The sequence below is a fragment of the Artemia franciscana genome, chromosome 11 (genome assembly GCF_032884065.1).
Source record: "Artemia franciscana chromosome 11, ASM3288406v1, whole genome shotgun sequence".
Taxonomy (NCBI): Eukaryota; Metazoa; Arthropoda; class Branchiopoda; order Anostraca; family Artemiidae; genus Artemia; species Artemia franciscana.
This window is the reverse complement of record NC_088873.1, coordinates 41,633,081-41,699,594: the sequence shown is the minus strand read 5'-3', so window position 1 is coordinate 41,699,594 and position 66,514 is coordinate 41,633,081. Positions and strand designations below refer to the sequence as shown.

Here is a 66,514-nt window from a genome sequence, read left to right as displayed (position 1 = left end):
TTCAAATCATTTCTTATTACTTCTTCATACCCTATTTGGGGACGGCCTACTTTTCATTTAGCCCCATATGGATGGCCAAAAAGCACAATCTTAGGCAACCTGTCACCCTGCCTCTGTAAAAGATGGCCTATCCGTCTAAATATATATTTTTTTTCGTTACAGCCCTAGAAAGGCCAAATTTTTGTATAGCTTAGTGTTTGACATACAGTCAGGCAAATGACAGAAATGAATACCTAAAACAGTTCTAGGACAATTTATCTGAAAGGCATTTAATCCTCAGCCTTTCAAAGTGCCTACGCTTCAAGGCCAAACTTGGACAGTGTCATTACTCAACGATTCAAGGCCATCCAGCAGTGCTATTTGCAGTAATAGTTTTGTTTAAACCCGCCACGGGTCCATCCCGGCGTCACTATGAGGGCCGCAAGCAGGGTTTCTCTTCCAAGAATAGGAACGGAGGAAGGAGTTTATAACAGAATGAAACCCCAAACAAATTCCACAACACCGTGACAGCTCCATCCTTTTACACACAACCGAACCTTTTCAGGACATTTGCCAGGGATTCTGGGTTATGACCTTTTTGAACTTTTGGTTCTAAAAAAAACTCAGTCTTCAGGTTTATATGAAAATTGATAATGTCTAAGAAATTTGGTAGGGTTATTAAGGACTTCTGTGTTATACATTAGTGTTTAAAAAATATCTTATAGAAAATAACTATATTTTTCATCAGAAGGATCATTTGAGGTTCCTTAAAAAACTAAAGTCCGAGTAATAAAGTACACCGTTATTTTGAAAATTTATCTAATTCATTTATTCATTAAAAACGGCGCTTCTCCACTACGAAGGCTACTGTATTGGCCCTGCAGCAGCTGGGATCTAATACAGAGCCACGTATCTCCAGGCAGATATATTTATGGTCTGCCATAGTAGTGACATTTCAGAAAATCTGGGGGGGGGGGGGAACATCGATTTTGGGCCCCCATCCAGCCTTGAGAATTTTAAATTTTCGAAAATGCCTTTAGGTACCGTAATACCTTTGGGGCTCACATTTTGCAGCTTATTTAGGGACCAAAAACAGTACCAAAATGGAGCATTTACTGTATAAATCAGAAACTTACGTATAGTTACTTCAGCAATGGATATCTCCTTTGCTTCATTTATGCGAAGTCGTCGACAAGTTTCTCGAAGTCGAGCTCCTTCACTGCAACTTTCTCAGAAACTACAAGCAGCAAATGCGAAACTCGCTCGTTTTCCATCATTGTCTGGAGTTGGTCCTTCACAAACGTCAACAGAGAGAAAAAATTTTCATTGGAGTACGTTATGAGCGGGAGTGTGAGGACTACCCTGACGACTTTAAGAAGCTCAGAATAAGCTTCTTTCAATCCTCTGAGGCTTTCGAAGACATCTAAAGTGTTTGCCGGTTTCTGTGGAAGCTGCAACAAAAATGCACGAGCTATTTAAGCTTGACACTTCAGCTGAATAATATCGATTCCCGCCTGACCGAAATATTTTGCGATCACAAGAAGTAAATTCAAGTCCATAAAATCTCTGGATTTGGGGTTAAGGCAACGTGTGTCTTCAGCACTGGCAGCTGGATATAAAAACGCTCTTCAAATTCATTTAACACTCTGTCCAAAACCTTGTAGAATTCCCTCCATATTCCGTCTTTCGTTGTTGTGCTTTCGGAGTCAATGTTCTGTTTTCCAATTGTTGTTGTCGTCAAGTAGTCTCTTGGTCTTCCTGATATCTTCTGAACTCATTTTGATTTAGCAGGTATGGCTGAAGAGAGAGCACTTGTTTCCGACGGATCAGCTCCGACATTAATGGCCATCTCTTTAGACTTGCCGTTTAGGACACGAAAATACTCGTCATCACGCATTTTCCTCAGTTCGTTCTTGTTGCACAGATTAAAGTGCAAGCTTCTAAGATGACCAGGTCTGCTGCCTGTAGTTGTTCAGAAAGAGGGTTTATCACTACAAGAACTTAGTGAATGACATGCAAACTGAATATGAAGGGAAACAACTCTAGCTGGCCCGTAGCCTCTGCTGCTGCCTCCCTGTCAGAAGATTCTTGAATTACTGACAAAACTGTGAGTACGCAGTCATATCTGAACAGGATCTTAGCCACTGATCTATACCAGTAAGACCAACATGTCAGTACTGTCCGACCAAGCGTTAGCACGGGCATAATGGCAGTTTCCTGGGGTTTGACGAACAACTGGTGTCGAGTGTTGCTTTTGCAGCTGATACTGTAAACTGTTTGCAAAACTGAAAATACTGATGAAATTCTTTATATTTTCTGCATACAATCGCCAATGACAATGTTAAGTCTACGGAAATGACAGTGTGTGTACACTGCTAGTGGTGTTTTTTCCTGGAGACGGGCCTGTGTTCCTGAAAAATAACCACTCATTACATTGGCCCTGTCACAGCACTATCCAACACACTTTCACCAGTCAAGGTCAATACCCTTTATTTTGTTATAAATGAAGCCGGCCAAACTCTCAGCGTCAATCTTGCGCAAGTGGTAGCAACCTATTGCCCTTTCTTTGATTTTCAATTCATGAACATAGCGCACTAAGATTGCGAGTTGTTCTTTTTTCGAGAGGTCTTTTGTCTCGTCAGCAAGAACGGCAAAGTATTTTGCTTCTCCGACTTCTTTCGCGATAGAACTTTTGATTTCATTTTCTATGAACTCAATGCAGTCGTTTTGGTACTCGTGTGACATGTAATGGCCATAGGCCTTACGAAAGTTTTTCATCAATTCCGGGTTGATTTCTGATAAAAGATGAACTGTCATTACCAGATTCCCTTCATTGGCACTAGACTCCCCTTCATCAAGGTCACGAAACGCAAGACCTTTGCCGTCTAACTAATGCTGTAGGTTTATTAGAGCTTTTACGTACTGTCTATTCTCCGGTATTTCCTTTTCACGTTCTTTGGAGAGGCATGACGCAACAGATTCAGCCGCCTCCGTCTCGAAAGCTTTAAAATGAATCAATTATACGGCTTCGCAGACAAATCGGTACTGATCTTTCTGGAAGCCATTCCTCTGTTTAAGGTTCGCGCAGATTTGTCTCCTCAGAAAGTTATCTCGCTTCCAGGGTCTGCTTGTTTATCGGTAAAACTTCGGTTGCCGATGAGTTGTCCCCACAAAATGTGGTAGATTTACTTACAGTCGGTTTGAGAGATGAAGCCAATCATCGTTGCATCTTTATTCTTCTTCTTTCCTTTGGGCTTTTATTTTCCTTTTTTTGCACCACTCATACCGGATGAAAACATGTTTTAATAATCCGATTTGAACTTGAACACAACTCAACACTGTTTCACGGTTCTTTATTTGATGAAGGGTAAGAAGAAACTAAATACAAAACTGGAATGACACCCTGGTCTGGATACCCCTCTTTTCTAGATGTTAGTCTGCACATAAATGTGCCGACTGACGTGATTCATTAATTACTGGAGACATTTCAATGTCTCCAAGCCCAAAAAGGATTTACGAACCCCTGCCAAAGTTTGACCATAAATGAATTCGGGAGAACGGCAAGAACAGGATACTTTATTGAAATGCAAAAATCATCGAGTATCTTGAATATGCTATTTAGTAATAATTCACAGTAGAAATGCGGTAAAATAAGAGAAAAAATAGAACAAGGACATGGTTGAAATAGGGCTCCTCGAGGAATTAGGGGGGGGGGGCATGGCACCCCCTGCCCTCTCCAAATGGCAACACTGGTTTGCCTTAAAAGTAATCTATTCTCTCTAGGAAGTAACAGAGTGATAAATTTGCAGAGTTCTAAAAGAACTTTTATTATTCATTCAATTTTTTTTTCAACCTTGAAAGTATTGTACGTCAAAATTATAAAATTTCAGTATTAACAAACTGCAGTAAAAGTAAACGTAAACGGAAGCATTTTTAGAGATAGAGGCATTGGGTCTTTAAAGCCTGAGCCTCGACCCAGAGTGTATGGGCCCGCCCCAGAATCAAATCAAAATAATATCAGCCAGCCAAAAACACATTGAAGGGAATTTGTCTTAATTCCAAATTTTTGGCTATTTAGCGTACCTGGGCACTAGGTTTTCAAAAAAAACTGAGAAAAATTCAAACTTGAGTTTTACTCGGTCTTTATTTTCAAGCTCGGTCTTTATTTTCTTTTATTTCTTCAAAACACAGGAATCGGATTCGAAATACAAGCGAACCAAATTTTCTCCCATATGAAGACACTATTCATCAAGCGATGCAGGTTCAGTTACAGAACCGAAATTCAGCCCTGTCGGGACTTAGCCCAAGTTTTCTTCTGCTAATCTCAAGATCTGCTTTTATTCTACTGTGTTTAATAAATAATTAAAATTTACTATTTTGAAGATGAAAAAAGTATATACTATCGTTTTTTCTCTAAAACGCCAGCTAAAACTATTTTCCAGTGCAAACCTTCTGAAGCATAGAAAAAAAATAATTATTCAGCTAAAATAGCCTATGTGCTAATGTATTTCTTCGAGTCGCATGAAATCCAGTTGCACAACTAAAATTTAACTCTTTTTAGAACCTAACTTAAGTTTTCTTCTGCAAGTCTCAAGATATATTTTTTTAGCTGCTTCTATTAGAGAACAAAAACCTCACTATTTTCATGATAAAAACGATGTATTATCGTGTTTTTTGTAAAACGTCATCTAAAATCATTATCCAGCTTGAATTTTCTAAGGATCAATAAAGATATAAATTTATACTAAAAAAAAAAAAAAAATATCCCTTATGCAAATACATCGTTGAAGATGTACTCCTTTGACAAGCTTAATCAATAAATTTATTTTCTATTTAAGGAATATATGCCAACCTGATTCAATGTACAAGCGAACCGGATATTCGTTCATATGGACATAATTCACCGAGCGACATGAAATCCGGTTGCACAACCAAAATTCAATTCTTTTTACAACCTAAGTTAAGTTTTCTTCTGCAAGTCTCAAGATATATTTTTTCAACTGTTTCTATTAGAGAACCCAAAGCTAACTATGTTCATGATAAAAGGATGTATTATCGCCTTTTCCTGTAAAACTCTAGCTAAACGCCCTTTATTGTTCAGCTAAACGCCATTGTTCAGCTAAAATATGCCTTTTGCTAATACATCATTGAATTCTTCTTGATAAACCTGGTCAATTTTCATTCTATTTAAAAATGGCTTTGGTAGCCAGAGAAAAAGATGTTTATTTGATTCGAAACATAGCGAATTGAAAATTCATTCACGTGAAAACATAGTTCATTCAGCCACATGAAATCCTGTTGTACAACCAAAGTTCAACTCCTATCAGATCCTAGCTTCTGCTTTTTTCCCTAGGTCTACTTTTTCTATTATAGAATTGAAATTTCGGTATCTTGACGATCAAAAGAGAATCCCTTATCATCTTTTTCCCTAAAACGCCAGGTAAATTTATCCTCCCCCTTGAATTACCAAAGGCCCAATAAAGATATATTTTTCGGCTAAAACACCCCATTAACTAATGCATAAGTGAAGACGTAATTCTTTGATAAACTTGACTAATAAACTTTAGTCTACTTGAATAAACTGTATCATCAAATCATTCAGAGCCCGTGAAAGTATTAATTAACTGTAGCGTTGAGATAACGCGAACAAAGGCTTAACTGGAATAATGAACCCGAAACGGGATCCCACTTCCTTAAATCATGTACACTAGGTGGCACAGGCCATGAATGGCATGAAGACGTGCGGCGTGGCAGAAGTGTCTCTCATATATCAGAAAAAGTGGCGTCTGAGTAGTCTACGAGGTGGCGGAGAGTGGACAGCCCATTGGCTTGAACTAACTCAAGGTTAATGCTCAACTGCATAAGTTTTAATTGCACAATACATATACGTACAAAAATTTCTTTATGGGCAAACAAAGCCTCGTGTTATTCCAACTGAGATTTAGGTCGGGATTTTCTAGAAACAATAATAATGAAACAGAAGTATAGGAGTATTACAAAGGAAAGAGTGCCAGTACTAGAAAATAAAAGGACAGGCAAACATCGCATTAAGAAACGAGAATGAGGTAGAAGAGACCTTGTCATAACTATCACACTATTTACAATTATACAATATAGTTACAGTCAGGCGTTTCTCCACAACATGGGTCTTGCCTCCTAAGATTTTTAAACTATGGTCTGGATCAACGTATAACGCTTGGAATATTGACTATATATATATTGAGAAGATAAAAGTTTATGGAACAAAGCATTTAATTTTCTTTAAAGGTTTAAAGCCGTTTCCAAGATTTTGCTGATATACCCATATGAAAAAAAACATATACATAGTGTATTTTGATCCTGTACAACATATCCCTCAACATTTCCTTAAAATAACTGTGTAGAAAGAGTTAACATAGGTTAAACCGGATATATGTCGGATTATTTATCCTTATTATTTAATCCTTAGCCATAGCTGATCCATCTACTGAATTAAACTTTAGGAGTGTGCATGAGCTTTAAGATTGAAAATATGTTGAGCATCAGTTGAAAATAGAGCCATTTCCAAGAAGAAGTCGATGTAATATGAAAATTCTGGCTCGGTGAATTGAAAGATCTGATACTAGTATAAGCGTATTGTTCTTTTGGTACAAGTTACACCTGCTGGCTTGTCACAAAATTGCTTGTTTCAGAGCGAACGCTTACGAAAATTGTTAATTAAGCGAAACACACTCTATAATTATTCTCAGGTTTGATAAGAGAAAACTGGTTTCATAGCCACAAAGAAAAGTGACAGAATAGATGAGAAATATATAATTTGGGCTGTATATTTGCATATTAGGATGGTGGGGGGGGGGGGGGGGGTTAAAATATAGTAGGTCTGCGTACAAAATGTGTTAATTACAACGGTTATATACAAATGCATAACATGCAGCAAGAATTGTTTTCGAGCTTAACACTTTCTAAATACTTTACTCCCCCCTAATGTGCAAATTTAGAGCTCAAATTATAAATTTCCCATCTGTTCTGTCACTTTTCCTTATGGCTATGAAACCGGTTTTCTCAGATGTAACCTAAGCGTGAATCTCGAGTATGTTTCGTTTAATTAACAAGTGCCACACATACTTTAAATCCTTAACCTACACGTGCATTTTCACGAAGAAGGATATTTTGGTAAGAGTGTCTTACCTATAACAACATACACTGATTTAGGAGACTTTACAAACATTTTAAATATTTGGGTATCAATAATTTAAGAATCCCTTTTATTAGGCAAAGAGGAGATCGAACTCCTATTTAAACTGAAAAATGCCAGTTTGATCATGGACCAAAGTCGAATGCATACTAATATTTCAATAAAGTTGATAGATAAAATACACGCATTATTTAGTGTTTGTAGAGAAAATAATGCTTTTTCTTTTGTTAATATTGGCATTAAAGAGCCAGAATCCTCACTCCTTTCTAACCAGTTTCATATTCAGTTACGTGATTCCATCGTGGGAAAACATGAATACTGGGAAAGGATATACGGAGGTAGGGCTGGGACGGGGAATAACAAAAAATCACTTTTTATTTGATAGAATAAAAAGCACCTATAATTTCGCAAAAATCCCTTGGGCCCATGATCTGGGGTATCCTCGAACCTAGAATAGGGCACACAGTTAAGCACAATCTCCCCTCCTCTCTAGGACTGCTCCATAAGCACCATCTAAAGGAAAACAGAGACTAGAAAGTGCATAATTTTTTTTCTGTTTGATCCCCCTCAGATTGTCCTCTAGTACTACTTCCTCATCTCCATGTTTACTTCTTTATTTTTTCGTGGGGGTTTTTCACACGTTCTTGTGATGCATCAAGGGTAACAGTAATGTTCCACCCAACCATTCAATCCTGCGTATACGAATAGAAAGGTAGAATGTTCTTGGGATAGATACCATGCAGTAACAAGGCTTGAAAGGCCTTTGATGTCTAGATTGACCTAATTCGCAGGCCTATCAGAGTTAATTTAGGGTTTCTTGCAGTACACTTGCAGTAACGCAAACTTGGCAGGTTTATACAGGCTTAGTCACTTTTACTTGCTACCAATAACTTTATTACAAAAAAAAAATGCTACTTCACCTAATAAATCTTTTTAATTCCAAATAAAAACTTATCACATATTTCCCATTTTAATTTATTTGGCTATCAAGAGGCAACGATCCTGATATTTCTAAAGATTCTACTAAAATTTCAGGAAATCAGTTATGTCCGTTTAATTCGTTGTCATTGATTTTATCTTATTATTTTACTGTGAATAATTAATATCTCCTTTTTTACGCTTATTTAGATGGTTTTTTTTTAACTAATTATTTTAGTAAATTAGAAATTCATATAAATCTAACTCCTATGAAATTCCTTGCTATGTTTTTTTCTTCGTTTATGGAAAGCAAGGATCCTCCTTAGACACCTATATTTTATAGCTCAAGGGTATTCCTGAAATTTATTACTTGCCCTCATTTATAACCAGCACAATGTTATAACCACCGCAAGGTTAGGCCAAATGCGTACTACCTGTCAGGAAGACCCAGCGACTGAAACATTGTTTCGACATCCTATGTGCCTCAATGGCTCTGGAGGATCTTTATCTCCCATCCTTATGCGCCATCAATGGCTCTGGAGGATCTTTATCCCTCATCCTTATGTGCCATCAATGGCTCTGGACGATCATTATCTTTCATCCTTATGCGCCGTCAATGGCTCTGGAGGATCTTCATCCTTTATGCCTATCGTCCATAAATCCCCATCATACGTTTGTCTTATCTTTTCGTTATACATTGTATCTCTACATTGGTTTTGCAATGTTGTATATAAACAATAAATTGAAATTTAGAAGTAATTACCTCAAAATCTTCATGAGCCACTCAAACTGACGTTACCGTAAAGACCTTTAAAACTACTAATAAACAAGACAGAACAACCGTTCAGAAATTTCAATAGTATTTCAAAGAGAATAATAGTGTTTCGATAATAGAAATCTTCTAAATGTTTTAATGCGCCAAAATTAAAAGATCTTTTTTTACGAATGCCTATCAGAAAGAGGAGATTAGACCCGTATATTAGCGGAAAAACGCCTTTTATATAAAATAACATCAACTCTCAAAAAATATAAAACAAGCAAATTCGTCATGAAAAAGTAAGAGTACATACGATAGTAGGCAAGTGTTTGGACATAAGTTTACAGTCAAAGTTGACAGTCTTTGAACATGAATAAATATGCAGATTATTCAAATCAGTAAGACAGCTGATTTACATTTTAATCTCCGGTATTTACATGGTACCACCTAGCGATTTAAGACAGAACTACTAGCTTATATATCACCGTTGTTACGGCAAAAGGTTGAATCTGACATTTTCAATCTTCTAAAATAATTCCCAAAATCGTTTGCTGAGTTGCATTCAAAGACAAAATAAGCAGGATATAATATAATATGTTTAATATGATATAATATGTTTAATTACACCTCGATCCTCCCTTTGAAAATAGCTTAGCAAACGGTTTGGGGTAATTACCACAGACCTGTGAAAATGATGGATATGAGTACAAGGAGTAGTAGCAAGAATACGTGAAATATATTTCCGCGAGTATTTTGGAAATAAGTTTATTGACTTAAATAGAAAATCTTTGAATATAAATATATGAGCCTTGATTCTTTTGACAGAAAAGAGGAGAAATAAATTTATAAAAAAAAAGAAAACGAGGGTAATTTCCAGCTAGTGGACCAAAAAGTTAAAATTAAAAAAAAAAACCTTTGACTCAGTGTTTTTTCGGCTCTGTCTGAGTTCATTTCAAAAGATTAGTTAGTTTATTTTTTTAGTACTGGGGACGGCTTGGCGGAGGTCCTTCCCGAAATATCTACTTTTTGATTTTCATTTCTTTTGGTCCGCTAGATGGAAATCACTCTTGTTTTTTTATTATTATTATTTACATTTTTTGGTTTTATGGTCAAACGTCATGTTTAGCCAGAGTGGTCTTAGAATATATTTACGTATAGATTATTCGAACTAACAAGATAGCAAACTTCTATCCATAGACAATAAAACCGTGGTACCACCAGCAATATAATACAAAGAAATAAACTTAAATATATTAGTGTTTAATTTGCTAATTTGTCAGATCAGAAATAGGATGAATTAATACAGGCTCATCCAATGGTATATTGGATTTCCCCTTAACCTATGCTCAAGATATTTTAGACTGATCAAATTATATACAGAAAAACATAGATCTTTCTTATTTTCGGCTTAAAAGAAAAATATACGGTTTAAAATGAAATAATATTAAATTTAGCATTGTTGCCCAAACTCAACTTTGAGTTTGTCAGACCCACTTCGAAATTCGTACTTGTATGTATGCCAAATAAATACACCCCTTTGAGTAGCTCAACTTTGAGTAACCCTTGTTCTCTAGAGTCTAGAAAGTATTTACAGCTAAAGTAAAATCCGACACAACTAAAAATAGTGAAATAGGATTTTTTACTCAAACTTTGAGTTTGTCAGACCCACTTCTAAATCCGTACTTGTATGTATGCCAAATAAATACACCCCTTAGAGTGACTCAACTTTAAGTAGCCCTTGTTCTCTAGAGCGTCATTTTTAGAGAAGTAGCAAGCCCAACTCTCAAACAAGAACTGGATGTGAAAGTTTGAAATTCATCAGAAGACCTGAGAGTGGGTATGACCAAGACCTGAGACCAGTATGTAAAGAAGACCTCTTTGTATACTATTTGAAATTCACGAGTTAGGTCACTAAGAGATATCGTTCCAATCTGGAGATAAATATAAGTTTATAGGTGTTATGGCAACTTTTCATCTAAATTTTGAATTCGCGTAGCCAAAATGATCGCTGCAAACCCCTGAAACTTACTTGGGAGTGTAATTTAAAAGATCAATAATGAAGAGCAATGACTCTATGAGGTATAATGATCTTTTAATGAAGAAAAGTGATTATAATCATCACTATGAGCAAGGGAATGACTAATGGGAAGTTTCGACTTTAATACTGTTACTTGCCCCATAAACATGGCTATGAAGAAAAAGAGTTTAGTCTTCATACTACATCACAGTGGCGTCAATTCACAAGAATTTAAGGGAGAGGGGGGGGGAATGTATTTTCAATAGAGGGGGCAAAATTTGTCGTTTTTTCGCAAAAAATCAAGGGTGACAGAGCTCTCTCCCCTAATTGTCGCCACTACTTTAAAGGTGGAATGTTTGGCATAATCTGCCCACAGAGGCAGGGGTATTTTGGATTGTTCGGATGAAATTAAGATGCCTTCGGATGATTTACAACTACGGAAGTTATCCCATCGATTTAACTCTTGCTCTTTTTCACATTTTCGGGGGTATGCTCAGAGTAAGTGAATTATCGATATTAGATATCTCAAGCAACCAACGTCAGGTTTATCAGACCAATCTTCCTTCAGAGCCCCTTCCCAAGTACAATCATATTTATATGTTGAGCAATATAAAATGATATAATTCATGTGTAAACTTCTAATGTAAATTACGATGTTAATTTTTGAGTCAAAGGTGGCTAGTGACATTGTTTATGCTAGATCAGACATCATCATTTCCCAAACATTTATTTAGAAATTACACAATATATTACGGTAGTAGCGTTTCTAATTCCCTTCCTTAACGGTTATCACAGTACTTATTAAATTAGGCTATTATATTCGTTTATAATAACCATTCTTTGAACAGAAGCAGCATTGACAAAACGGTGTAATTTTACCGTTTTCGAAACAATTTTTTTGGTACAATTTGTGCAGTACAAATTTTCCGATATTTTTTTTTTCTTATTCCTTTCTGACTTACACGTCTGTTCAAGTTTTAGCGTATTGAAAATTTTCTTAATGGTACGGCAAATTTACAACCTGCTGCTTCAGATGGTACAAATTAATCTCTTGCAGTACAATTTTAGACGGAAAACTGGTACTGTTTATTTCAAAGAGTTTGCAACGCTGGACAGAATTATTGTTTTACAGCAAATAAAAAAAATATCAGATAATTAACATAGTATATTCTTAAGAAGTTAAAAATATTTATATACCCATACTATTCATAGGAAGAATCTGCCACTAAAACAGTTGCGATCGCGACAAAAAAAAAAACTAATTTTAGGAAAAAAGTAAACAGTTCGTCTTTTGATCTTATTATGGCTTATTTTCAAACTGTTGTTCCGATGGTACAAATTAATCTTTTGTGGTACTATTTTAGTCAGAAAACTGGTGCAATTTATTTCAAAGCGTTGGCAACCCTGAACAGAAGTATCATTTTACAGCAAATAAAACAAATTAAACAATTATTCTTGCAAAGTAATCTTACAAAGTTAAAAGTAATTATATGTGTAAGATTAATTTGAATAATCTGCCGTTAAAACAGCCTCGATTGCGAAGAAAAAGCCAACAAAAAAAAAACAACTAAAAACTAATTTTAGGAAAAAAGTAAACAGTTCGTCTTTTAATCTTATTATGGCTAATGTTCAACCTGCAGTTCAGATGGTACAAATTAATCTTTTGTGGTACTATTTTAGTCAGAAAACTGGTAAAGTTTACTTCAAAGCGTTGGCAACCCTGAACAGAAGTATCATTTTACAGCAAATAAAACAAATTAAACAGTAATTCTTGCAAAATAATCTTACAAAGTTAAAAGTAATTATATGTGTACTGCTGTTCAGATGGTACAAATTAATCTTTTGTGGTACTATTTTAGTCAGAAAACTGGTACACAGCGTTGGCAACCCTGAACAGAAGTACCCTTATACAGCAAATTAAACAATTAGTCTTACAAAGTTAAAAGCAATTGTATGTATACCATTCATTTGAATAATCTGCCGGAAAAACAGAAGCAATCACGACAAAAAAAATAACAAACTTTAGGAAACAAAATAAGCAGTGCGTCTTAAAACGTTTTTTTTTTTGGAAGCAGCACAAAACCTCACCAATATTATGCACAGGACGCACAATCATTCTTTGGCATTCAAACAACTTCGGCTTGTACTTAATTTAACAATGTCTTTTGCACTTACAGAAGGCACCGAATCGGCCTTCAAATTATCAAATGACCATACAAAAATTCGTTACAGCGGATTAGGGCTGAGTAAAACAAATCACAGATATATTCAATAGAAACTGGTGAAAATACTGCATCTTGACGTGTCCCTTAATAATCGGCCGCTAATTAAGTAGAATCAACCGTAAACTCAACTGATTTCAAACTGGCACAAATATTTGAAAAAAATGAACTCGAAAAAACTTAAATTTTAGACCTTACAAAACTGATATTACTGAATTCTCACGTCAAACTTGTAGAAGAAAAAACGAATGAGATAAAAATTTACTGAAAAATAATGAGTGACCTCGTATTACTCCACGTACGAATACTGACATAAAAGTTAAGGTCAAGAATACGACACTACGTTTTGCAGTCCCTAGTGGCGGTGCTGATCTCTGTTTCACGACCCTTCAGCCAAGAAGTGCAAGAGGGGGGAGGGCATCCTGTGCTATCGCAAACCCTTCCTGTCTACCTTCCCCAGATTTCTATAGTCACTTATTTTAGAGCTGGATTGACTCTGGCTAAGTTTACAGAGTCAAGCCTGTGACCCATGTTCCGAATCCCCAGTGACACCAAGATTCGAATCCCTGTCCTCATGGACAAAGGACTTCATATGTAGCACGCTAACCACTCGGCTAAGACGGCTAGGATACTGAAAAATTGTACGAAAATTGATCAGTCATATGAAAAAAAGAAGTGAAATGAAAAAGACGTCGGTCAGTCGAAAAAAAATTCATGCAATATTTGTAAAAATGACTCCATAAATATTTGGCTTCCAATAAACTACACACACTTGGAAATTTGAAAACCAGGGAAACCAGGATTAGAACATCCTTTTGCTTAACAAGGACTAGTCTGAGCTGTCGAGATATGTCACTGAAAAATGTTTTCTATAATTAATCAAACACTTCCCTGTATGGCACTTCTGACGCAACTGGGAAATCCTCAAAAAAGTGGTGAAGATACTCAAAAGTGGGTCTACGCTCAGGGTCCGTGTGCCAGCACTCAAGAACCAGTCCATATAACATGTCAGGGAACATAACACCACTTGGCTTTGGCATTCGATAGCCTCGTTCCACCTGTTCAATTACTTCTCGATTATGCATACCTGCAAATGAAGCTGTATGTAAATAAACTGAAACATCAAATAAACTGAATGAATGAACTGAAATTTGAAGATTCATGAATAATCCATGAACATTCATTTATAGAATCACATCATAAGATCATCTGCAAATAAAGATGTACATGAATAAACTGAATGAATGAACTGAATTGTGAAGATTCATGAAAAATCCATGAACATTCATTTATAGAATCAAATAATAAGATCACCTGCAAATAAAGATGTACATGAATAAACTGAATGAATGAACTGAATTTTGAAGATTCATGAAAAATGCATGAGCATTCATTTATAGAATCACATAGTAAGATCATCTGCAAATAAAGATGTACATGAATAAACTGAATGAATGAACTGAATTGTGAACATTCATGAACAATTAATGAACATTCTTTCGCAGAATCACCTGCAAAAGAAGTCATTCATGAACAAACTAAGTGAATGAACTAAAGTATTATAACCGAGAACGCGTTCAGCATCACCACAATATTTATCACTTTTTATTTCTGATGCCACTGTTTGACACCAGTTGATAATAATAATAAAACAATATATACTCCCAATCGTCATTTGCACTTCAGGACGCCAGAATTTTTCAGAAGTTCAAATGTGCGCTTGAATATACAATAGCAAAATTTTATAAGCGTAGAACAGAGGTACTTAATATGGCCGCGCTGTTGCCATAAGGGTGACAAGAAATATTGAGCTAAACGTTTCGTCAAATTTGCGGGAATTCTCGACTCGCAAAATTTTTTGGAAAAGATTTTAGCTTTCAGAAGAAATTAAAGCTATGGAAAATACGTATTGATGATGATGGTATTAATGATTGTTTTCCCTTGTTGCACCTGTTTGTAACCTCCAATTAGATTAATTTCTCTAGCAATTTAAAACTTCATTTTGAAGGGCACCTATCGCAACTTATGAAATAGTTCGAAAAATAGTTTCAAGCAGACAATATCGAGAAACTTATGTGGATTCAAGACCCATTAAGGGCCAAGGCTCCATCTGAACTTAGTTCTTTGGAAGACGAGTCTTTCGTTGAGCTGTCCTGCGATAATATATTCTTATCAAGAAATTTAACGTACCGAAAACTTAGAAATCGACAATATCGAGAAATTTACGTGGATTCATTGCCCATTTAGGGCCAATGCTCCATCTGATTTAACTTCTTTGGAAAACAAGTCTCTCGTTGAGCTGCCCTGCGATAACATGTTTAAGACAAAATTTGGTGGCATAAGCATTTCTATTTTCTGGACATCAGTAAAAGACTAATATCCGATACGTATATATTCCGTTTGCAGTGTTTTGTTTGTGCGAAACTGGCTTTTCGGCTCTCATCGTAATAAAAATAAAAATGGCTCGAAAGTTAACGCTGCGCAAGAAATGAGTAACCATATTTAATCTTATTCCAAAATTTGAGATGTTTTTATATTGAACTGCAAGCCCATCCCTCCCATCAGTGATTTTGACAATGCCAATCATAAACCGATTTACAATAAAAAAAATTTCTGAATTTGAAATTTGTGTTTAATTTATTTTTAAACTAACCTAACAACATTTAAGGGCACCTCAACTGCACGTGGAAACCCTTAACGAATGCATTTGCGCTACGATCAGCCGCTACAACCAAGGCTATAGTGGCTGTCCAGACTCAATATGTATTTTACTGAAATAGTCAAAATTAAACATTTCACATCATTTCAAGGAAAATAGTATCTATTTCAAATTTTTTGTTGTTAAATGAACAATCGCTTTTAAAAAAAGGCAAGTTTTCCAATTTCTCAAGAAGATAAAAAAGAAGTACCTTTTTTTTTAGGAGCTGCGGAAAAAAATCGATGTTTTTAGTATAACCCGATAAAGATTGAGAATGTTTGCAATAAAATGATACAACATTCTCCGGGGTGCCGCTATAATCCCACAGTCAAGACTAATGTTAAAGACTTTAGATGATGTGGCGTTATATTTATATGTATATCCCACTCACAGACTAAAAAACAGAGGAATAAAAAAGAAAAGAGAAAGAGAAAAAAAGAGTAAAAAGCGAAGAGAAAGTCAAACAAAAATAACGAAAATAAACAAAAAAAGAAAATAACGAGATTAACGACTATACAAAGTTAGACAAAACTTAGCAACCGCACAGAACGGTAATGCAGGCCCAACCGTGGGGAAGCACCAGAAGTAAGTTGATTACTTTGACCAAAAATTTGTCAAAATTATTGGGTGCGAGGAGTAAAGGTATGACGGATTTATATGTAAGTTATGACGGATTTTTAAATATTTAATTAAATATCAAATGATTAGGTCTTTTGTGTTTAATATGTTGCGGGGAATTATTTTTTTTTTTTTTTTATGCTGATGCTGTAGGCTTGTATTTACTTTGGCTTGATTTATTTTTATTTTGTCAGTGCTAGTGTATGTAACATTGTAAAATTGTCAGTGCCAAAGTATGCCACCAGGCATGTGCACTGGTTTGTCATATTTATTTATTTAATTGTTGCCAATAAAAAATTATCTATCTATCTATACAAAAACAGGGATAGTATCAACCGTACCAGAGCGAACGACAATTTTTATATTCCGATAAGAACGCAGCAAATATAGAAGAAAGTTGCAATGCCGAAAACACCAAACAAGAATTAGATTCAAATCACTTTCTCGAAACAAAGGGCAGAGTCTAGACAAACGAAAATGTGGAAAAGGGGGTATAATGTTTCAAATAAAATAATGGGAAAACAGAAAAAATAACACAATACACAATTAAAAACAAACAAACTTTTAATAGTAATAAACATCTCAATTTTCAGCTTCACATCTGGAAACCCTTATTAACGAAAAAAAAACGAAAATAGATCAAATAGAAGATATAAAGAAAAGAAAAAGACCAAAATCCCAAACTAAAAACAAAAGAACTCACATCTTAATAATGTCCAATATGACATCATGAATTTTGTTTGTTTTGTGGCTATTTGAATTGGTGAACATTTATTATCCTGGATTTTATTGAGATGTAAGTTCTTTTGTTGTTGTTTTTTTTTCTTTAAATGTTCGTTTTAATTTAGTGAAGTTTTTTTTTCGTTGATAAAGGCTTTTAGATGTGAAGCCGAAATTTTCGTAGCTTTATTATTATTAAAGTTTGTTTGCATATTTTTTTCTTTCCCTGTCTCAGTTGAAATATTATTCCCGTTTTCTATATTTTCATTTATTTAATTTGTAAAAGGAAATGCAAAGGAAGTATGGTCTAAGAAATTATTTGAGCACAAGTATCAATTTACTACAAATACAATATTTCTTTTTCCTTGTTTTAGAGTTGCCCTTCGACAAAATTTAAATTTTTTCGCAAGTATTAAGCTTCCTCGTTAGTTCGTGAGAACCGCCAACCGGACTAACGTAACAAATCCAAATTCCCGAGGTATCAGGCTAAAATGGATACTGTGCCTAATTTATTTGTCTATTTTTTTTTTAATTACGAAATTTAGCGACTTCAATGAAAAAAAAATCGACCATTTGAAATGAATTTGAGAAACTTCGGCGTTTTGTCACAGATGTGAAGCCTCCTGGAAGCAATTTATAACCAAATGGATCTCATTTTACTGACGAATCCTTAAAGCCAAGTTTTCCAACCTAGTACAATAGAAATAAATATTAGAAAATACACAGTTCAAAAACAGTACTCACTAAAAACAAAACAAAAAATGGATTTCGAAAAGGAAACAATTAAAAAGTAACCATCTTCAAAGATGGTAAAGAAGTAATATCTAAAAAATTAATTCTTTATATATAATTCTTTATGTTATCTGTGCTTTGATGAGGCAACCCTACCTCAACTCAATTTCAAGTCTTACTTCATCTACATCGTCTATCTACAGCTCACCTACATCGTAAAAATATAGGTAATAAAAAATATAGGCTAAATAATTTCATGCGAGTTCTTCACTTTCCCTGTTTTATTTTGACGATTCTTTTCTTCTTCAGATCCGTATGTTTTGGGTTTTCACCTTTTTTCTAACTTAAAATTTTATCTTTTATTATAAATAACCACAGAGCCGGTCGCACAAAAGACATGAAAAAGAAATATATCGATATCATATACTCTTTTTATAGAACTGGAGAGAAAATGTTTTGACCTCTTCGCCCATTCACGATATTCCGAAACCCCTGACTTTCCCTAAAAAATTTTTCCTGAGAATTTCAACTTGACCTTTCAGCCGGGAGACAAAATAGGGTGTACTTACCAAAACATAACACTCACCACAATTTAATGAAACCTACCGACTATATTCAAGAGCTATAAGAAATAATTGTTTCGCCTTCAGGCATAAAAAAACGACACAAACATGGATACTGCCTTGTTAACATCTAAAAAACTGCTGACTAAAGTCTTCCAGAGAAATACTCACTTCAGTTACCTGTTATATAACATCACATATTATAATAAATATTATTTGCATAATATTGTTAAACCCTTAGCAGATGTAATCAAGATAAATTGATCAGGTAATTTGTGTAAATGTAAGATAAATGACAACTTTATTCATTCTAGGATTAACTCCATTGCAGAAATCACGACGTTTGAAAAAAAATTCGTATCCATAGGTTCAGTGCATTACAGTTTTTTTATTTGTTTATGAACACGATTCCCTGATGAATGGGAATTTCCGGAGGGGGAGATTCCCACTGGAAGAATTGTCCAGGCGGAAATTTTCTTGGTAGAATTCTTCAAATTCTTTTAAATTCAAAATACGATCGTTATTAATATGCAGGGATGTGGAGATTTTCCGCAGGTATGTTTTTCACGGAGGGTGAGTTTTCCATAGAGAAGGGGGGATTTTCCGTGGGAGAGTTTTCCTTGAATTTCCTTTCTTTAGAAAGTGTAGCAACGCGCGACGGTTAAGCTACCCGTCGCGCGTTGATACTACAAACATTCTAGAAAACTGCTAGTTTCTAGCGTTTATGTATCTTCGACTACAAAACGAAAAGACGCATCTCATGTTTTCATAATCTTAAAGGAAAACGTAAATAGAAAACTTAAAGTTTTAGCGAGAATAGTTTTTGTTCAAGGATTTTAATAAGAAACATATATATGAATTACAAAGTTTATTTAACAACGTGACTTTATGTTGGTTTAAATTCCTAAATTTATTGTTACCTAGTCTTTAACTAGAGGTACTCAAACATTTGCCTCAGTCAGTGTTCCTAACTGAATAATACACACTAGGAAACAACAGCACCAATTGAAGAAGTGGCAGAGGAGACGGACAAATTGACTCCCTATATTTTAGAACACAACAAAAAATACCCCCTTCCCTAACAAGATTTTGAAAAATATTTCTTTTTCTGTATCTTCAATAGGAACGAAAACATTCTCGACGTCTCGACGCCCCAACCCCCTCCCACCCCAGTATTTTCCTGAATTGGCACCCCTTCTAGGTTTTTTTTTTTTTTTTTACTGTCTAACAAACTTATTTTGGAACAAAAAATATGCAACATCCAATTTCATTTGGGGCAAGACCACACAAAAATAAAATAAACTCTATATCGAATTTTGAATTTAGGATTATGTAAAATAATATTAATATAAAATAAAACCAACTGATACTGATAACAAAACGTACCAGGATAAGGAACCTGTCCATAAGTCAGCAATTCCATAAGTAGTATAGCAAAAGACCATACGTCGGATTTCACAGAAAAACGTCCATAAAGTGCAGCTTCTGGGGCAGTCCACTTCACAGGAAATCTGGATCCCTGACTAGGGCAGTACTCGTCGTCTTTGATGACACGCGCTAATCCAAAATCACATATTTTTGCATCATAAGCATCATTCACAAGAACGTTTCGAGCAGCCAAATCACGATGGATCAACTGGCGGGCCTCAAGATAAGCCATACCACTTGCAATCTAAAAAATCACAAATAAATTGACCAAAAAAGCAATAGAGGCAAACAATAAAGCAATCATAGCCTACACCTTTTTGGCGTTAAATAAACTTTTTTTTTTAATTATTAACAATATTAATAATTACTGATTTATATTAAATTTTATTAAATATTAAAACTTATGAATATTTTATTAAATAATAAAATAAAATTTTTTATCAAAAACTAATAATAATTTATTAAATAATATAAAATGAAGCGAACAGTGAAGAAAAACAAAATGAAGCAAAACAAAAATTACATTTTTTTTTATTTTCATTCTAGTAATTTTTTTTAGGCTTGTCTGTTTTATTTTGTCCTAATTAAATATTGATTTTTTTTTTATTATTCATTGTTAATTAATTATTAATTTCCTTTTTAATTACTAACATTAACAACTTTTTATTAACAAGTACAACTTTTCTAATTGCTAAATAATATCTACAGATACAATGGCTATGCATGAGAAAATGAAGCAACTAGTGAAGGACAAAACAGAAATTATAATTTTTTTTAATTTACATTTTAGTAGACTATTTTTTTAGGCTTGTCCTGTTTTATTTTGTCCTAATTAAAAATTTTTTATTATTAATTGTTTATTAATTATTAATTTTCTTTAATAATTAGTAATTATAAATTTTATAATTATTAATTAATTGTATCTTTTTAAATTTTCATTTTTTAGGCCTTTCTTTTTTGTATATGGTCCATAGAACTTTTAACTGTTTATGTTTTACTCTCTATTTTCTTTTTTGCATTGATGATAGTCGGACTGAAGGTCTCGCCAGAAATATCTCCATATTTATCCTTTAATTTTTTTTCTCTCACTAGACTGGGGAAATATCCTTGTTTTTTTTTCTCCATACAATTTGCTTGCATTTTGTTTGAAGCGTTCAGCGTTATATATCCGTTATATCAGCGTTGTCAATATATATCAGCGTTAAATCAACTACAAATGGCAATTAAAATTCGACAACGCTTTTCGTCTATGAAACTTAAGCATTAAAGATGGGCTGATTAACGGAGACAATTACACCTTCAAAGAATAGCTGCTCCTTCTTAAGCTGTTTGATGCTCAACGTCGTGTGCAGGGGGTAGGGTGTCTAGAGGAGATGTCAACCCCCCCCCCCCCTCCCCACCACACAGTTATTTAATTGGTCCATTATGTTTTAAAACAAAAAGAAAAGTCACTGTGCGTATGGCTGCCAATTAAATTTAAAAAAAAAAACAAGTTTTTTTAACTGAAAGTAAGGAGCGACATTAAAACTTAAAACGAACAGAAATTACTATACGAATAGAAATTACAGAAATACAAAATTCCACATTTTTGTAGATAAGAGCTTGAAAATCCTACAGTAGGGTTCTCTGATACGCTGAATGCGATGGTGTGATTTTTGTTAAGATTCTATGACTTTTAGGGGGATGTTTCCCCCTATTTTCCAAAATAAGGCAAATTTTTTCAGACTCGTAACTCTTGATAAGGAAGACTAAATTTGATGAAACTTACATAGTTTAAATCAGCATAAAAATTTGATACTTTTGATGCATCTATTAGCATCAAAATCCAACTTTTTAAAGTTTCTTTTACTATCGAGCCGGATCGCTCCTTATTACAGTTCGTTACCACGAACTGTTTGATAAGACATATCAGCAATATTTCGAGCGTCTATTCAGCGTCAGCATCTATTGAATATCCCTCCTCCATCAATCAGGCTACAAAAAGAGAAAAACATGGACACTTACCAAAAGGCCCACGCACGTACAGAATCATGCATCGCAGTTTTCCGTCCCAGGTTTTAGCAATCTTAGACTTGCAGATTGAAAAGGGGAGGGAGGCTATTTAGAAATGCTTATACTTTCTTCTTTATGGGTTAATTTTTGTAGAAAAAACAAGAAAAACGTGGGCAATTGTACACATATGGATCTTAAAAATTAAAATATTTCCAGTTTTTCAACATGGCTTTGGTAAAGAAGTCAAGTCACATTGAGCACTTGCCCTACATTGACTATTATTGGCATTATAGAGATGACGTTTCATTGACAATATAGAGTTGACATTTTGTTGCAACCATTTTTATTAATGAAGACTTAATTAAAATTAGTAAAATACCAGATTTTGCTAAAAAAAAAAAAGAAGAAAAACGTGGGCAATTGTACAAATATGGATCTTAAATTGAAATATTTCCAGTTTTTCAACATGGCTTTGGTAAAGAAGTCAAGTCACATTGAGCACTTGCCCTCCACTGACTATTATTGACATTATAGAGATGACGTTTCATTGACAATACAGAGTTGACATTTTGCTGCAACCATTTTTTATTAATGAAGACTTAACATAATTAAAATTAGTAAAATACCAGATTTTGCTAAAAAAAAAAAAGAAGAAAAAAGTGGGCAATTATACAAATATGGATCTTAAATTAAAATATTTCCTGTTTTTCAACATGGCTTTGGTAAAGAAGTCAAGTCACATTGAGCACTTGCCCTCCACTGACTATTATTGACATTATAGAGATGACGTTTCATTGACAATATAGAGTTAACATTTTGTTGCAACCATTTTTTATTAATGAAGACTTAACATAATTAAAATTAGTAAAATGCCAGATTTTCCTAAAAAAAAAAAGAAGAAAAAAGTGGGCAATTGTACAAATATGGATCTTAAATTAAAATATTTCCAGTTTTTCCACATGGCTTTGGTAAAGAAGTCAAGTCACATTGAGCTCTTGCCCTCCACTGACTATTGCTGATATTATAGAGATGACGTTTCATTGACAATATATAGTTGACATTTTTGTTGTAACTATTTTGAATTAATAAAGACTTAATATAATTAAAATTAGCAAAATACCAGATTTTTTCCCGGGATATTTGACCCCTCTGCGGTAAATCTTGCATTACATTAACTACAAGTAAAATTAAAAACAAGCTTCCTCACAAAATGACTTCAAACCCCCTCTTCAGTTTCAGAAACATGACATTCAAGCTTCAATAGAAAAAACAGAGAAGAAGAACAGGATTTTGGGAACAACTTCTGATAAACTTCCTGGCAATGCTAACAGGATATACATCCTTGTCCAAACTCAATCCTGGAACATCATTATCCATTTTTTTTTTACAAGAAAGAGAAAAAGAGAGAGACAGAAAAAAAGAGATCGAAAAAGAGATAGAGAAAGAAAGAGACAAGAGTCCAAAATACCATGGGAAAATTATAATGAATTAGACAGTCACTGAAAGCAGACCGATACTGACCTGAGAAGCAATAGATACGAGGTTCCCAAAAGTTAATGACTGTCCTTCAGGCTTTCTGAGCAGTTCCAGCAGGCTCCCTTTGCTCATATACTCTGTGATAATATACAAAGGCTCTTCTCTAGAGCAAACAGCGTAAAGAGTGATCAAATTAGGATGCCTGAAAGACTTCATTAGAGCTGCCTCACGTAAAAACGCCTGAGCTGACATTGATCCCGGTTTTAATGTTTTTACAGCAACATTAGTTGAGTTTCTCCATCGGCCTGAAAGATAAACGAAGAAAATAACATATAAATATCAATATTTTTACTTTTTAATATTATTAATTTAGCTAAAAAATGAATGAAAATACTCAAGGAAAGACTACAAGACATTTGATATAAAAAATATTATATATACAAAATAATATAATAATGATAATATATTCTTTCATTTATAAAAACAATAACCAGGTAACTTTCGTACTTCCGATTTTAATTGTCTCAAGTTGTGGTTCTCAACCCTTGATCCCTCATGAGCCCCCTTGATGAGGCTCGCATGCCCCTTGGAAAAGTTTGGAAAAAAAACTGTCGGACAGAATGCTCGCTGTCAAAGATATGCCTAACAATTATCTCCAATGAGTACGAAGTCCCTTATTCTTACCTCCGCACAGGCAGTCTGGTTATCCTCGAGGAAAAGGGAACAAATTCTCTTAAGATTGTCAATAGCACTCTTCATATTACACGGACAAAATTCACTTTTCCCCTCACTATTCTACTTCAATGAAAATTCTATTTTTTTGCAATTATATAGCCTCTGATGATATCGGAAGCCAGATTAAAAAAAAATAAAAAAAAAATAAACGCGGGAAAAATCAGTGAAAAAGAATGTAAAAGAATAAGACAGTAAATAGCTTAAGAATATGTAGATTTCCTTTGGTGTTGTGTTTGGAAATCAGTAGGATGTTAATATTTGGATTTCTAAGGGCGAAAGGAGTTGTCAAATTTAACAAATTGGTTTCACTTAGTCATTTTCACGCTACAATTTGGCAACACTGACAAATATGAGATACTGTCCTAAAACCATAATTTCATAACATCTTAGAACAACGCAGTCTTTAGGTGCGAATCTATGACGGGTTTAAGGGATAAAATATTTTATTATGATGTCTTTGGTACTATACGACTTATAGAGTCTAACGCTAAGAACCACTACTACTACTACAAATAACTCACTGATGTAGAGTACCACCTGAGGCCATAACAGCGACGCACGCTCCTCCTCCATCACAAATTAATTCAAAACCTTCCTCTTTACACCCTCCCAGGAAGATCCCATTTTCCTTAATTCTTTCCTTACGATATCCTTCCATTCCAACCAGGCACGACCTGCTTTTCGGTTGTCCTTAGACAGTTGGCCGACAAGGACAATATTTGGCAATTTGTCATCCTTCATCCACTTAACGTACCCTAGCCATCTCAACCTTTCTCTTATTATAGTCCTAGAGAGTGGGATTGAACCACAGAGATTAATGCTAAGTAGTTAACTTAGGAGTAGTTTTTATCTTAGGAAAGTAGAGTTATCTTAGGAGTAGTTTTTATCTTAGGAGTAGATTGTCCTACCCTAAGATAAAAAAAGTAATATAATACTAGTTTAAAAAGGAATTGTTCTAATAGTTTAAAACTTCAGTCTTTCATCGCCCCTTTTTATTTAAAAGAGCCACTCACTAGCATAATAATCAATTGATATCATAAAAAAAGCAGTGACAAACAAGTAATAAAAAATCTTAAGGAAAAGGAATATTAAGGTTTTTTTTTCAAGGTTCAATCGGGTTTAATTAAAAAAAAGGAAATAACTAAACTTAAAGTACACTGCTCTGTGACAAAACTCACGTTGAGACCCATAAACATAAAAGATTCTTCACTAACACGCAGTACGGCTCCCACTTCACTCTTCGACACAACCACACACCTCCTCATTATATGATTTTTTTTAATCTTAACCATAGGGTTCCTCCCTCCCTCCCCGGACATACAACCACCTCACCTGAATATACTAAAAAATTCTAAACTCCATCCAATTTAATTTATCTTTCTTTTTTTATCATTCACTTATTGACCTTTAACTAAATATTTATTTAAATTATTTTTGAAAGACCCGAGGGAGCTCCTACATCTCAGCTCTTTTGGAAGCATGTTCCACACTTTAGCACATGCTACATCCGGGGAAAAATCTGAGCGTACTGTTGGAGTTCGTCCCACTTGAAGGTCAAAGGCAGAGCGCGTGTTTCGATTATGTTGTTCAGATATCAACCGAAACAGATTGTGGATGGGAGATGGAAGTAAACCGGATAAAAATTTAAAAACAAAAACTGAGCACGACAGACGGTAAAGGGAACCAAGAAACAGATAGTGAAATGTTAAAAATGTCAGACTTCTGGGCATGTGTCTTCTTTGGCTCAGATCACTTAGATCAGATCCAGATAACTTCTTGGAGGATGATTTACATATTTGTCAGCACTTGAAAGGCATAAAAAAAAAACTACAATCAAATGATAAAAAGCCCCAAAAACTTACCATACCAAACCTCACCAAAGTTACCACTTCCAAGCTTCCTAATTAAAGATATTTCAGTTCTGCTTATTTCCCACGCGTCCCGTGTTTCCGGTGAAAGGTCCCATGTTGTTGGTTTTGGTCTAGGACAAGGTGTAACCAGGCGATGACATAGTCCATAAGCGTTCGCTAAAACCAAAAATAAAATTAATAAACATTGATGAGACAGGATAATACTGACAGTGCTTATTTTCCAAGTTCTTAAAATGAAAAACGGTACCAAAGAAAAACGTTTTTCTTCAGCAAGCTAAAGGTAAGAAAAATAAATGTGAATAAATGTGAAAAATAAGTGCAAATACTTTAGAAATAAATACAATTATGCATTAATGAACGTTTTAAAAATAAATGTAAAAAATAAATAAACAATTTATCTATCAGAAATAAAGGTAAACTAAACTACATAAACATTGATATATAGGAATAATACTGATTATTTAATTCATAAACAACGACAGTGTGTATTTTCAAGCTGCTACAGCGGTATACCGCGGTTGTTTTTTTTCAGTAGCCTATGCCAAGGGTCTAATCTGTATAGTTTCCTCTATTTAACAAGGGCAGTTGCAACAAATTTTAACAAACGTATGTGTTACCCAAAACCTATAGAGATGTTGATAGGGGTACCAATCTGGGAGGAAGGCAAAATGGATTTTTTGCCCCTCTCCTATATTTTGAAAAATACCTTGGTATCTTAATTAAAAAAACATCCCCCCTTGATTTTGAAAAATAATGCCTCAGTATCTGTTATAATGTAATAATGAAGTCTTTGGGGAAATGATGAGTTTGGGGGAGGGCTGGTTGCTCTCATATCACTTTTGACTATTAAAAAGGACACCATAACTTTCAATTTCAAATCAAGTGAGCCCCATGTGAAGGTTATACGACCACCCATTCCATAAAAACCTTATATGCCCCCAGGACGTGACTTAAAACATTATTCTCAGGGCACATGAGGGTTGAGTCAACCCTAGAGGCATTGTTATATGTTCTTTGGACTATTTTGAGCAGAATCATTATCCTACAATTTTATTCAGATTCGTCCGGTGAAGGGTGTTAGTTGGGGGGGGGGGACTTGCTGCCTTCCATCACTTTTGACTCTTCCCATTTTCAGCCAAATGAGCCTCCTCTAAAGTGTATACAACCATCCCTTCCAGAAAAACCTTCGAAACCCCCGGGGCATAACTTATAACCCTTGCTCCCAGGCTCTGGGGTATCTAAAAATTCCTATTAAATGCATTTTGGACAATAATATGTGTGTGTGTGTGTGTGTGAAAGGTGGGGGTAGCTGCTCTCCGATCACTTTGACTCTTAAAAATGGTACTAGAGCTTCTGATTACCAACCCCCAGAGCCCCCTCCGAAGTTTATATGACCACGCTTTCTACAAAATCTTAAATGCAACCAGGGCAACACTTACATCCCTTACCCTGAGGACTGGAGGGAGGGATTTATCATCTTCAAAGACTTAACAGAACTTTCAACCACGTTGAACAAAATGGCTATCTTAAAATTTTGATAGGACTTGTTTTAGGAAATGATGGGCGTGGTAGGTAACAAATGTTTAACAACTATTTCAATACTAAACAAACTGCTAAAAAGACTTACTACAACACACACACAAAAAAAAATACCCAAATAAGTCACTGTTTCTTTTATATCCATATCTTACATGGACACAAAACTACTGAATAAACAAGAAATACTAAAAATTACTAAAACACAAAGAAAAAAAAAACAAATAAAATAATATCGTTTCTTATATCTCATCTTGCAATAACTTACAAATTTTGCATTAAGTTAAGCTTAAATGTAGAAACAAAACTACTTATCCAACAAGGAATACTAAAAAACTATCAAAACGCAAAAAAACACTAAAATATCCAAATCAAATATTATCATTCTCTGAAACCTTAGGTTTAACTTCCATGAAGAAAAAAAACTTAGCAAAAAAAACTAAAAAACTCCCCAAAAAAATACTAAAACATAAAATAACTAAATGTTCCAAAATAAAATAGTACGGTTTCCTCTATAGCCGCATCTTCCATTGCGTTAAAGCGCAAAGGACATTTTTGACCCATGTCCTCGTCTAAGGTCTACTTATGCCTGAAAACCCCAATTTTCTAAGATTTTTTTTTTGATGTTGTCATAATCATGAAGGTTTTAGGCCAGCACCCCATTTTTTTAGGATTGTCACGTTGAACTGTGAAAATTATTGAGCAAAACTAATTAGTTACACTTGACAATACTTTTCGCCAATAAAAATTCAAACACTAGCAACATGTTGATTCCCAAATACAACCCAACCTTCAAAGGAGGGCTAAAACTTCGTAAGGTAGAAAATTGAATATAACATTTTCAAAGATACATATTGTTGTGTAAGTTCTCAATTAGCCAATCCAAATCGCCAAACTTTATTTACACTGTCTTTGATAATCTAAGCTTTTCCGTTTTTAAAATTTAAGCTTATCTTTTTTTTTTGTTTTTTTTTTTTTTTAGAGAAAAAGCTACTTACTGCAGTATGCGTCAACAAGCTCAGGCAGAGAACTAAAAACTTGTCGAGTTGATATATAATAACCTCCAGAGTCAATAGCTTTAATTTTATAATGTTTCACATGGAATCCTTTTTCATCGTCCCAATCACGTATACTTAAAGAAAAGCCACCTGGTATCTGTTCGGATAAACGAATTATAAAAGTACCACGAGGTAGATCAACACTCATTAATAATTTTTCGGTATCTTTTCGTGAAATTGTTCCAAAAAACCACCTGCAAAAAAGAATAAATTAAATACTACAAAAGCAAAAAACTGCATTTTGTCATGTGCAGTACATGGTTGGTTGTTACTTATAGATTAATCACAATATAAAAAATTATAAATAAAAATACAATAAATTAAATATTAATTGATAAATAAAATAGGCATAAGTCCAAGAATTCATTTCTGAAGGAGGGCACAAAAACCAGAAATACTAGAAACAATAAGACATATGAGGGAAGGCACACCCCCAGAGTTCCCCATTTCCCACCGTACTTGCCCGCTGTAAAAGCACCACTGTATATGACCTTCTACCTTCGACCTTCGACCTTCTACCAAGTCAATACTTTAGAAAGTGGGTTTTTACTTTAAAATAATAAAGATGAAAATTAGGTGACAACACTGGCTGGCAGGAAAGAATTGAATATTACAATGTCGTAACCCACTCCAGTGATCTTATTTTCAGGTATAATAGAGAATGGGACTGTACATTAACTTGAATTTGACCTTTTCTCACAAGTCTCTGGTCACTACCTATACATGTGCATAATTATGTAACTAGTTGTACTCAAGAACTTTACCATATGGCTGACGGATTCCTCAAGAATTGCTTGCGAAAAATTTCAAGAAAATCACAATCTAGTTTTTGATTCCACTAATTCAAAAATTTAGTCTAAATTCATCAGGGTGGCATACAGAAACTTTTTACGTCAAAACAAAGATTATGAAAATAACAGCAAAACAACTTGTGCCTGGTTACAAGAAAATTAAATTCCGTATTTAGTGGAAAAGTGAATTCATAAAAAGCCTGAATAAATAATGTTGTGATTACTCATCAAACTAAAAAATAGATAACTAAAATATCAAAAATATAAGTTACTACATCTAAAAAACTTTTGCCCCACATCTCCCTGTCAAGTCGGCCTTTACTCCATATCTGGGAAAACCGAATTCATTAGCATTGTTATCTATAAACAATGAATTGTGTTGTATCGGATTAATAACCCTTCTTGACTACTTGGCCCTGCATTGTGGCATTGGCCCTGTCATTGTGTTGGCCCTGCAGTGTGCTACTGCAGCCGGGTTTGATCTCTGAGCCTAGTAAGCAAAGCTGAGTTCAAACCCACTGCGCCAATCAAAAAAACATTAACTGATCGCGATACATTACTTTAAATAAAATTTAGTTTTAGATGGCGTTGTACTACCATAAAATAGTTTTTATAACCACTCTTCTACACTATAAAACACATACTAAGTACTTACTCAAACATGTCAATAGTTTTTTCTTCAGCAACGAAATTCCTTGGTATATATCCTTCCAAGCCATTCAGAAGATTCCTTGCCTTCCACCAGTCAGCATCACTAAAAGAAAGAAAGACAATTTTTAATTTTCAAATTTGAATACTTATTTTTTAAGTACCAGGACAGTAAAAATAATCTTGATTATTAGAATTGGATAAATGGAAGCTTACACAGCCTTATCTATCATGAAAAATAGGAAAATCACGAATTAAACTTTTAATGAAGAAGGCCTACACATGCTGGTATACAGTTTTTGATACTAGCAGGCAGTAAATTAAAGAAAGATGGGGGGAAAATCAGCCAAAATAAGCTAAGTAAGCAAAATTAGCTAAATTCAGATATAAGACGGACATAATTCATCGGATATATTCGTCAGATATATTTATATTTTACTAGCTGTTGGGGTGGCGCTTCGCGCCACCCCAACACCTAGTTGGTGGGGGCGCTTCGCGCCCCCCCCAAGCCCCCCCGCGCGCGTAAGTCGTTACGCGCCATATTAGTTACGCGCCATATTAGTTACGCGCCATTGTAGTTGTGTCCCTATGTCCCACCTGTGAATATAGATATATATATATATATATATATATATATATATATATATATATATATATATATATATATATATATATATATATATATATATATATATATATATATATATATATATGTTTTTAACTACGTAAAACTTGCGAATATACAACATTCTTTGCTGTCCCATTGTCTGTGCATATAAATAGATTGTCAGGTTTACCGACTCTTGAACATGCAACATATAATGGTCCATGGGAAAACAATCCGTATTCAGATCTATACCTCATGATTCTAATGATTGCCCTTGAGCTTTGTTGATGGTGATTGCTAATCGACCATTCCCTGAGTCGCCATCGTCATTTATATATCCCCCTGTGCACCCCGGCGTCCCCTTTGTAGTTATGTCCCTGTGTCCCGGTCGTCATTTATATGCCCTGTGTCCCGGTCGTCATTTGTGTCCCGGTGTTCCAGTCTGTGATTTCTCTTTGAGTGTCCCGGGCGTCATTTATATTCCTTGTGTCCCGGTGTCCCGGTCGTCATTTATATCCCCCTGTGCCCCCCGGCGTCCCCATTGTAGTTGTGTCCCTGTGTCCCGGTCGTCATTTATATTCCCTGTGTCCCGGTCGTCATTTGTATCCCGGTGTCCCGGTCTGTATATACATTCGTTTTTTGGTTTTGTTTTTCTCCTTTATTTTTTTCCTTTTTTCTTTTTTTTCTTTTTTAGTTTATTTAGATTTTTAGATTTTTTAGTTTTTTTATTAGTTTTTAGTTTTTTTGTAGTTTTTACCATTTTTTTAGTTTTTTTAGTTTTTTTTTTTACTTATGTCCTGGTCGTCATTTATACTCCCTGTGTCCCGGTCGTCATTTGTGTCTCGGTGCTTTGTTGATTGCTAATTTATATTATATTTATATTTATATTTTTTATATTTATTAATATTTTTTTAGTTTTCTTTTTCTCTTATTTTTCAGTTTTTTTCCTTTTTTTTTAGTTTTTTCTTTTTTAGTTTTTAGTTTTTTTTTGTTTTTTACCTTTTTTTAGTTTTTTTAGTTTTTTAGTTTTTTTAGTTTTTAGTTTTTTTTAGTTTTTGCCTTTTTTTAGTTTTTTCAGTTTTTTTTAGTTTTTAGTTTTTTACCTTTTTTTAGTTTTTTTTTAGTTTTTTAGCTTTTTTAGTTTTTTTTTGTAGTTTTTACCTTTTTTAGTTTTTTTTCTTCTTTTGTATTAGTGTGAAATAATTCAGACATCATATGCGGACAAACACGACGTCACTCGACAGACAGACAGACAGACATAACCCACAAACAACTTATTTTTATATATATTTATTCATATTTTTTTAGTTTTCTTTTTCTCTTTTATTTTTCAGTTTTTTCCTTTTTTTAGTTTTTTTTTCTTTTTTAGTTTTTAGTTTTTTTTAGTTTTTTACCTTTTTTTAGTTTTTTTTAGTTTTTTTAGTTTTTTAGCTTTTTTAGTTTTTTTATTAGTTTTTATTTTTTTTGTAGTTTTTACCTTTTTTTAGTTTTTTTTTTAGTTTTTTAGCTTTTTTAGTTTTTTTTCTTTTTAGTTTTTTTTTGTAGTTTTTACCTTTTTTAGTTTTTTTCTTCTTTTGTATTAGTGTGAAATAATTCAGACGTCATATGCGAACAAACATGACGTCACCTGATCCATCCACAGATCCACACACAAACAACTTATTTTTATATATATAGATTTAGTTTTTTACCTTTTTTTAGTTTTTTTTTTAGTTTTTTTAGTTTTTTAGCTTTTTTAGTTTTTTTATTAGTTTTTATTTTTTTTGTAGTTTTTGCCTTTTTTTATTTTTTTCAGTTTTTTTTTAGTTATTAGATTTTTACCTTTTTTTAGTTTTTTTAGTTTTTTAGCTTTTTTAGTTTTTTTTTTCTTTTTAGTTTTCTTTTGTAGTTTTTACCTTTTTTAGTTTTTTTCTTCTTTTGTATTAGTGTGAAATAATTCAGACGTCATATGCGAACAAACATGACGTCACCTGATCCATCCACAGATCCACACACAGACAACTTATTTTTATATATATAGATATAACTATATTCAGATGATATTCAGCGGTATTCAGATGATTAATCAAAATCCATTCAAAAAGCTTGCAAAAAGTAGCAGGAACCGTTAAAGATTAGAAGGAGCAGCATTGAGAGGCAAGGTAGCTTTTCTGTGGAATTGGGATAAGATCTCTAACTGAGAAGAAAGCATACGCATCTCCCTGAACTAAAAATAAGTTATATAACATAACTTCGTCGGATATAATTCGAACATGTCGGATATAAATTCGGAAAATAAGACCTATATGTGCTGTTTTACAGCTTTTGATGGTAGGTAAAAAAGGTAAAGAATACGGCATTGGACTTTACAGGCCCTACCGGCGGTACTGATTACCGTTTCTTTGCCCTTCAGCCAGGAAGTGCAACGGGGGTTGGGGGCCAACCATCCTGTGCTTTCGCACACCCTTCCTGATTACCTTTCCCAGATTTCTCCAGGTACCCAATTAGAGCTGGGTCGCCTCTGAATGAGCTCACAGTCACGCCACTGACCCCCGTCCCAAACCAAATAACTGGGTACACTGGGATTCGAACCCTCGTCCTGTTTGATGGTAGCGGGTGATAAATAAAAGAAACATGGGTGGAAAATTAGCCAAAATAAGCTAAATAAGCAAAATTTGGATGGTCTAAAACCATCTGGTCCTTTGGGATTAGATTCCAAGAAATCTCGGAGTGTTTATATTTCTCTAATATTTTCAGAAATTTAAACTTTTTCTATATTTTTCGAAACCTCCATTCAAAAAAGACAATAAAATAAACTGATTTTTTAATGAGTAGAGTAATGCATCCAAATTTAATAATGATCTACAAATTAGACCGCTCGAATTAAAAGTTTAGACTTTACACAAAGATGCCTGAAAAATATGTTGAAAAAAGATTCTCCTCTTTCTAGCCGAAGTTTGAAATATCGAATCTAATTTTTACAGTTCCTTGCCTGAAAGGGACTTTATTGGAATATGAATTTTACATTTATTGAATCAAACAAACTAAACGAAGGGTCTCTTTGAGTGGGACACAGCTTTCTAAGCGGAAAAGAGTATTTAAAATTATCCAAATGCATAAGCATTAATACACATTGACGATAGTCAAGAATACAACCGGTCTTCATGAACTGTCGCAGATTTTTCACATGTGCGTAGAAATCTCCCCAAGACTGGTCAATACGAAAAAAAGGGGAATCGGAAAAATTTGGGCTTAAAAACACGACCTGGACACATCCACAAATTCATTAATATCTAACAGGAGGTCACAGTAAATGTAATATACTGTCAATTTTTACGAACTTTTCCACAAATCGTTCAATTAAGAGAGTTGCCACGTTCCCTCTGGTATCTTAATTTAAGCTTATACGACTAAAAGCTTTGAAAACATCAATTGCTGAACATAAGAAAACCATTCACACGGCCAGGAGGCAAATCCCATTTCAGCACTAAAAGCAAGTTAATTTACTGGGAAAACATACGACTTTTTTAGATAGGTCACGACTTCAAAGAAATTCGTTCCGCCCCCAGCCCTCTTAATATTTTTCCTAAATCGTCTGCTGACTGAAATTAGTATCCCTCTGAAGGTTGAAAGCCTTGAGCAAAAGTAGAAGGAGTTTCATTACCCAACTTGTTTGCTGACGCATGAGTTGATTCCGAACATTTATAGAAAGACATTCCCATTTGATAGTTGTAAGTGAGAGTGAGTCTCTGATTCTTAATCGTTTCATATTAAATACTATGCATTGCGGCAGAAAAATTGCAACAATAATTTGTATACAAGGGGACCAAATATTTAATTATTATTTAACAACATTATTTGTAATAAGATATTTATTTGTTTTCCGGTGTGAAAAAAGCGGTTTATATAAGTTACAACTTTGGGAAAATTCACTAACAGCCTTAATTAAATTTGGTAAAACTTTTTCACATGAATGAAAAACTTTTTCACATTACAAAAACTCACTCTCAGGCATCCAATACCCTAATGGTTTTACTCTCTACAGCGAATAATATAAATTAAATTAAATTCGTTTCTTAAAGAGAAAAAAAAATGTCTTCCTTTTCGCCGAACAAAACTTGGTTCCCTAGTACTTAATATAGTGATAACAAAATTACAACTCTAGCCAACGGAGAGCAGAGCTTGATATGTCAGCTTAATACATAGATAACTGGAAACAAGCACAAACTAACACAAATATCTTCAGACACAAATAAGCCAAATAAAAAAAAAACAATCTGCCAAAAAGAAGAAGAAAGAACAGAGAAAAAGTAGAGACCATTCCAGCGGGTATATAAATCAAATCTAAATTATAAATGGATCCATCATTCGTAAGTCGTTATATCCCGACAAGGAATAATCATCAAAGCACATTTTTCTTAGACGAAAAATGTGATTAAAGTAGAGGAAGACGAAACTTGGAGCGATTGACGAGAGCATTTTATGAAAAGAGCTATCATTGTTTGTCAAATGACATCACTGGTTAATTTTTCAGATTATATAACCACTTTGTTGCAGGTAGTTAACAATTCTGTTTTTTTTTTTTTTTTGTAAAAATTCTGAGGGGTGTTGAGTAGCATAGCACCCAGTGAATATCAAGTGTGAAGTTAGTTGAAATGGTTCTTTGTGCTTTTTCACAAACCATATCAACTGCAATTTCATTGAAGATCTATTGTTTTGAAGTTTTGGGTCATAAAATCGTCTTTGTTCACGGAAATTTGTTACAAAAAAATTGTAAAAAAAAAAAGAGTTACAAATCCATAAAAATCGTCTTTGGTCACAAAACTTCGTTACAAAAAAATAATAAAATTTGTTACAAATCCATTAAAATCGTCTTTTGTCACAAAAATTTGTTACAAAAAAAATTTGTTGCAAATTCACAAAAATCGTCTTTAGTCACGAAAATTTCTTACAAAAAAGAAAATTGTTACAAAAAAAATTGTTACAAGCCCATAAAAATCGTCTTTGGTCACCAAAATCTGTTACAAAAAAGTGTAAGCACAGAGATTGCTATGATTTATTAACAGAGGAAATACCAAGAAAAGTGGTATTTTAAATACAAAGGCTACAAACACAATTTTTTCCAGCACTAGAAATTCCGTAAGAACGGAACCTTGAAAGCAGGTTATTCCAGCTATTAACATTGATCACTTTTTCAAACAAAGCATTAACAAATGCACTCGGTCACAATAATAAAAACTATGTGACGAGTAATGACCGTGATGAAAGAGGGACTACTGCTACTACAAACAACTCACTGCAGCACCAAGCCAAATGAGGTCGACACAGCTGCGTGAACTCTCCTTCTCCATCCCAAATCTATTTAAGCTTCGCTCTCTATACCCTCCATTGAAGTTCCGATTTCCTTTACATTCTTACTTGTGATATCACCCTGCCCCATTCAGGGATGAACTGCTTTTCGCTTTACCCAATATGGATTGTCAAACAAAACAAGCATTTGACCAACCAAGATTGGCTAACAAAAGCAACAGTAATGACAATGCTGAACTGTAATATGTCTATTTACAGTGGTAAAACAAAAACATTACCTGTCATCTAAAATTTCTAGTTTGTTCCCTTTTTCAAAACTCATGTCTGTGCTTTCTCTAGCTGAATATGAATAGAGAGCTATCACAATTTTCCCAACTGACTTCATATTCTGAGGATGAACTGAAAGAAAAAGTTCCAATAAATAACCAATTTTTGAAACTGAATTAATCAATAAACAGAAAGGAGATGAAAGTGAAATGAAAAAAAATGAGTGATTTAAGAGAAAACAAGATGTAAATTTCCACGCGGTAGGATACGAAATTTTCACGGGAAACTTGATATGCGTTCCTTTCAAAAATCACGTAGTAATTCCCTAATTTGTAATTCAGCTGTTTATCCAAAATTTGAACAAGGCCACAGTACAACATGACATGAAATGGAAAGAAACAACCATTCAAATATTTCAGCCTCACATCTCAAGGTCTTACCGTAAGAACAAAGGGAAAATGAAAAACAAAACTAGATTAATCAAATTAATATACACTAGAAAACGATATAAGGAATGGATAAAACAACAAAAGGTATACAAATATTCTGACATTTATTAATGTTCATGTAATTTTTTTTTTTTCGTTTCAAAGTTCAATGGCTTAATTAGAAGCTTCTTCTGTTGTGTTTTTAGATCCGTGTTGCACGGTCTAAATGGAAAGGCAACATAGTCTAAGAAATTATTCCTATATAAAATCGAATATGTGTCTGTCCGTCTGTCCAGTATGTAATACTAGATTACATATTAATTGCCAAGAAAATCTAAGAAGTTAAAGGTTTTAGGTATAAAATCCCCCCCAAAGCCTTCTTCATATTCTTCGTGCTACTTAAATTCCGAAAGTAAAACAGTTCAAAATAGGGATGATACCTTTTTATTGACAGTGAAATATAAAATTATTTAACTGGATATTTCGAACACATATACAGTGTTCATCATCAGCAGTAATGTATACGTATTCGAAATATCCAGTTAAATAATTTTATATTTCACTGTGAATAAAAAGGTATCATCCCTATTTTGAACTGTTTTACTTTCGTCATGGAAAGGCAGTGTGGTCTTCGAAGTTATCTACTACTTAAATTCGAGACCCCTGAAGACAAATACTTGACAGATCCATCTGCACCTGATCATATTTTCTGAGTATTCAATTACCAGGTTAATTAATTTTAATTCTGTCATCTAACACACTATTTTCCATGATAAATTTGATTTGTATATGTTTTTCAGCACTACGTATGTAAACAAAATAAATTAATTAGGTAATTTATATAAATGCAGGGCAATGGACAACTTTACTCAGTCTGGCTGGGATTAACTATTGAGGAAAGCATGACGTTTAAAACAGATCGGTGTTCGTGTTTGTTGATTCAGTGGAATATCGTGTGTTTCCAATTATGTCCTCGATTTCCCAATGAAGGGGAATTGCCTAGGGGGTGGGGGGTTGATGATTATTACAGAGAGCTTTCCTAGGAGGAGAGAGGGGACCTTGTGGGAGGGATTGTCCACGGGAGGGGGGGGGAATTGCTTAAGTATTTTTAAATTTGAAAACGAAATTAAGCTTGAAAGCAGGACGTTTAAAAAAGATCTGTGTTCGTGTTTGTTGAGTCAGTGCATTATCGTGTTTACAATTATGTCCTCGATTCCCCAATGAAGGGGAATCGTATGGGGGGAAGAGAATTATTACAGAGAGCTTTCCTAAGAGGTGGGATGGGATCTTGTGGGAGGGATTGTCCACGGTGGGATCTGTCAAATATTTTTAAATTTAAAACATGATCGGTATTAAAACACAAGGGGGGGGGGTCGCAGGGAGAATTTGCCTGGAGGCAGTATTTCCCAGGGAGGTCTTCACAAAATTTGCTGCTTTTGAAATCGCAGCAATGCAAAGGGATAGCTAGTTTAGTAAATAAGAAAAAAAAACTAAAGTTTAACATGTTTCCTTGCAAAAAACCTTAGCGTTTTTTCCTTGACTGCATAAATCTGTTTATTAAACGTATTATAAGCTAACTAAAGTTATTTACACAATCCTTAGCCACACATTTAACAATTTTAGTAGTTAAATATTTTTTACCTATTTTTTTTTACAAGTCTTTTTTGCTATGTTTTTTACTAGTCTTTTTTTAACTTGTTTTTTTTTTTACTAGTCTACCATGTTCTTTTAATCTGAACACATAGTTGACTAGCAATATATACTTAGCACATTTAAACACAGTTCCAGGTTTTTTTAAAGCCTTTATTCTTTTAAAATCTGTTCTATATTCGGTTTAATGGATTACTTTCTTTCTTTTTCGTGTTTATTCCAGTACAAATCTCTGTATATGTATAATATTCACCAGAAAATTATCAACGCACCAAAAGGAGGTAATCTGCCAATGACTCTTCTGTAAGTAATTTTGGATTACAGACTTTAACGGGTAGACAAAGGGGTAAATTTTTTTTTCTGCATTGACAATGTTGCAAGATTGAACCCACAGACAGAAAACATATTTCCTAACCTTGTCAACACTGAAATAGCATATTAAACCCAAAACATGTTAAAACCGAAATATGGAACGTTCCTTTTCTTGTTATGCAAATCCATGATGTCAACCAGGATTTGATGATCGATTCAGTTGTCCAATGAATCATGATAACGAACATTCCCGATTGGTTGCAATAGTTCATTTCCAGGATATTTTTTAGCTGGTATTTAAGCAAAGAGGACTAGATCCAGGGCTTGCCAAATAGAGGGGGAACTCCCCCTTCACCTACCATTTTGAAAATACATTTTTGGAGTATTTTCATTAAAAATGCCTTTTTTAGTATTTTCATAGAAACCCCCCCCCCCCTAGATTTTGAAAAATATATCTTGTCCCCCTTCCCTAAATTTCCAAGAATTGACACTGCTAACTATATTTCTAAGTTAAATTGAAAGTTCTATTGAAACTAAACTAGTAAAGTCTCGTGTTTCTTTTTCAGAAAATTAAATTCAAATCATGATAACGAATATTGATGCATATTCGAATAATGAATATCGAATAATGAATCATGATAACGAATATTCCAGATTGGATGCAACAGTCTATTTCCGGGATATTTTCTAGATGGTATTTAGGAAAAGAGGACTAGATCCAGGGGTTGTCGAATGGAGGGGGAACTTCCCCTCCACCCACCATTTTGAAAATACTTTTTTGGGGTATTTGGGGTATAAAAAACTGCCCCCTAGATTTTGAAAAATATACCTTGTCCCCCCTTCCATAAATTTCCAAGAACTGACGCTGCTGAATATATTCCTAAGTTAAATTGAAAGTTCTATTGAAACTAAACTAGTTAAGTCTCGTGTTTCTTTTTCAGAAAATTAAATTCAACCATTTGCGCAAAGTTGCCCGACAGGTACAGCTCGAGACACTTTTATTTTACTTTTTTACCGCCCAGTGAATATTTTCTGAACAAACTTGAATTAGACTTTGATGGGTAGACAAAGGGATCTATGTCTCTGCATTGGCAATGGTGCAAAGTTAAACCAACAAAAACAAAAATATATTTTCAGGTCATCATAACAGAGAAAACCCCTCTCAATAGAATCGATATGTCCCACGAGAAAACTAGAGGCTATTTTGTAAAACCAGACACACACAAAAATTTACGACAAATTCCACATTGAGCATTATAATAACCCAGTTTATAAGGTCAAATTAGAAATAACGTATGTACCCTTTTATTTCTGTCTTTCCCCTTTGTGTAGTTTTATTCATTTTTGTGTCATTTGTGCTCTTTTATTTGTAACTTTTATTTTTGTCCACTGGTAATGAGTTTTGGTTCTTTTCTCAAAAAGTATTTTTATATATTCTTAGAATATATTTCGGTTTTAACCTTAATCTTATATTTCCTGAATTTATCTTATCTAAGACTAGTTTTTTCTTTCTTTTTTCCGTCACTGAAACATTACAATGCTGGAAAAAGACTCATCAAAAAGCCTGCAAGATAACCTATTAATACAAACAAAACACACCAATTCACAGAGACCCCTAATTTTGTTTTCCGAAAAAGTTTTTTATACAAAAGTTTCATTGCCTTCAAGGGCAGTGGAAGGTGGGCAGCCGATATTTATATCGTGTTTTAGATAATAAATCACAGCTTTTGGTAATTTCGAGTTTAAAATAGCAGAACGAGTAAAAAGAAATTTTGAATTTATCCTGGCATTCTCGATTATTAATTTTTACACCCTACAGAGACAATGTCACCAGTCCCTTGTTTGCAATTATAGTTACTTTGATTCACAAATTTAGACTGTTTGAAACTTTCCCCTCAAATGTTTAGGTCTTTCTCTTTGAGATTTTTTTTTTGCTTTCAATTAAGTCAATCGAATGAGGCAGAAGAGGGCATCTCCCCTCCAATTTCAAAAACACCTTTTTAGAAGGCCATTTTCATTGATAAAGGCCTTTTTTGGTATTTTCATTGAAAAAAAAATACGAGAAATTAATCCACCCCTAAATTAATTTTTTTTAACCTCTCTCAATTGTTGCATTATTCCAGGTTTTGTGACCTGGATTTTTGAAGAACATGCTTGAAGACACAAATTGTTATATGGTGTCAGAGTAGAAAATGGATACCACTGTCTCCTATCCTGAGCTGAACTGGGAATCGGACAATCTAAAAAAGGCTTGGATCAGATCCAACAGTCATGCTGATCTGATGTTTGATGGACCCTTGAGTGAAACTGAACTGAAAATCTTAGTGTGTGACTGTTCATATGGAGCTACGATTGTTTACAAAATGGTCCATGATCGTCGTCTCGTCTTCGGAACGTCATCCCAGAAGATTCGTGAAAGACTACTGCAGTCAAGATCCAAACGGACTCTCTCAGATGCTTTCAAAGTAGCCAGAACCTACACAAAAGCCCAGGCACAATTTAAGATATTATCAGCAGAATCATAAAGTCGTAAAAAAAAGAAGTTGATACCATGAAGAAGAATCAAAATAGACAGTGGAAACCTAATCGTGACCTAACGGGAAACCGTAATTTCTGTGGCGGAGAGTAGTCACAGAATCACCAGTGCCTTGCAAAAGGGAAGATCTGAAGTAAATGCAGAAAATAAAACCATTTTCGTGTGTCTATTGAGGTAGCAAAAATACTGTGAACTTCATTAGTACCGAAGCTCAGCAAACTGACGAACTATTCATCCATCAACTAATGATGGATAAATCTGATGACCAGCTATGTGCTAAACTAAGAGTTGCCAACCAGTTCAGTGTGAAACTCAAGATTGGCACAGAGGCACAAGCTAGCACCATGACCAGACAGGCGGTGAAAAGACTGAATCCAAGACCTGTAATCCACCCTAAAACCACATTTTAAAAAGCCTTTGTGGTCAGAATATTCCCGTCCTGGGGACACATAGGATCAACTGTACCTACAAAGCAAATTATATTCAACCCATAAAGTTTTTTGTAGTGCAGTCAGCCTCTACTCCTATGCTTGGCTTCAGTGTGAGTCATCAACTAAGGGTTCTGTGGAAAATGGTAGAAAAACGTTGGCCCAAAAAAAGATCAATAGTTCCGTCATCCATAGCTGAGTTCTGGACAGTAAAAGTTATATCAGGGTTATTGATAACATCATCATGAAATTTGACCAACTTGTCATCCCATACACCATGCCAATCACTGCATTGAACAACATTCACACTGCACACCTTGGTATCGAGAAGACGAAAAGCAGAGCCAGATGTGTCACTTTCTGGCCAAAAAAGAGTCCGACAATAAAAGATTTTGCCGAGAAGTATGATGTGTGCTGCACTTATTTGACAGCATATGGAAGAAAACCATTGCTTCATCATGATATTTCTAGCTACCCTTGGGAGCATGTTGGCATTGATATGTTTTATATATATGGAAGATACTAGATGATCATAGTGGATTGTTACCGTTGATTTTTTGAAGCTGATGAGATGAGAACTAATAATTACACAAAACTCATAATCCAGAAGCTAATATTTAAATTCTCTAAATAGAGGATACCCTTGATTTTTACGTCTGATAATGGCCCACAATCCACTTCAGAAACGTACAAGGATTTCATGAGACAGAGGAGAAAACAACACAACACCTCTAGCCCAGACCATTCTCAGTCCCACGGCCTTGCTGAGAAAACAGTTGGTATTGCTAATGGCATGACCATGAAAACAAAAAATCGAAAACTGACCTAGAGCTAGCTCTCAATGAGCATTGCAACACACCAGTCGATGGTCTATCGTATCCAGTCCATCGCTAATGATTAGAAACTTGAGATCTCTAGTGCCCTGCAAAATTGAGCACTTGTCACCAAAAGTCGTACTTTTGCAGTAATTCACGTCCAGAAGTAATAAAGAAAGGGAAAGACAGAAACATTACTAAGATCAGCATACCAAAAGCTTAAGTCTACTGCAAATAGGTTAATAGGTTCGTGTACAAGTACAAGTCGTGACATGATGTGACAATCAAACCTGGCAACCTGCAACAGTCATCCAAGAAGCAGATATAGTTTGATAGTATGTAGTAAAAATAAAAGCAAACAGACAAAACCGTCTGAATAGAAAGCACTCGAAAGTCGTAACTACATATGAGAAGAGTTTCATTCTGATTCAAACACTGACAGCTCATAAGTAAAACAATTCAGAGTATCACTCACTGGACTTACCCCAGACAGAGGACGTGCACTTTCGCCAAGCTAGCATGCCAGGATCGCCGGTCATCATAGCCCAGGAAAACATGCGGTCTCCCTGCCTTCCGTGGCCAGAGTCAACAACAGTCTCATAAGTTCTGTTACTACAAGGAGTGGTCACCAAGCCACGATCAAGAATAAACCTATAATTGACAAGCTCTTCCGAAAAGAAAGGAGATGTAGTATTACTTACTTGTTTGCTTGCATTTTGTGTATGTGTGCTGTTATATATTGCTTGTACACTTGCTTAGGCTGGCTGTTATGTATTGCTTGTGCTTTGCTTATGATTGCATTATTTCAGGTCTTCGGACCTAGACATTTGAATTATATGCTTGAAGAGACAAACTGTTACAGTTCAGTACTTACGATTAGAATCAAATGTTGACATCATTAATCGTGCCTCATCAGCAAACGTAGAACCTAAAAAGAAACATAGGCTGCTGAATTTAATTTCTATAACAGTTAAACATTTATATTCTACATCAACGTCTTACTTTATATAATTTGTAGGTTTCCTTAACACCTAGCCAATCACGTGAGAATACGCAACGGTTAGCTTAAACTAATATTTTTCTGGAGTGCTTTTACAATCTGTTTTTGTTTATTGCATGACTGTATTTTGTGTCAGGAGAGCATTTTGTCTCATGACTGGGGGACAAGTTAAAACTTCTAGGAAGTTTCTGTCTTTTTCGGGGAGGGGGGGGGTGCAAGAGAACTTAAACTTGTGTTTCAGGGAAGGGAAAAACTTTTTTTCTCATTGCCTTATAAAAGAGGTTTACAAAGAGGTTAGTTTTTTTTTTGTCTGTTGTCTCATAGGTGGTAAGGTTTTTATATACTCATTGACCTATAATTATATTTAATTGGTAGGTGTCCTTAACACCAAGCCAATCACGTGAGGTCATGAGACAGGTAGCTTAAACTAATATTTTCGTCACATGACTGAATTTTGCCCAACGATTCAAAAGAACATGACTACACTTTGTCTCAAGAGAGCATTTGTCTCATGCCTGCAGATCAAGTTAAAACTTATAGGAAGTTTTCCTTTTTAAGGAGGGGGAGGGCTTGTAAGGGAACTTATAAGCTTGTGCTTCAGGGAAGGGGGCAAATATCTTTTCTTATTGCCTTACTAGAGAGTATAAGCTTAGGTTTTTTCCCCTTTTTTATGTCTGTTGTCTGACAGGTTTTTTTATGCTCATTGACCTACAATTATTCCGTCACTTACCTTACATAGGAAAGAATACAAACTACAGAAATCGCAAATTTTTCTAAAAGCTTAAATTTATTTACCATAAATCAAGCTCAAGATGGGCAAACAAAACGACCACTTTGTATTACTAGAATCAAAACGACCACTTTGTATTACTAGAATTAGACCTAAACAACATTACACCCTACCACAATCTGTTTGCCTTTGTGTAGTAATTTTGTCATTACACTGGGTTTTGTCTAGAACTTTTACAAAACAAAAGCTATAGTTTCTGGGAATGAGTTTCTTTCATTTTGTCCTTTTCATTTGTTGTTTGCCACTTTCCATCACATGATGTTACTTTCTTGTCTGTTTTAGCAGTACAGTTTAATTTTCCTTGTTTTTGTTTTTCCACTCATAAATACTTCCAGACATGAAGCCAAAACATTTAGGTTTTTATAACTATTATTTTTTTTACTGTCTTAATCAGAATTCTTCCCATTATTCTTATATTTTCGTTTGATTTTATCTGCCATAATGGGGCGTCAATTCTTAAAATGTAGGGGAGGGAATGTAATTTGGAAAATCTAGGGCTGGGCAATTTTATTGTTTTTTTTCCTGCCCCTTCCCAATTTTCAACTTTGGCCAAAATTAGTAATAGCTAGGACTGTTATAAGCAGAACTCCTGATATTTAAATCATAATTCAACATGCTGCACAGTCCTACTAGGAATGAAAAGCATCGGTATTAATGTTATATGCCTAGCATCAGGGCAGGATTTACGAATAGGTCACCTGCCTAGTGTCTGAGGGCCTGCTGAGTCTCATTTAGTCTAATTAAAATTTCTTGTTACAAATAGATAGGAAGGCATTGCAAATCAAAACATGATAAAAACTAATACCTTGACAAAATGCATAGAAAGTACAGAACATACTCTTTTTTTCAAATTTAGGCTAAAATAGTCCAATATAATATCTAAACGACTGGTTTCAAATTCATCATTAACCTGTTTAATCCTGTTCAATTTGGATTTTACCAGGAGGCTCTGGTCTTGAGGTTTTGGAGTTCAAGAATTGGGGCAAATTTTTGTCCCTAATTAGTTCGAAACTTACAGTTGCAAGTATTAGGGCAAAAAAAAATAATATACAAGAGGTGTTTTTTAAGTAAGGTCCGTTTGAAGAGAAGTGCACAACTAAAGATTATCCCAAAAAAGTAGATTTATTTTCAGAAAGTACTAACTACTCTATTTAATGGCATAGTTTCCAAGTTTGATCAAACACTTATCATACCTCTAAACTAATTCTAAAGTAAACTCTCCATAAAAACTTGCCCCCTCCTCCAATAGCCAAGAATTCACTACCATTTTTGCTTTGTCATTATTGTAACAGTTGCCAATGGGGTGTTGCTTGAGGTGGAGAAACGGATAGTAATCACTCGGAACAAGATCAGGACTGTAGGTTGGGTGGTGTAAAACGTCCCAGCCACTACCGTCATATAAATTGTGTTTGTGACCTGCATTGTGAGGTCTTACATTGTCATGAAGAAGAGCAATTCCCTTTGTCAGCATGCCAGGTTTTTTTTTAAAGCTCTGCAGAGCTTTCTGATGGTTCGGCAGTATGCTTCTGCATTGATAATGGTTCCTCATAGTTGAACAACAAAACACCATGCACATTATTCCAAAACACCAATGCCGTGATTTTGCGCTGGAATAGAGTCTAGTTGGCCTTCAATTTTACAGGGGAGAATGTCTGTTTCCATTCCATGTTCAGTTGCCTTGATTTGGGCATGATATGTGAAACTAATGTTTCGTCTCCAGTTCAACTGGCTGCCACCTCTGTGGCGACCGTAACAATGATTACGACGACGTAAAAACGGTAGTAAACTCTTGGTTATCGAAGCAGGTGACAAGTTTTAATGAAGAGGTTACTTTAAAAATGGTTGAGGGGTATGATAAATGTTTGAAAAAACTTGGCAAGTATGCCGAAAAATAGAGTAAAGTATGTACTTTCTGAAAATGAATTTACTTTTTGAAATAACCTTTTGTTGTGTACTTATGTTCAAATGGACCTTACTTAAAAAACACCCTTTGTACAAAAAAAAGCTTTGAGGCATAAAACACAACATTAGACACTGGAAAAACTAAGTTTAAACAACAAACAAACTTTACTAAATAATGCATGTTTATTCATTGATGACAAAATCACGTTTTTTTATTGGCTGAGACATTTCTAATTTACTAAGATATGTGTTATTTGACTGCAGTAGATGGGTTCACTAACAAATGGCTAAAGCATAACCATGAAAAAGGTTTAGATCCATTATATGGTCATATGCTTTTTTATATATGATTTGATCACACTTTAGAGGGGAGAGGGGAATAAATTGTACCCCTATCTAATCAAAATGTGCTTTGGATGAGAGAGCTGATCAAAGTCCAGAAATAGACTTATCAAATCTTGACAGTCACTTGGTAATCTAGCAATTGACTGCAATAGATGGATTAAGTAGTTTTCCTTGGTCACATTATCCCCATATACTCAACTGATGATGAATACTGTATATGTGTTCGAAATATCCAGTTAAATAATTTTGTATCTATTCACAGTCAATAAAAAGGTATCATCCCTATTTTGAACTGTTTTACTTTTGTCATGGAAAGGCAGTGTGGTCTTCGAAGTTATTCTACTATATAGATGGATTAATCAAACTGCACATTAAACTGAAGCTCATTAAACCCCTAATCCTAATGCCAAAAATTAGTTTCTGGGTCCAGGGACTGAGCAAAGACCTAATGTTGATTTTCCACTTTCTAATATTTTAAAAGAAAAATAGATGGTTCCACTGAGGTGTTCACCATCATTAACTACCATTTTTTTAGCTGCACTTTTTAGACTTCAGCCCCCTTATGCACCCCCCCTCCCAGTGACAAAAATCTTGAGAATTTTCCTACCACTACCATGCAATTTGTCTCTTTTTAGTACTTTTTGTACTTGATTCTATGACTTGATGCTTCATTTTCTGCAATTTTGTTGTTTTTATCATTGGTGTTTCTTAACCACATCTTCTTCTTTTTTTCTAGGATTAACTGTTCAAATCTTTTTTTTATCTCCTTTCATTTTTTTAATGATTCAAAGCCATTTGTAGCATTATTCTCTTTAGTTAAGATAAATACACTTATCAAAAGTAGCTTCTACAAGCTTATGGGGGTTTTTGATGTTTGATACTGATAGACTAATCAAAAAGTTAGCTTAGCTCAATTCTAAATTTTATTCAACTTTTATGTCGTTGTAATTTCTGCATTAAGGATTTTTTAATAGTTTCTTATTTGGACTTGGTAAGTCCAAAATATTTGTTCTTGTTTTTTTAAAATTTCCATTTAGCACCATTTTCGTTTTTTTTTTTTCTTCCTTGATTTTTAAGCTGCTCTTCATAATTTCTGATCACATAAAAAGATTGTCACTTAGATATAAATCTAGTTTTTGACTTCTTATTTTTCAGTCAATTGGATTTAATGTGTGAAGCTTTCATAGCTTCTTACTGATTTGTTACAACTAACACAAATAAGTAACATTAATTATTTCTCTTCAATACCTTTTAGACTAAACAATTCACATTAGTAACCTTAAAAATACTAAATAATTGAGAATCTCTAACATAAACTACATCATTCTCAGACAAACAAAGTTACATAATATAAGATATATGAAAAGTAGGATACAAAGAACCTGACTAAATAAATTTCTAAAATAATTGTAAAGACATCAGAAATACTGAGCTGCCTTGCCTTGAGAATGAGGAGCTTTAATAATATCTGAGTTACCTAACCCAGAGAATGAAAAGTTGTAATATTATCTGAGGTGTCTTGCCCTAAGAATGAGGAGCACTAATAATATTTGAGCTGGCTTATCCTGATAACAAGGAGTTCTAATAATATCTCAGCTGTCTTATCCTTATAACAAAGTAGTTCTAATAATATCTAAGCTGTCATAACCTGAGAATGAGGCATTCTAATAATACCTGAGCTACTTTAACCAGAGAATAAGAAGTTCTAATAACATCTGAATGAGGAGTTCTAATAATACCTGAGCTGCCTTACCCTGAGAGTGAGGAGTTCTAATAATATCCAAGCTGCTTTACCCTGAGAATGAAGAGTACTTACAGTATCTGAGCTGCCTTATCCTAATAATGAGGAGTTCTAATAATATCTGAGCTACATTACCCTGAGAATAAGGAGTTCTAATAGCACTTGAGCTGCCTTACCTGATAATGAGGAGTTCTAATAATATCTGAGCTACTTTAACCAGAGAATAAGAAGTTCTAATAACATCTGAATGAGGAGTTCTAATAATACCTGAGCTGCCTTACCCTGAGAGTGAGGAGTTCTAATAATATCCAAGCTGCTTTACCCTGAGAATGAAGAGTACTTACAGTATCTGAGCTGCCTTATCCTGATAATGAGGAGTTCTAATAATATCTGAGCTACATTACCCTGAGAATAAGGAGTTCTAATAGCACCTGAGCTGCCTTACCTGATAATGAGGAGTTCTAATAATATCTGAGCTACTTTAACCAGAGAATAAGAAGTTCTAATAACATCTGAATGAGGAGTTCTAATAATACCTGAGCTGCCTTACCCTAAGAGTGAGGAATTCTAATAATATCCAAGATGCTTTACCCTGAGAATGAAGAGTTCTTATAGTATCTGAGCTGCCTTATCCTGATAATGAGGAGTTCTAATAATATCTGAGCTACATTACCCTGAGAATAAGGAGTTCTAATAGCACCTGAGCTGCCTTATCCTGATAATGAGGAGTTCTAATAATACCTGAGCTGTCTTACCCTGAGAATGAGGAACTAAAATAATATCTTAGTTGCCTTACCTTGAGAATGAGGGGTTCTAATAATATCAGCATGTTGATGCATTAGTGCCTTCTTAGCTCTCTTATCCAGCTGTTCTAACTGATAGAAATTAGCTCTGGTTTGGCTGGGTGTCTGTGCTGCCCATCCATCTTGGCGTACAGGAGTAACTAAAAACAAAACGACAAAGATAAGAGTGTGCATAATTCACTGGTGAGTTTTTACTTGGATTTGTGAAAGATGTTAATTTTTCAAAAGCATACAAGTTTATTTTCATGAGCAGATGTAGCAATTGGGGAGGCAAGGATTTATTTGCCCCTAGAAAGATGAAAAATCCCTTTTTTTGGTATTGTTATTGATAAAAATCACTCCATCTTCAATAACCATTCCTTAATTACATGATCTATGTGGTATTTATTTTACAGATTCCAACTGTCATGATTGCAGATTCAAAGATATGTTTTCTGTGGTTTGTCCCTCAAGACTAATATAAAAACAGAAATCATAAAGGAAGATAAACATAAATAAGGATAAACAAAACAAAGATATCTCATAAAAATAAGGAGAAATAAAAATAATGTTTCAGAGACAAAGTAGGATTAAAATATCTAGAAGAACAGTAGAATCAGAACAAACCATAAGTTTTTCATATAGTGTGAGTACAAGCAACTGCACCTTTGTCTGCAAGATGCAATTCAGAATTTGTAATGCATGAATATATAATGAGCTAGACTCAATAGGCTTGAGATTGACTATGCAGGATTTTGACTCTTGTTGATAGAAAAGCATTACAAGTGCTGAAAACCAAGTTGTGACCAAGATGGGCCCAGGATTGCACAAAGCCTCCATTCACACTGGAGGTCCCCAAGGATTGTTGGCTGTCTGATTCTAAACAGGCTTAAGTACTTCAATGTAGACTTGAGATGATGTGTTGGTCCTACACTGGTTTCTGGACCATTGCTTTTCCTGATTTCAGAATAATTTCAATGATTTAAAGAATATGAAATTGGAACTTGAAATATCATTGTGTTAAAAATAACTATTGTACCAACATTTTGACTCACAAATTCAGACAATTCGAACTGAACTTATTAGGTGTTCAATCAAACAAAAAATTATCAATCTTAGATTTAGATTAAATTAATTTATTTCAAAAACATGTATACAAAACGTTTTGCTGCACCTGCTAAGAAAACCCCAAGAGGCTTGTTGGCAGCAGGTGGCTATCAATATAATCAATATAACAATCAAATAAAAAAAATTATTCAAGTTTCATAAACAGAGATACAGGTGAATTTGGATTGAATTCAATTTATGACAATTTAATGAGGTCAAATAAAGTAAATCTCATTGCCTCTAAGAGCTTTGACCACTGTCCACCTGATATGTCAGATAAATCTAATGAACCAGAACCACAAAGGTCAAGAAGATGTGTTTCCACTATTGCATTGAAAAAAATAAGAGTAATAAACTATATGTAATTAGTTTATAATGTATAAATTTTGTTTGTTTTTACTAATGTCTTTCAGTTTTACTGCTGATGATGGACACTGTATATGTGTTCAAAAATTACATTTAAAAAAATTTATATTTGTTTCACTGTCAATTAAAAGATTTCATCCCTATTTTGAACTGTTATATTTTAGTAAAATATTGTATTGGTATGTCAATAAATTGAGAGAGAGCAGTCAATCTGGACTTGTCCCACTTGAAGATAGGAATGGGGCCACAATTAGGGATAATGAAAGAGTTAAAGAGAGATGGGCAGAATTAGAACTTTTTGAGAATGTGCTAAACCAAGATAAAGTTGCAGGAAAAGATACAGCAGAAAATGAAAAGTTTGTGATACCTTGGATTTGAAGGAAGATTTGTTTTGTAAGGAAGAATTAGCAACAGTACTAAAGGGATAGAAAAATAATAAGGTCCCAGGTGATGATAGTATGGTAAATGAGTTTCTTAAATATGGTGGCTCTGAGGTTAGAAGTAAGTTACTAAAGATTATGATTTTTGAAAAAGGGGAAGTACCTAGTGATTGTAGGAAAACCCTAATTAAACCAATGTATAAGAAAGGTGACAAGAATGAGTGTGGTAATTATCAAGGAATTAGCCTGGCCTTTATAGGTAGCAAATCACTTAGTAATATGATACTTTTTAGACTGAGAAATGCTGTAGACTAAGTTATAAGAAAACAGTGCACTTTTGGAAAGGGTAGAGGATATGTTGAGCAAATTTTCACTGTTACATTAATAATTGAGAAGTTTCTGAGTTATCAAGCACCTTGATAACTCAGTTTTATAGATTATGAGCAAGTGTTCAATTCTATTGATAGGAGACCTTTAGTGGAGGCCTTATCATACAAGGATAGTATTGTATACCAAGGATGGTATACAAGACAAATACATTAGAACAATTAGTGCTATGTACAAGAATAACACCACTGCAGCTAAGGTAGGAAATGAAGTTAGCAGCTGGTTTTTTATTAAATCAGGAATTAAGCAGGGTTGCATTCTATCCCCTTGTATATGGATCATTTTGATGGACACTGTCTTAAGGAGCACAAGAATGACAATGGGAGAACACAGAATCAAATGGTGAGAAAAAACTTTCCTAGACTTGATAATGATTTAAGCATCCTAGATGAAAGTGTGAGCAAAATGAATGCACTTTTAGACATTTTGTAAGTTCAGGGTGCTAGAAGGGTCTGAAAATTAATGTTAAGAAAAGATGACACTTGGTAGCAAAAAGATTGATCAGATGGACAGCTTTGCTTACCTTGGTAGTTTTATAAGTAAAGACAGTGGGAGCTGTGTAGATGTTGAAAAAAGAATAGCCAAGGCTCAGGGTGTTTTTCTCAGTTGAAAAACATTTGAAAGAATAGGAAGATAAGTCTGCAAACCAAGATTAGAATAAAGGAAGCTACAGTGATGACAGTGGTCAAATATGGTTCTGAAGCATGGGCACTACAAAAGCAGATGAAGTTTTGCTAGATGTTTTCCAGAGTAATTGGATATGGATTGTTCTGGGTACTGGGGTGACTGATCTTATTTCAAACAGTAGGTTGTACAAAATTTGGCAATCTATCATTCTTCATCTGCAGAATGTGCCTTTGTCATCTCAACCTTTCTCTCATTATAGCCCTAGAAAGCAGGATTGAACCATATTTTTTGTACAACCTACTGTTTGAAATAAGATCAGTCAGCCTGGTTTCAACTGAGAAAAACACCCTGAGCCTTGGCTTTTCTTTTTTCAACACCTACACTGCTCTCACTGTCTTTACTTATAAAACTACCAAGGTATATAAAGCTGTCCACCTGATCCATCTTTCTATTCCCAAGTGTTGTCTTTTCTTAACATTAATTTTCAAACCCTTCAAGCACCCTGAGCTGACAAAACATCTAAAAGTGTATTCATTTTGCTCACACTTTCATCTAGGATACTTAAATCATTACTAACTCTAGGAAAGTTTTTCCTTGCCATTTGATTCTGTATTCTCCCATTGTCATTCTTGTGCTCCTTAAGACAGTGTCCATCAAAATGATCCATACACAAGGGGATAGAGCACAACCCTACTTAACTCCTGATCTGATAAAAAAACCTGCTGCTAACTTCATTTCCTACCTTAGCTGCAGCAGTGTTATTCTTTTCAATAGCACTAATCATTCTAATGCTCAGAAAAGACAAAAGCTTTTTAAACCAAAGCTGTATGATATTGTTAGTAATGACAGCATACAGCATTGGCCAGAGGCATTGCCTGATAAAAGCCATGCCAGCTCTGCTCTGCTTGAATCTAGTGTTCAAAGTGACAGGTATCACCGTGTCTGGTGCAGAAGAGAAACTGTTTCAAAACCTTTCATACCCAATGACTATTTTATATTTCTCCTCCTTTGTATTGTCAGTAAAAATAAATTCCTATATCAGATCAGTATATAGATTTGTGACTTGAACAATAGAAAATGCCAATTGGAGTGATGACTGTAAGTCCAGAATGAATGAAACAGATGTTTTGTTTAAACTTATCATATGTGAGTTCATTTAAGGCTAAAACCTGAAAATTGATTATTTTTTAGCTCTATCATAACTCAGCCCGGAAAGGCTTAAGCACATTGAAAGATAGCTCAATTTATAGCTTTTCTCTGATAGGTCCTTTTTACAATTTTTACTAGGCTAGTTTCTCTTTGGTAACAAGATGTAAGGGTCTTAGTTTGACATAATTTTGGTCAATTGGAGAATTTTTTTTTACCTTATCTCTTTCTGCAAAGCTGCTACTCTCTAGGCTAGGTTTACCTTTAGAAAGAATTGGATTGTAACTGTTTTGAATGTTTTGACTAAGCTACTTTTCTAAACCAATTTTTTGTGCCAAAAATAAGGAGCTGTGTGTTACTACAGGGTCTATTCAAGGGCTTCAAATTGGATTTTCAATTGAATCAATTAGCCTAGCTTATTAAATTTAGAAAGAACATTAAAAGGCAGAGTTGCCTATTGAACTCAGCATCTCTCTGCCTCAGTAATGGAATCTTTTATATAATTATCAAACCATAAAACTCTAGATTCTCAATTTTTATCTACTTGCAGATTGAGTTGATGTCACTTCAAATTATCTTTTACTGTCAAATTGTTTTTTACAAGCTTAATCCATAGATAGGCCTAGACCTTTAATATTCTTATAGTCTTCTACCATTTACAACAGTAAAGGATAAATTAAGAAATATAGTCCAATTATACTGCAGAAATAGCCTAGTTTATGCAACCTTAGGTCCTTAATAAATTCTGCTTACCTCCATTGTGGGGTAATCTTTGCTTTTCATGAGTACAACATCTATTTCCCATTTTTTCATTTACTTAACATTGGCTAATCTTGAAGTTTTAATCCTGAAATACTCCAAACTATCACAAAAAGTTGTGGGCAGCCTAGGCTAGATTTGGAGCAAATAGACCTATTCAAAACACTGTTTGTTGTCTTGATAGGAAAGGTGAAGAAACTTCCATTAGACAGATACCAAATATCTATATGAGAAGATTGTTAAGTCATAATTTCAACTAGAGTATCTCCACTCCAAGTCTGGACAGAAGGTATCTATCAGTAGGGCAAATGTGTTTACAGGCTATTTATGAAAAGACTGAAATTTTTTGCAGGGTTGTCAACTACATAGCTTTCGTATGAAACGTTAAGAGCGGTTACTTAACTTAAGACGGCGATATTTAGGAAACAAAATTTTAGAAAGCCTTACCCCTCTCTCCGAACATAATATTTGACGTTCTCTTCTGCTACCCAAAAATCTTTGAAATCATTAACTCAAATTAGTGGTTACTGCTACGGTATGCCATTTAAACTATTTTGATAGGCGGGTAAGCACATTGTCTTTTGATTCATCTAATTGCTTCAAAGTGGATGGATCCGAATTTCCTTAGGGACTAATAGTGCCATAACTCTTAGGTCTATAAACGAGTTTTTTATTTAGAGTCTTAAGTATATTTAGTTTTTGATTCCCACGGTCCTCCCTAAAAATATAAAGCCACCTTGCCTAATTTTTTCTCTTCCCAATCACAACGTTTGAGCCCTATCCCAATACGTTTATCACGCTTCACGGGATGTTGCAGCAGTGCCATTTTGATAACCTGGATAGGTGGTCTGTTTCGATATACCTCTCTTCACTCGAGTTTAAACTTGATGTTTACTTTGCCCTAGCGCCTCCGAAAAATTTCAACTTAGCCTTGAAAGTTTTTCTTGAATTATTGCAGAAAAGCTAGATTGATGGTCTAACAACATATTATTTTAGGTCTGCATTCCTATTTCGCTCACAATAGATTCGCGTTCTTCAAATACAAATTTAATTTCAACATTTAGTTTCCCAGACAGTTCCAGAAAGTTTTAAATTGATCCTCAAAACCTTTTCTAGGGACTGAAATGAAAATTCGTTATTCACATCCCTCTCTGCCCCGTTTTCAAACTAAAACTTAAAGTCCACTTGGTCCGGCCAACTCCTCAAAAGTTTGAACTTACCAGAACATTCAAGTTTCTATTAAATGAGCCCCCTCCCAAGTTTCTGTGACCGATTCTTCAATGCAAAGAGGATAGGGAAACTTAAGAATATAAGTTCCAAGTCGACCAGGAAAATGTTTTTCACCCTTATTAGGCCCCAAATTTCAGAAAGAGAAGACTAAGCCACAGAGTAGTTTTCTCCTGTATGTTATGCTCCTCTTGGCAAAAAACATGTGAAGGCAATTTTCAAACCGTTCATGGTCAATATGTTTTTTAACCCGTATTCGGGCTCAATAGGGAAATCGCATTTGAGGATGGAGTTGAAACACCCCTTTCATTTTTTAGCTAATCTGTAAAAATTTCAGTCAGTAGAATAGTGGCCCAAAAAAAATAAATGGCAAAAAATCAGTAAAAGATGATCAGTCTCATTTGATAAATTAAATATTTAAAAAAAAACAATGTTTTCCAATTGAAACTAACAAGCAAAATTTTAACTTCAAATGAACAGAAATTATTCTGTATATGAAAGGGGCTGTCCCTTCCTCATCGCCCCGCTCTTTACGCTAAAATTTGACGCTTTGTCACAATTTTTCTTTTTTAATTTTAAAAACATTAATATAAAGAGCCGGATGCTGAGGAGGGGATAACCCCTTTCATATACAGAATAATTTAGTTCGTTTTAAGTTTAAATGTTGTCCATTACTTTCAGTTGGAAACACTCTTTTTTATTTATTTTCTGATTATTTTTAAATAATTCTGGGAAATCCAGCACTCCCTTCATGACGAATTCCCTTTTCCCATGAAAAATTTCTCCATGGAAAGATCCTACCACATAGCCTTCTCCTGCCAACCCCCCAATCAGAAAAATCCCCCCTGAAAACGTCTAAGTACTTTTCAATAACAAATACTATATGTAAACAATGGGCAAAGTAAATAAATTGTGGCCCTTGCTCAGGGGACTGTGGGGGATCAAGTTGTCCTCAAGGACATAGTTATTAGATTTTTTGACTATGTTGAACAAAGTGGCTATCTAAAAATTTTGATCTGGCGACATAGGGAAAAAATGAGTGTGGGAGGGCGCCTAGTCACCCTTAAGTACTTTTGGTAACTTAAAAAGGGTACTAAAACTCTTAATTTCGTTTTGAATGAGCTTTATCGCAACATTCTAGCGCCACTGGTTCATTACGATAAACCCTGGAAAAAAACAAATAAACACACACTCGTGATCATTCTTCGGGCAAAAAATACAAAATATCACATTTTTTTTTAGATAAGAGCATGAAATCTCTGTAACAGGGTTCTATGATACGGTGAATCTGACGGTTTTTCATTAAGGTTCTATTACTTTTACAGGGAGTTTCCCCGTTTTTTGAAAATAAGGCAAATTTTTTCAGGTTCGTTACTTTTGATGGGTAGGACTAAGTCTGATAAAATTCACATATTCATATCAGCATAAAAATCCAATTCTTTAAATGTATCTATTGGCATAAAAATTCAATTTTTTAGAGTTTCTTCACCATTAGTCTTTTAGCTGTTTGAACAGCCTTTTAACTCATGCCGCTGGACTGTGGGTAGTTTGGGTTCGAGGTTGAGTGGATGATTCCCCAGTCAGTCATGAATTGCTCAAATTCCTTTGTGCTGAACTGGGGGCTATTGTCAGTGGTAAGTCCCTCAGAAATCCCATATCGGACGAAATGGGATTTCAGTTTGTTGATGACCTGCCGTGACATGGTGTTTGTCAGGCGATCAATCTCAAAGAACCGACTCATGTAATCGACAGTGACCATGTAATGTTGTCCGTTGAGCTGGAACAGGTCGGTAGCTACATGCTGGAATGGTTAGTCGGGTATTTTGTGAAAGATCATCGGCTCCTTCCGATGGTTCATGGCGAACTTGGCACATATGCACTGGTTGACCAGCCTCTCGATATCTCGAGTGATGCCTGGCCAAAATACAGGCCTTCTGGCCCTCTCTTTGGTCTTCACCACTCCTAGACGAGAAGAGTATAATTGGTCTAATATGCCTGTTGTACTGGCCGTACATGTACCGGCCCTACATGGTGTTGAATGTTGTCAACTCGGAGGATGGTTTGTCCAATACCATCGACCAGTATTAATTTCGGGCAACCATCATAAAGAACTTCTTTGCGCCTTTGCACTTCGCTGCTACTTCATCAAATAAGGGTATAGGGTAATGCGGTCTCTCAATTGCTCTGTTTAAATCAACAGGGTCCAAACAGATCCTGAGTGACCCATCTGCCTTACTCACCAGAACCAAGGAATTCACCCACTGTGTTGGCTTGGTCACTTTTTCTATGACTCCAAGTGACTCCAGTCTGTGTAGCTCCTCTTTGAACTTAGCTTGTAGTGCAAATGGAACCCGTTTTGGTGGTTGCATAGTAGGGATCGCACCCTCTCTTTAACCTTGCAGGGTCCAGGCAGTGTCCCTATGCCCTCAAAGACATCACTGAATTCGTTTAAGAGGTTTTAGATGACTAGTCTAATCGGGGCTGTATTGCTGACACTGAGGACGAACTTGATCAGCTGAAGTCGTTCGCTGAACTGGCGGCTGAGGGTGGGTGCTCTATCTTTGCAGACCACATGGAAGGTATGGGTCTGGGGGGTTTGGTTCTTGTACTGAACTTTTAGGATGGCTGTACCCAGTACCTTTAGCTGTTCTCCGGTGTAGCTGGTCAGCACATCAGTAGTTGGCAGCAGGGCTGGCTTTCTTGCAAATTTGTTGAAGTCTGTGAGTGGCAAAATGCTGGCCTCAGCACCGGTGTCTATCTTGAAAGCCATTTCACTATCACTTTCTGTCAGTCTTATCAGAGCATAAGGTTTTTTCACCTTTTCTTCTGTGGAAATGGACTCAATCATGAATTCCTTCTCATCTTCCTTTTCGCTTCTCGTTTCAAGTTCATTTACTACTTTGCTTTTCCACATTTTGGCAAAATGGTTCATCTTCCTGCATTTGCTGCACTGCTTCCCTTTTGCTGGGCAACTTATGGCCTCTTGAGTACAGGCCACCACAAAAATAGCATGTTGGGGAATTTCTCTGTCTTTGAACCACTTCCACCTCCCGCTTAATTGGAATCTGCGCCTGTTCGTTAAACACGAGTGCTTGGGTCTCTTGCACAGTTTCTATAGCTCGACTGCACTCAATTGCTCTAGCCAATGTAAGTGTGGCTCCCTCGCTGAGAAGCCGCTCACGGATTCTTGCATTCTTGACTCCGATGACCAGCCGATCTCGAACTACCTGGTCTTCTTGGGTCTCAAATTCACAGCCCTTGTCAAGTACTTTCAATAGAGTGACATAAGACTCAATGGTCTCTCCATCCGCATGGTTTCTCTGATGAAAGATATATCTGGCAAGGATAGGGTTTGCACTTGGCTGAATATAATTCTCAAACTTGTCCAGATACACTTTCGGCTTATTTGCCTCCGCGTCAGTTAAGATCCAAGTGGAGAACAAATCCTGTCCTTTTTCTCCAGTCCAGATAAGTAAGTATGAGCATTTTACTGCGTCTGATTTTCCACTTAGTGGACCAGAGAACATGAGCTCGCAATGTCTCTTAAATTTTCTCCATTCTGATTTTAGATTGGGGCTTGACCAGTTGATTGATGGATTTGGTGTACTATCCATGTTGAACTTCTGACGCCATGCAATCATTTCTTCAATGGACTATATAGTTAATATGTATATTGACCCAAGCACCTAAAACCAAAAATATAAAAAAACAACAACTTGTTAAATGAAGCAAACAATATGTTCATTTCATAGCTGAGTTTATGTTATGCAAAAGAGTTTTTTTAACAACTTTTGATACTCACTCATCAATTACAAAACTTGGAATTTATTTAGTAGCTGAGTTTGTTCTATGCCTAAGTACTTTTTTTTATTAATTTTTTATTCTCTGTCACCAGTTAAAAGACTTGGAATTTACCATGTAGCTGATTTTGTTCTAGGCAAAACTGCTTTTTTATTCATTTTTGATTGTCATTCATAAATGAAAAGACTTAGAATTTACCAGTTAGCTGAGTTTGTTCTATGCAAAAGTGATTTTATTAATTTTTGATGCTCAGTCACCAATTAAAAGATTCGGAGTTTACCAAGTAGCTGAGTTTGTTCTCCGCAAAAGTACCTGTTTACTGATTCTTGATGCCCAGTCACCAATTAAAACATTTAAAAGTTAGCAAATAGCTGAGTTTGTTTTATGTAAAAGTGTTTTTTTTTAATTTCTGATACTCAGTCACCAATTAAATGACTTAAAATTCACCAAGCAGCTAGGCTTGTTATGTGCAAAAGTGTTTTTTTTATTAGATTTTTATTCAGAGTCACCAATTAAAATATAATACAAACACAGAAGAGAGAATAATGAGGACTTTTGTTTCCCAAGACAGTCATTATTTACGAATTAAAAGACATGGAGTTTGCCAAGTTGCTAAATTTTTTCTATGCAAAATTGCTTTTTTATGAGTTTTTTATGCTCCCTCATCAATGAAAACACTTGTAATTTACCAAGTAGCTGAAGTTTGTTCTATGTATAAGTGTTTTTTTGTTAATTTTGATGCTAAGGGTGCATTCCGAGATTCAAGCTTCTTTCTAGAATGTAGCATCATCAAAGTTCAAGAAATTCGAAGTCCAAAAATAATTCCAAGTTCCAAGTAAAATTTGAGTTCAAAAAATTCTAAATCAAAGAAAATGGTATTTCACAAGATAATTCTATGTCCAAAAAATTCTAAGTTTCAAAAAATTGTAGGTTCCAAAAAAGAAAAAAGTAAATAATCAATATCGATAATCAATAATCGATAATCAATAGTTAATAATGGATAATGAATATCAATAATTGATAATCAATAGGTCGGAGAAAATTTGCCTCATTTTCAAAAAAAGGGGAAACACCCCCTATAAGCCAAGGAATTTCCATAAAAATCGCACCATAAGACTCAGTGTGGTTAAGAAACTTAATGTAAAAATTTCAAGCTCGCATCAGCAAAAACGAGGAATTTGGTATTTTTGTTAGAAGAAAGATACAGATGCGTGTTTATTTATTTGTTTGTTTTTGGTTTCTTTTCCCCATGGGTGGTCGAATGGAGCTAAAAGTCCTAAAATATCTGGAAAGAGCTAATTGGAACAAAATTTATGAGTTCTAGTTCCCTTTCTAAGTGACCGAAAGTATTGGAGGGCAACTAACCCCATTCGCACCCCACCTCCTTTTTTACTCAAAGTCGTCCAGCCAAAATTTGAGATCGCCATTTTGATTAGTTGTTTTACTTTTTCATTGCCGATTGAATTTGACTTGTGAAGATGTCAAGGAAACTGTCCAGGGGGAAATTTTAACCAGGCTATAATTTTCTAGAGCATCCTTCCCAAGGTGGGGGGAATTTTTCACGGGAGAAATTCTGCACGAGGCAGTTTTCAACAGAATACACTCTCCAGGGGAAATTTTTTATGGGAGCAACTTTCTACTAGGGAGCTGGGAGTATTTAAAGGAAGAATTTTCACTGGAGGGGGGATTTCCAGCATGATTTTTGAAAAAAATCAGAAACTAAAGTCTTTCAACTAAATGTATGCTAGGAAAAAATTTTCAGCCAGATTCGTCCGCAAGAAATCTACCAGGGGGAACTTTTAGCTAGAACGGAATTTCCTGGGGGAAATTTTACCAGTGGAGGGGGGTTACATTCTGTGAGGATTTTCCATGGAGAGATTTTCACGAGGGAAATAATTGTTCATGGAGTAGGAGTCGGATTTTCCAGCATTATTTATAAAAGATCAGAAATAAAATAAAAAAAGTTTTTTCAACTGAATGTAACGAACAACATCAAAACTTAAAATGAAAAAAAAAATCATTACGTATGTGAGGGGGTAGCACCCTTGTAATACCTCGCTCTGTACGCTAAAGTTTGAATTATGTCCCAATTCTTTCAGAACAACTCGTAAAACACAAGGGCCATTTAATTAGAACAATAAGAAATGTTTTTAAGCACTGAAAACTTTAGCATGAAGAGCGAGGTGTTGAAAAAGAGACAACCCCCTCATATTTGTAATCATTTCTCATCGATTAAAGTTTTTGATGTTGCTCCTCACTTTTAGTTGGAAAAACTCATTTTTTTTTTATTTAATCATCTTATACAACGACCCAAAATATTTTTATTTTGTAAACTTATAAATTTTTCCTACAATTTGACAATCCAATTTTTAATGTCATTGATTGAAAAGAAATCATAGACTTTACAATCCAAACCAGAACCTGAATATAGGATTTTAAAGTGAAAACAGAATGTACGGTCGGATTGTAAATAGAAATTAGGACCCATTTTCACGCACATTAGAGAAGTGGGAAAATTCTGCATCCACTTGAATCTATGTTTTTACGCTGGATTTGGTCAATGAGAATATGCTTTTGCTTCCATCTTCCCATTCTCCTTTGGGCTTCCGACTGAACATGTTTCATGTCAAAAAGACACATTCCCATACGTCGGGACAAAATGACATAAAAGAGCCAAAAAGGGACAAATTTTTGAAATTACGGACGTAAAAGAGCAAAAATGAGACATATTTTATAAATTCATGACATAAAACGAAACTGTTCCCAACTGGATACATATTTCGATAAGAAAAATGTTATTTTTACCAAAATACTGCCTTTTCTCGATCGTTCTTGAGTATTTAGGTTTTTTCAGGACTTAGATATTTTAAGATAGACACGTTTTAGCAAAGAATGACATATTTTTGGATGCTCAGGGGACACTGTCATGAACCAAAAGCTGGAAACCGTGTCTTTCTCTCTTGTTGAACTCAACAAAGAGCTGCATTTTAATTCTTTCTTGAGACATAAGCATATATCTTGGTTGAGAAACCTATCCTTTTGTTAAACAAATAGTTGTTTTTTAAGAAGATGTGAGGTGAGAACTATACCGGTATCACATTAGCCAATTGGGTCTTTAACTCTTGCTCATTCAAGGTCTGTAAACTTCAATAGCTCCTTAACGTAACTTACTAAGGCTCCGTAGCGTAAGACAATTACAAAACTGACAACATTTCTACTTAACATGTGTAACGTAACCGCGAATTCTGTTGCGTGTGGTCAGAGTTTTGGAAGTGCTATTTCTGTAGTTAGTGGAGAAGAGGGTGGCCGGGTTGATATTGTAGGTGGGCTGTATCATACCCCTGTTAGCCAAGAACAGGTGGTACATTTAGCTCAGCAGGGTATCAGACAGGGAAAAAGAAATAGTAAGAACATTAGTCCTTTAGAACAGGATAAAGGCGGGAAAAGAAATGCTCGAGTAGGGGAAGCAATTAAAGATTATGAATCATATGCGCCTCGCCAGATAGTGAAAGCTCCAGCTTTTTCTCATGAGCTTCCTATTTTGGGGGATGTATTAGCGCCAGGGCACCAGCCGAAATTGCCAGAATAGGAAATGCAGGGCCATAGTGATTCGTGTATAAGTTTTTTAGTTTGGAATTTGCAAGGTTGTAGTAGGGAGAAGTTAGAAAATATATTGGAGTCGAGTACAGCAGCAGGCTGTGAGAGTTGGGATGTTGTTTGTCTTGTAGAGACGTGGAATTCTCTAGATGATTTTTAGTCATGTGAAGGTTTTGATGTTTTTGAGTGTAGAAGAAAGGCCTCTGCTAACGGTAGATATTATGGAGGAGTTTCCGCGCTTATAAGGAATGGAGTATTTAATTTATGACGTAGGCTAGAAAGTGAGTCTGAAAATCTATTATGGTTGTTATTGTCAGTTTAAATGTTCACCTTGTTGTGTGCCTCCGAGTAGTAGTTCTTACAGTCGTGAAGATACATGGGAATTAATGGAAAATGAAACGCAGAAGCATAAAAGATTGTTCCCTTGCCGTAATTTTGTTTTTTTTAGGAGATTTCAATGCATATACTAGTGAAGAGGTTTAAGCTGCAGGTTGGTGAACCCCTTGTAAATGTACCAGGGCAGAATGTTTGTTTGGAAAATGATTGTGAATATGTTTTTCCTATTAGGAAAAGTAGGGATAGGCTTCGGAAAATCAATAGATGGAGAAGGAATCTGATAGATTTTTGTAAAAAGGAAGGCTTACTAATTATGAACGGGAGATTGGGAGGAGACTTCGGTAAGGGTAATTTTACATGCTATAGTGGGTCTTGCCCGAGCTTAATTGATTATATTTTATGTAGTTTATCTCTCTGGCCCCAGGCGATGGACCTCAGGGTCCTAGAGTTGGTCGGTTCTGACCATTTGCCAGTGAGTCTTCAGCTGAGAGGGTGTATTTGACGGTCTGAAAGGGTAAAAGAATGGTCTACACGTGAGGTAAGAATACGAAAACCAGTTTGGATAGTCAAGGAGAATGAAGAATTGGTTAAAAAGAAACTAGAAAGTGAGGAATTTCAAAATGATTACCACTCGATTTTGAATTTTTCAGAACCAGCTGAAATAGATCAAGCGGTTTCGGTAATTATAGATAGAATCTATGAGAGCATCAGGCCTTTAGTGCAGGATAGAAGACGGACGGCCAAAAAAGATGAGGGCTTTTTCGATGAGTAATGTAGGCAGAAAAGGGAAGAGGTAATTAGGAGTTTTAGGCTACTTAAAGCAACGGACCCATCGGATCAGGAATTAAACTTCTGCAGGCTATCTGAATATAGGAAAGGAAGGTCAAATTATAATAGGGTTAAAAGACTTAAAAAGAGAGAGAGGCAGAAGGAGATTAATGAAGAAATTAAGAGAGCTTACAGTGTGAAAAACCCTAGAGAGTTTTGGTCGGTAGTTAAATGTTCAATCCAGGGCCTGGGAATAAGAGAAGATGTCCCACCAGTTGAGACATGGCCAGATTATTTTGAAAAGAGGGAGTCTGAACATGTCAGGACGAATGATTTGAATGGGTCAAATGATAGTGAGTTAGGGAGGGGGAGTTACCCTTTAAGGCAGAATGATTACGATTTAATTAGGCCTGTATCTGAAGAAGAAATTTGGGATCAGTTGAAAAAGATGAAGGGTAACTCGTGTCCAGGAATAGATGGTATATCTACAAAAGTCCTGAGGTTGGGAAGGACAACTATAATGCCTATGTTGGCCTTGATTTTCTCGTTTGTAGTGGGGAAAGCTTATTGGCCTCACTCGTGGGACGTTTCGGTAGCAGTGCCTCTTTTTAAGAAAGGCAATAAAATGTTACATGAAAATTTTAGGTCTGTCTTTATGGGGAATGTGGTAAGTAAACTATTTTGTAAGGTTTTGGAATTTAGGCTAAGAAATTGGTTAGGTAAAGAGGAAATACTGAGTCCGGTACAAACGGGATTCAGATCGACGTTCAGCACTGTTAACCATATTTTTACTTTGGAAAAATTGAGACAGAAATATGCTAGAGGGAAAAATGGTCGGCTATTTGTAGCCTTTTTAGACCTGAGAAGTGCTTTTGACTCGGTAAACAGGAGGTTGTTAATTGAAAGCCTGTTAGAAATAGGCTTGCCGTCTTGTTTTGTAGCGACAATAGCAGCTATGTATCGGAGGGTGAAGTTTTTTGTAAAGGTGATGGGGAAATTTTCTAGACTGATTACGTCTCATTTGGGTGTGAAACAAGGATGTACTTTATCCCCAAAGCTTTTCTCCTTGTTTGTTAATGATTTAGACAGTTTTATGAAAAATAATGGAGTCCCATTTGTATCTTTGGATTGGTTCAGGCTATCATGTATGTTATTTGCGGATGATATAGTAGTAGTGGCGGATAGCAGGGAGAATCTTCAGAAGCAATTAGATTTAATAAAAGATTACTTAGAAAAGAAGGATCTGGAGTTAAATACTAAGAAGTCAGTAGTACTAGTATTTAGGAGCAAAGGAGAGGTTGATTCTGAGGTTGTTTTTAATTTTGGAAGAGTGATGCTGGAGGTTAAAGAGGAGTTTGTTTATCTGAGTGTTAAGTTTAGTGCACTAAAAGGGAAGTCTAGGGAAAAAGGGAAGTCTGAGTAGGGAGGACTTGAAGAATTTGCTGTTGCTAAGAGGAGATAGTTTAGATTTAGGTATCAGAAGGAAATGTTTGGGAAAGTTTAGGCAGGAAGCAGGCCCCTACTTTTGCCCTATGTGTGGCGGGGGCAATGAAACTTTAGTTCATTTTGTATCCGAGTGTGAAGAGCTGTCTGAGTTGCGGAAGGGATGTTTTGGACGAGTGTTAGGGAGTGAATGCTGGTTAAAGGAGCGAATGGCTGAGAGGAATGGATTTGCTATTAAACAGTTGTGTAAGTTTCTTTGTTTAGGGATTAAGCATAGGGAATCATGTTTGAGGAGTAAGCTTGGTAAGAGTTTATTTACGGGTGTTTATGAATTCATAAAGTGTTTGCAAGTTTGTTTGCTTTTTTAAGTTGTTTGCAAGTTTGTTGTTTGTTGTTTGTAATTAGGTGTTTGTTTTAAGTTGTATGTGTTTTGCTATGGCCTGCAGGCTTTTTGTAAATAAATCTTATCTTATCTATCTTATCGTAACCAACTTAGAGGAAAAATGATTTCAATTGGCTATGGATAACTGACAATTGGATAATAAGCTTTGTTAAGGAAAAACCTTTTTCGTACAATCTAAGGGACAAATTTTTTATTTATTTACATTTGTTTCCTCAGTACCTTTCATATTTTTATATTTAAATAATGACTAACATACGAATCGTTTCTTCATCTTCACATCTTCATTTTCAAAAGTTAAATAATGTAAATAAGCTTACGTTACGGAGCTTATATAAGTGAAAGTGTGATAGGCAAGATTTCAATTTGGAACCTATTTACTCAAGCTCCTTAGCGTAAGTCGCTTAGCGTAGGCAACTTAATGCTAATTTGAAACCGATATGAGTCCAACTTTCTTCCTTGCGAAAATGACCCCCAATTTTAGGATTAGATTCTCAAGCTGATTATCTAGATTGTCAATCAAAATGGCTTCATGTATAGTTTTAGAATATAGGAGATCCAAAATGTCTTTAGCGGGCTTTTAAGTTCAACTAAATCTTTTGAAAATTTTCTGTCTAACCAGTTTAGCTGTAACGCGTGCTAAGATTCTACATATACTTGGTTAGAATTATGGCCGAATTTTTTGTGTCCGGCAACATTGATCGCTCCAGTGGTCCATTTAAAATACTAGAACATGCAATTAAAAATATGAGTCAGATGGAATAGAATGCTAGTTTCGGCGGTGATATAAGAGAAACAATGTCTAGTAGCGAAATAGATAATCTTATTAGGTGTAAATGTCATTGGGAAAATCTGCCTCAACATGCTAAACAGGTGTTTAATTATTCATCCATCATGCCTGTAGGCTAATGGCTTCTTGGACAAGAATTTCCTTGGGATAGCCTATTCTTTAATCAAAGGCTATTAAATAGATCATGTTTTCAAATTTTGATAGATTTGCATACCTATCACTGCCATAGGCCAGCATTTAATGCTTGCCTCCAAGACTTTTAACAATTCAAGCCACTTTTAATTAACAATAGGCCTAGGCCATGTGAAATTTTTAAGCAGGCTATAAATAAGATTATTTAGCAAATAGTTAGTGATTGGCCCCTTCTTAGGGAAACATGCTAAACAAAGAAAAGTAATAGCCTAGGCTAGCCTACTATTTGATTCCATGTTTTAAGCTATTTTCTAATATCATGGTTGATTTTCTTGCAATGCACCTCACCCCCTGATGGTTCCATATGTAGCCCTAAAAATATGTTCTTCCTCTACCATTGTGCCATTTAGGCCAACTGTCCAT

General features: G+C 34.9%; 2 protein-coding genes across 2 annotated transcripts in view; one reads left to right on the top strand and one right to left on the bottom strand.

Annotated features, from left to right (window-relative positions):
- Window positions 1–5,824: 5,824 nt before the first annotated feature.
- LOC136033238 (tyrosine-protein kinase Src64B-like) lies at window positions 5,825–53,938 on the bottom strand. Its single transcript, XM_065713952.1, has 10 exons — window positions 53,592–53,938; window positions 48,840–48,986; window positions 43,140–43,193; window positions 36,108–36,228; window positions 29,941–30,039; window positions 28,435–28,688; window positions 25,892–26,056; window positions 23,340–23,599; window positions 19,785–20,070; window positions 5,825–14,154 (listed from the first exon to the last, which is right to left on the bottom strand). Exons 1-10 carry the CDS (start codon window positions 53,641–53,643, stop codon window positions 13,943–13,945), a joined length of 1,650 nt encoding a protein of 549 aa, XP_065570024.1. The 5' UTR covers window positions 53,644–53,938; the 3' UTR covers window positions 5,825–13,942.
- Window positions 53,939–65,871: 11,933 nt separating this feature from the next.
- LOC136033237 (protein FAM91A1-like) overlaps window positions 65,872–66,514 on the top strand; it is a 187,186-nt gene continuing 186,543 nt past the window's right edge. Inside the window, exon 1 of the mRNA XM_065713951.1 lies at window positions 65,872–66,042. Coding sequence (XP_065570023.1) covers window positions 65,968–66,042 — 75 coding nt within the window. The 5' untranslated portion in view covers window positions 65,872–65,967. The remainder of the gene's footprint in view (window positions 66,043–66,514) is intronic.

Bases quoted from the DNA above. Each gene is read 5' to 3' on its own strand.
- LOC136033238 (XM_065713952.1), bottom strand. From the start codon at position 53,643: ATGGGAAATAGATGTTGTACTCATGAAAAGCAAAGATTACCCCACAAT. The intron at 36,229-43,139 runs GTAAGTACTGAA...TTTTTCTTTCAG, and splicing joins GTCAACATTTGATTCTAATC to TTCATCCTCAGAATATGAAG. The intron at 28,689-29,940 runs GTAAGTACTTAG...TCTTTTTTGCAG, and splicing joins AAAACTATTGACATGTTTGA to GTGGTTTTTTGGAACAATTT.